The sequence below is a fragment of the Nothoprocta perdicaria genome, unplaced genomic scaffold (assembly GCF_003342845.1).
Source record: "Nothoprocta perdicaria isolate Ctin4 unplaced genomic scaffold, notPer1 scaffold_321, whole genome shotgun sequence".
Lineage (NCBI taxonomy): Eukaryota > Metazoa > Chordata > Aves > Tinamiformes > Tinamidae > Nothoprocta > Nothoprocta perdicaria.
The window spans coordinates 266,046-335,094 of NW_020455557.1; the positions used below are offsets into that span (position 1 = coordinate 266,046).

Genomic DNA, 69,049 nt, shown 5'->3' on the forward strand with positions numbered 1-69,049 from the left:
GGTGATTCCAAATCGATAACCAGCTCATTCAGTCAAAAGAAAGATGAAAAGGATGGCTGTATAAGGTAATTTATTGGTTATTAATGTTATTTATTTTAATCCAGGCATCATTCATCCTTCAAAAACCCCACTCTGGGTTTTGCTGTCCACCTCTCTGCCATYTGCAGCTTCCAGCCTCTCTGGCTGACGTCAGCCACTGTAGGCGACTGGCCCAAATTCTTTGCTCGTGGAGCCTCTGCTCTTTCATGCTGTTCACACAGTTCACACAGCTTTTTGCTCTCTGCCTCTTGCTGAGTCCCTCAGCCCTGCACTGTACATCTGCAGCACTCAGCTTCATTGATTAGTCTTTTCTGGCTTCTCACTTGCATAAATCCTCAAAGGGATGGAGCTGAAGATTAAGCAGTTACCACTGAATAGGTATTATTCATGTTCCTACCATGGCATTTCTAACCTACCACAGCTGTGTATTTTGTATTGCTGCATGGTATTTCARCGTCAGTGTTTCATTAAAATGTTAGGTTGATAGTTATTGATTTTCTAGACTGAGATCCTGATTCTGCATAGATGTTAGGTAGTGTCTCTGCCACTGAAGGTCCCGCATCAAAACAGCAAGAAATGGAGGGAACAATGGGAGGGGAAGGAACAAGAACCTACGATCATTCTTCTGTTATCCAAGGAGATAAACTCTCTAATTTCATACCTACTTTCCAACTTGCTCCCCTCTTTATAGAGGAGCTCTTTACTTGCTCACTTTTCTATATATATAGATGTAGGAAGAGCCTACGTGGTAACACATTTTAAAAATAAAAATGGAAAGCCATTCTTTGAAAAGAAGAAACCTACTGCTTGCTTATTTTAGTAGTATAATAAAGAGTATAGTCTTGAAATTTGTAGATTTTCTCTTATATAAAAGAGCCATTAATTATGTTGTATTGAATTGCGAATAAAACAAGATTTCAGAGTGTGCCCTGAAATACATGTTTAGTTTGTCTCTTCTTCCCTTTTTGTATTTCAGAATGACAAAAAAGGTCCTGCGAGACATCTGTAAGCAGCAGAAATTGTACTTGACCCCATCCTTAAACGATACACTTTACTTGCATTATAAAGGTAAGAGAGCCACTGTGTCTTAAAATACTGATCTGGATCACATTTGAAGGAAAATATATGCATTCTTCATTTTTAAATGTGTTTTTGTAAATAAACTATTTTCCATCTTAGGATTTCTTCGTACACTAAAAATAAAAATGGCCRAGAAGAAGGCAATACTAAATACATGTGAGGTTCTCCAGTACTAATGAAGGAGAAAATKAAAAATTTTACAGGACCTACATGTTTCTCTGGTTATGTTGCCATCAATTTGAACCCAAGCCTTCCCACCAAGTGTACCAGCAGCACTGGTTTCATGGAAATGACTCTTCCAAACACTGATGTCAGCAAATGCAGTGTTATCTAAAGATATTTTACATGTTTTTTTTTTTTTTTTTTCTCTTTTCTGCAGGTTTTGACCGTCTGGAGAATCTTGAAGAATATACAGGATTGAAGTGCTTATGGCTGGAATGCAATGGCTTAGCAAAAATTGAGAATTTGGAAGCTTTGACAGAGTTGCGCTGTCTCTACTTGCAACTGAATTTAATTAATAGAATTGAAAACCTGGAAGCTTTACAAAAGCTGGATTCYCTCAATATTAGTAACAACTATATCAAGACCATCGAGAATCTCTGTAAGAATTGCTGGTGCAACATCTAACGTAAAATGCACTCATTTTCCTAACCTTTGGCTGTTTTTAGTGGCAATAGTTTTCAGGGATTTTTTAAAATTCATGTTAAATTCTTGTACAGCATCTTATACTAAAATCCRCAAGGCTTCTATTGAAGTCAAACCTACGTATTTTCCACTTCCAACAGAGGAGAAAATGGAAAAGATGTAATAATTTCTCACACATGGATACCTCAAACAAGTTTTTCCACRCTTCTTAATATTGCCTCAGTACTTACCTGTGTTGCAGACATGCTGCCAATCCAGTTTTTGCTATTTACAATTAGGATTTCCTTTGGCAGTTGCAGACTTGATTACCAAATCTCTTACATCCATGAAAGGATTTATCCCATCTTCAGCAGAAAATGTGAAATAATTTCTCGATATAATCATTTCTGTACATAAGCAGTAACTTGAAAAAGATACTCTTGCTTTTGTACAAACTCACTAGTTTGAAACTTGAATTAAATGACCAACCATCTTAAAACAACCATTTTTCTAGTGGTGGAGGAAGCAGCTTTGTAGGAATAGCCAATAAATAGATGTTGTAGATTCAACAAATATGTAGAAAACTCCCCAYAATTCAGTATTAAACAGTGATGTTTAAAGTGCAATTTTCTGCTTTCTCTAGGCAGTCCTTTGTGAAGGAATGACTTTTACCTTCCCTTTAATTGTACTGTTCTTRTCTGGCAGCTTGCCTGAAAGTCCTGCACACTCTGCAGATTGCACACAACAAATTACAAACAGTGGAAGACATACAGCACTTGCAAGAATGCCCAAGTATTTGTGTCCTCGATCTTTCCCACAACTACCTAGATGATCCAAATATTATATCTGTTTTGGAGGCCATGCCTAATTTGGTAAGCAGAATATAGCTGAGGGATTGTCATTTTTATGAGTGAACATCCTATTAAATGGTTTTACCAGTATCTGATAGGTCTGTGGTCCAAGGCAAATACTATTAAAAGGGCTTCATCTGTGATTGTAGATTGGATAGTTTATTTATTTATTGTTTTTGAAGTGATAGCACATATGCAAATAGGTGGGGGTTATTTTTGCCACTCAAAATATTTCTTTTGGTTTTCTAGTGTGTTCTTAATCTCATGGGAAATCAAGTGATAAAAAAAATTGCTAATTATAGAAAAACACTTACTGTTCGACTGAAACAGCTAACCTACTTGGATGACAGACCAGTTTTCCCAAAAGACAGGTAAGAAACAGAGACAGACATCTTCACAGAGCAATAAAGCTCAACTGCAGCAAACAATATTTTCAAAGGAAGACTAACCACTATAATTTATTGAAGGCAATGATTTTGAGTACACTTGAGTACATTTTGAGTGCAGAGATCTGTGTTCAACATATCTAGAAAAAAACCACCTTTTTCAAGAAAATAAATTCTTGAACAAATGTTTTACATCAAGTCTGTAGAGCAGAGACAAATCATGTTCTCAACTGAAACTGAACAGATGTCTGGGAAAGCAGAGCCAAGATCAGCACTTCACATGGATCTCTGCTTTTGCAGTTATTAGCATTTGYATATCTTTGCTTTGTTTCTTTGTAATCACATGTGCAAGATAAATGTGGACCAGTTGCTCAAGGGATTGTCAATGCTACCTTTTCTGTTGCAAGAYTTTAAAACTTCTCTTTCATTATGAATGGGAGCTTTCAAAGCTTCTTTTGGAGCTTCTTTTGGTGATTTCTTTTGTTTTCATTAGAGCCTGTGCAGAAGCCTGGGCCATTGGAGGGCTTGAAGCTGAGAAAGCAGAAAGGGAAAAATGGGAAACCAGAGAGAGAAAAAAAATCGAAGATAGTGTCAATGCCTTAGCAAGAATCAGGAGAAAAGCAGAGGAAAAGAAAAGACAAAAGTATATGGAAGAAAGAGATGCAAGTGCAAAGTGTGAAAACAGAGATGTAATGGAGACCCTGGAAGGTTGGTTGTCAGAAAGYTGTGTTTGTGCCTACTTCAGTTTGAATATTTAAAACTAGTTAATAGTTCCCAAATGCTTGTAAGCRGGATGATGTATTTTTTTGTAATATACTTAATCTTTTTTAACTTGAAAAAACAAACTTTTAAACAAACATCACCTTTCTTGCTGGTGATAAAACAAACAAACAAACACAACTAAGCACTTTCTGTCCCAGCTTTTCAAGCCATCATGTTCAACATCAGAGCAACCAAATCTGTTCATACAAACCAGGAACCCAAATCTCTATGTGGTCGAGTACTAAAAGACTTGCATCTCTGGGCAAGGCAGTAACAGTCCCAACAGCCACTCAGAGCAGGAAACAGCGATATACCAAGAGTAGTATTTCCCCTAGATACAGCTTGGGACTGGCTTGAGTACAAGCTCTAGGGAGACCCTGGGATAACTGCCTCTCCAGTTCACATCCAGGTAACTCTGCACTGCTACGTTCACTCACAGGTAACAACTTGACGCCATCCACAGCAGTGRTAAAACAGGCAGCGTGAGGAAGACTTTTAAGGACCTGCTTTACTTAACTGCCCTTCCCTATGCTACAAATTTTCCTGTCACGTTATTTGAGATGGCATAAATTCATGAACAATAATAGTCTCCAGSCCAGCTTTTCCATACAAGCATGTGTTTCAAGATCAGCAAGACAGAAGCCAAATAAGGAGTTACAGTGCAAGAGTGTTCATTTGATAAATTTTGTGGTTTTACAGTCCCTGAAATGTAAATGAATAACAAGTAAAACTTGTTCTGTGAGCTAGTAGATTGCACAAAGGAGAGAATAACTTCATCAGTTGTCACAGATTCRTCAAAATGCTCAAGCGTGTATTTAAGTGTAGATACTTGGGCATCTTCCCGAAGTGAATGGCTCAAAGGTAATTATGGATACTGGGCAACTCTTTACTTCAGTGCTTTTCTAGATGAAGGTTTTCCGGGGGATTTTTTTTATGAGATGGAAAATCCTCAGTATGGCTGCAATTGATACATGAATGACTCTTTAAGCAATGCAGTGGCTTTTGATGTACATTTTAGGCCAAACTTTTAAGGCCGAAATTACATTTGGGGTGTCTACAATGAAAATTTGCCAATTAACTCAGTAATCTTAAATAAATTCTTCTGTAGGAGCATCTGCAAGTTCAGAAGAGAGTGATGGAACTTCTAACGCATCAGAGCTGTCAGATGTATCAGAAGAGGCAGAAACTCAACAGAAGATTGAGCAATCTGTAAAAGAAAGATTTGATGCTTATGATGAAGCAATAACGCTGCTCTCAGACGGAGAAGATTACACAGATTTCCCCTCTGCATGTATTCCTGCTAAAATTCAAGAGGATACACAAGGATCAAACAACGGCTCAGACTTCAACAGCAAGGCAGACGGTAATGTTCACAGTGAAGAATCAAACCAAGCAGAGACGATGAGTCGAACTCTCTCTTAGTATAGCTCCCTTAGTGGTTTTGTGCTGTTACACATAGAACAATGCTTTTTGATGTTTATATATGAAATACATCATTAAAAAAATAGCAATGTATGCAATATAAGATAGATAGGATAGAAAAGAAAGCTCTGAATTTAGCTGTGAATTCAGTGACACTAACTAGGTCCATGGCAGTTAGATTCTGCTTTCATTGCAACATGCAAAGTCATGTGTTCAGTTCTCTGTGACTGGGAATTTCTTATTCTGTAGATTTACTGGGAGGGAAGATGGCTCCTGAACTGGATGACTGTGCTGGAAAAGAACAAATCAAACTGGAGAAACTTTTTCTTGACGTACGTATTAGATTCACATTTTGAGAAGTTTGCATTTGGATATTGCCAACTCTCAAATGCATTCGTGTAACGTTCTCACTAAATAAAAGAGTAGGATCATGTTTCTAAGATGGATGCTCTCAAAAGAGTAAAAGGAAATAACAGAAAAAAAATAGGAAGGTTGTAATGTTTTTCATCCTCTCCAACATAACATGCCAAAAGAAATTACCACTGTTTCCAAAGTTTATTTTGTGCTTAGATCTCCTGAAGTTCACAATAGAATTCACAATAGAAAGAATCTAGTGGATAAATGTATCCTATTAGGCAAAGCCCAATCAAATATGCAATTAAGAATGTTAGCTACTGCAGAAAATCATAGCTATCTAACATTGCACATGTTAGTGATATTATATAAGTAATTTTCAAAATCAAAATGTTAGGTATATTTCCAAAAGAGGTAGAATAAGCATTATTCATGTGTATATCATAAATTATTAACATTTTAAAAATGGTCTTCTATTACCTAATATTTCTATTTGCCGACACAAACATGTAAACACATTTCGCAGAAGACATGCACAATATCACTGAAAAATACAACCCAGCTGCCAGGGACTGTTCAACATACTCTAAATATGACACTCCTGCTACACTGACCACATCAGATTACCATGCTAGGATCAACAGCAAACTTCAGAGCTTACAATTTCCCTGAGCACTTAATATATTCTTTGATCTCTTATATAGCGACTGTTTACCAAATCCTAACTGTGTTTTAGGAAGGTCTTTTATGTCTTCTCTGTGTTCTCTCCAGGAAGAATTCCCATCCTATTATTTAATGGCTCAACTCACTGCTTCAGTAGAGCACTAATTACTGCACCCACCAAAAATAGTTTGGCTATTTTTAATTATAAGAACAATGAGAAAATTTGTGGGATCTCACAGCAATCCTTGGCATATACAATACAGTTTTTACAGGCTGATCTTTAAGTGTCTAAAATAAAAGCACTAAATAAATAGCAGTAGTGTAGGTGCCCACAGTGTGAAGATCTGAGAGATTCAATGCCATTTTTTCCCTTGRTACCGTATGGCACCACAGCAAGCTCCTTTGCACAGTTCAGCAGAGCATAAAAGGACCACTTCAGCATATCTGCATAAGGCACCTTTGATATATTAGAAGTGCAAACATCATATTTCTACAGAAAACAAAACCACAAAACCCCAAATCACATACACATTTCAGTGTTCCATGCTACTCCTTTTTCCAGTTGCTCTTTAGTAAAATGAAAGGAGGCTCTGGCAAGAGCCAGCAGTACTTACGCTAGCGCAGATTTTCCAGAGATACTTAGCACTGACATGTTGGGGAATGAGCGTGAAGACGCCRGTGATGAGATGCTCCAGAACAGCTCTGTGGTCTTTATTCATATGCTGGACTCTGTAACTGGTCTTGGCAGTAATATAAGGGAGAAGAGTGGAGGAGGATTTGTCATGCAGTTGTGACATTCCTCAGTCATGCAGAGACAAGCCACAGGCGCGTATCAGCTGCASACTATCTGGAAGTTGTTCATCAGGAACTAGGATTTATGGATATTCCTTGGCTATGCGTGAATTATATTCTAAAGTTCTAAACCAGAATAACTTTTAGTAAAAAGTTTGGGTTGCAAGCACACATTGACTGCAACAGGACTTAGGAGCTGTTTCACTTGTGTATTGACATCAGKTTCACCCATTTACCACTAGCCTCCAAATCTTAATTTGTACATTTTTTTTCATATTTTATATAGCTTTATATGAATTCAAGACATACTGCACTAGCCACAACCTTATGAAGAAACCGAAGTTTCATTTGTTGATTTTGATTCTGTAGCATTCTTCTCCTAGCAGCACAGTGCAGATTATACACAACTGATTGATCTTCCTGATGCTGTTATGCCAGCCAACTTGCTACAGAATTAGTAACCTCTAAAAATATCTTATTAAAGGAGATGCGTTTGTCAGTATTGTCCTACATTAAAGTATGTCAGAAATGTGTTTACTAGAGCTAGTCTTTCCCATTGTTCTTGTGATTGCCTTCAGGAACTGCCTGATTTAGAAGATATAGAAGTTCCAAATGCTCCAGAAGAAGAAATCTTTTCTCAAAAGGTAACATTCTCTTCAATTCGAGTGATGATGCTTCTCTAAAAACATTTAGCGATGTGCAGAACGAGGATAGCCTAAGTTATGTAGCACTGTTTTGAGAAATGTGATCAGTTAAACTAAAACAGATGTTTCAGCAGATCTTCTCTATCTACTTGTACTTTTAATCTTTTTCATCTTATTGCWTTGTAAAAAATAGAAGAAGGAAAAACTAAAAGTAATGCAACAATCAAAGAAGATTAATTCCTATTAGCATAGTAGGTTTCAATGAATATTACTAGTAAAATGTATTGTACTGGTATGTTGTAGTGTACGAAGTGAATGGATTGTACAAATTGCTTACTACTGWAAGCATAGATAGAGCCAGACTCTTTGGCTCCACTTTGGGCTAGTCAGGTTTAGGGCAGTTCCAACACCATTAATTCATTCCCACATTAATGTATGTTGCTCAATTTAATTTGCTAGATAAAATAGGACAGAAACAGAAGAGAAGAGAAAGAGAAGAAATCGACAAAGGTGAAAAGCACTGCTGTGATTCTAGTGCTGTCACTGACTCATACTCACCTTGCAGGACCTAGGCTAATACAGTACATGTTTTTACAAGTTGATCCAAGATATTGTAAATCCTTACAAGGATGCAAGGCATTCATTTTATTTAATCTTTTGGTCACAGACTCACATGAATGTTGCAAAATAAGAAATTGGCTAACGATACAATTACAGAGAAGGTAGGAGAGAAATGAGGAGAAAAAAAGGGCAGGGAACCAGGAGGATTAGTAAGGGAGTAGGTGTTACCAACTCTCATGTCCTCAATAATGTTCACATCTTAACTAAAGTTAGCTGAAGATGTTAATTAGGTGTCTCTATTTGGGTAGGACCTGGTTAAGTCATGTCTTACAAACAGCACTAGCAAGGCTCAACAGAATCACAAACTTTAGTACATTACTCCATCAGTAATAATTGCTGAAATGCAATTCTTCTCATGATTTTTAAATGTTAGTTTTTAGTCAGTTCACAGCTGCTTCCTGATAAACAGTTAACATCATCAACAAAAGAAGTAGAAACAACAAAAGAAGTAGAAACAAGCACATCTATATATTTAAGGAGAGGAGCAGGTCAAAGCTGACAATGTTGCATGACTCCAAGAGATACTTAGCTATCTTTTAATATTTATATCTAGAAGACTATATTTTCAGTTGTATTTTCTGTCTTTACAGGAAGAATCTCACCCAAAGATTGAGATAATTTCTGAAACAACAAATGAGAGTGATTCTGCAGCAGATGAAAACAGTAAAAGCACATTTGGGAGTTTAGTAGAAGATGTTCCAACAGCAATTTTTTCAAATAAATGTAAGATACGTGAAGATGGTGAAAAGGAGATCCTAAGACCCATTGCTGAGGACTTCATTATAGAGCCTTCTAATTCAGAAGGAGACTTGGAGACCRAAAATAAACAAGAGAATCTGTTGAAACCTCTCATTCAAGAGATTATCACTGAACCACCTGAGGATACGCTCCTGTTGTCATCGGTCTGCGATCATCCAGATGATAAAAGCCCATGGGAAGGGGACAGCAATATTACAGTTTCTTGCCATGGTAAGATCACAGTGATATAACCATAAAGCAAAAGGAAAGGGGGTAGCACACACAATCTAAAATTAGGGATTTTTTCAGCCCTTGTCAACAGAGTTCTTGATCCGTTATTTTCCTAATAGTTATACCTCTTCARTTTGTTTTTGTGGGAATCCTAATAGATTAAGAATTAAAATAGCATTTTCTGGTTTTGTACACAGAAGTTCTGTTGAGTTTCATTTGAATAACTTTCAAAGGCACAAAAGGACACTACACTTACTTCTTTTTCCAATATTAACGACCACCACTCAGTTTCATTTGCATTTGCCTTCATGCTTTAACAGGGAATAGCAGTGATGGAGAAGTACAGTGCCTGGCTGAGAGTGGAACATGCCCCCGTGAACCACAAGATAGCAAGGACAGTGAGTGTGGATTTGATTAATCAATTTAAAAAACAAACAAGCAAAAAAAGCAGACCAGGTTTAGAGTACAGTGCCTGGCTGCCTGCATACAGTTATTCACAAAATCCAAATTTAGGAAGGGATCCAGTAGTTAAAATTGGCATAACACTTCTTATGATTCTATATAAAAAAAGATTTAACATTTTAAATTTTTTAAAATAAAAAAAATTAATTAAAACTTTACGATTTCTATATAAAAAAAAAAAGGTTTAAAAGATTTAAAACCTTTAACATGAGGACTGTTAGGATTTCAGGTAGTCATAGGCTGGTGCAGCCTCTGGCATATGACCTGCAAGGCAGATTTTCAGGTTTAGTTAGCATGAAAGTTCCTAACCTTACATAACCTACAGGTAACAAGTCCTTTCACCCTTCCTTTTGAAGGTGCTAAAAATCGCTAGATTCCAAGCTCTTCAAGGCAGCTGGGAATGTTGAATACCTTTGAAAACTGGGGTACTATTGTTTTAAGATTAAATTCCCACTCCTTGTTATGTGATTTCTTTTTCCTTGCATCCTTATAAAAATGACTTAAAAGTTCTATCTTCTTTCATTGCTTACATAGTTTCAATCCATAGTGTTGCATATTCGTTATTTAAATAAATTGTTATTTAACCTGACACATTTTTCTCTTGTATCAAGTCCTTACAAGTATATGTCACACAAGAAATAGGAGCTTACCTTTAAAGCAAATACTTGCAAGTGCCATTTTTGCTTTTTTTTCCTTGTATTTTACGTCTTGGGATCTGGATTTCAGGTAGAAAAGGAAGCTGATCCCAATAGTAACAGAAAGACACTTTTGCTAGTAAAAGCAGACCAAAGGAAATCATCTTTCATTAACTTCTCTTTTACTTGGCAGTAGTAGCTTTGTGCCAAAGCTGCTTTTTCCAACACAGAAGTGGCCATGGTAACAAGACAGAAAAATTATTGTACACTGGGTAAGTACACCCTAAAAGAGGTGGCCTCATCTTCAGGGCTAATGTTTTTATGACAAAACCAACAACTGGCAACATCAGTAGAGGCCACATGTCAGATTACTTCATTAAACCATAACCAAGTTAAGGTACATTCTTTTTTTCCTTCTGAATTTTATAAAACACTAGTAACCCGTAATAAATAGAATGAAATAGGCCTTGCAGAGGTGCACATTTGCATAAATACGTATGTTGAAATGCTTTATTTCCGACCAGCTGGGTACAGGTGCCATCTAGTGGTAGCAAAAATGTAGTTTGGTGCCTACCACCTTTAAAAATAAAGAAGAAAAACCAAAATCTGTCGCCAAGTGAATTTGGCCCAGTGAAAATCGATGCCAGGCCAGTTCAGCAGGCTGGGCCCTTCCACCACACGGCGTGGAGAAGGTGCCGCGTGTTGGCCAGGCTCCGTGCAGCATTACCAGCGTGCTGCCTCCCACAGCCAGCAAAGCTAATTCTGCTGCTTTCATTTCAGCTGTGCTCATGGCCAGCCGCTTTGTGGCCCCACAAATCCAACCCAAAAGGGAGGGAAGGAACAAACAAGCAGGGAGGATCCTAATGTCAAATCATGCTTAAAAGAAAATATAGAAAAGAAACACTTTTGCAAACAACAACAACTTACAAAATTAATTCCAGGAGTGAAATTAGAGCTCAGGTATCAGTAAAAACAAGGCCAAAAGATAAAAGATGCCTGCTGCACTTTTTAACAAAGATGATCACAGTCCCACAGCCAGTCAGTGGGCCCTGAGTTATCTCATGGGTAAACCTCTTGAAACTTGTTCTTCTTTATTGGTGAGGACTTCGGAAGGAAGAAGGGAGAGAGAGAAAGGAGACAGAGAAATGCCAAAGCAGGACTAATTGAGAAAAAGGAAACATTTAATTAGTGTTTTCTGTAAAACTTTACAAATGTACAGCATAGTGCAAAAAAAAAAAAAAACCCTCAGTCTCAGCACATCACTTTCAAGTCAATTAAACAGTGTAACAAGCCAAGGAACACCAGCTTGCTCATTCACAGGAGCGGTTCCAGAATACTGTTCCTGGGGGTTCTTCTCTTACCAGCAAGACCCAATCTCATGTTTATAGTACAGCAAAAAGCCTAAAGAAAATAAAAACAAACCACCATCGCAGAGTGGCTTCTGGCAGCAAGTGTACTCTAAGAGCTGACACTAAGAAATGCAGTTGAAGTTGGTGTCAAGCATCCTTTTTGACCAAGTTGCAAATCTGTGCTTGCGAGTAGCTCTCCTGAGACGGCTCATTTTTCAACCAAAACTAGGCAAGTCAGTAAGAAATTGAAGCTTGAGCTTATGGTAGGTTTAATAAAAATGAGGATAATTACTCAGAAGCTCCAGGTTATGCATGTGCTTAAATACCTTATTGGATTGATGCGTTCAATGTTAACGTCAAAGGTATCTGGCATATGAAGATACAGAGAAGGATGTAAATCCTGAGCAGGGATGACAGAGTCTTGTCAGGTGTTATGAGACACCAGACAATTTCCTATGAGAAAAGAAGGAAACAGAGTACAACTCAACAAATTTTAGCTCTGTACGCGTCTGGAAATGACATTCTGTCGTGGCAAATGGGCTGATCCTGAAGAACTTTCTAAGCACAAACTGTCAAAAAAAAAAAAAAAGAAACCTTGTCCATGATACACTCAAGCATCATCTAAACACCAGGTCAGCGGGGCTGCCAGAATTTTCCCTTAGTCCCAAACACAACAGCTGGACTCAACTGAGAAGTTTGCACGAGCCCACTTCTGCAGAGATTGTAGCGCGCAGGGCTGGCAGGAGCTCCCGGCACGACTGTATCTCTGGTTAGCTGGGAAAAACGTGCTCCACGGGGAGTGTTCCCAAGATAATACCTCTGTTCACGCACTCATAAAGGGATGGAGAAAGGGCTGCAACAGGAAAGTCCATTTCAAACATGCTCATCCTATTAAGGAGAATTTGAGCCCGCATTTACCTGGTTACATTTTGGGGTGGGTGCTGCGTGGCCATTCAAGACACTCAGAYATGTGGTCTGGTACCCTGAGTCGTGGCAGTGAGGGCAGGCAGAGCATTTCTGCACATGCTGTTGTTACAGGCCTGGCTCATTCCTCCCTGTCCAGGCTCCTGGAAAGCCCGAGTTAGGTCTGAACTTCCTGGGTCTCCCTTACTGCACTGGAGCAGCTGGCTCAGTGGCTTTCTTAAGGAAATGCAACTTAGAGGATACTGCAATGAATAATACGTGGTAAAATCCACAGTTCTCATTAAAACTACGGCATAAAAAAACAAAGCTCTGCTTTGTTGAGAAACTCACTCATCAGAAAGCACGTGGGAGAGGGAGAATAACTCAGCCTTTGCAGTCTGGTCTCAATGGACACGCACAAAGGCCAGAAGAGGAGTCAGCAGAACACTGTGGACTAACCCCCTTCTGCCTTTTGCCCGTGAAGAGCAGGTACCTGCAGCGTTYCTAACAACGAGCTCCAAATGACTGAACTGGTTTCCTCACTGGTCACCTGGAAAGAGGTCTTACCCCAAGGGAACTTCATTTTCTTGCTCTGCCTGGATGTCTAAGAGAGAGGCACGAGTACATCCCATCAAAAAAAGATAAGAGCATTTTTAGAGCACTGGGTTGGCGTATAGAGCCATTTTCCTTGAAGAAAAAAAAAGGATTCAGAAGGTCCCTGCATCTCTGTGCTGCTCCAACAAAAYCCTAGTTTGTTTTTGCAGATACTATCAGGATTGCTTTATTTTACTAGGTCCCTGATAGACTTCCATGCTACCCTTCACTCAAATTTTCAGAAGATTTTCTTAGCAGTTCAGAAATTTATAAAATAATGGCCCTCCCTCCCYGAAAGGCAACATTTCATTTCAAAAATATTGCTCTAGACAAACACTGAAATTCAGGGGTGGAGAAGGTAACGCCACAGCTCCTGACCACTCAAAAAGAAAGGGCACGACTCGGCCGTGGGTTTCTGAGTCCCTTTTGTTTCTTTACATTCAAACCCGTAGCTGCTCGGATGGATGAGAGGGCAATGCAAGCGTCTCGGGAGCTAAATCACTGGCTGCTCTCAGTTGAAGCACTCAGGTTTAAYGGGATATCCCCCTGGACCGCCGTGGAGGACAGGTAAGGAGCCATGTGTTCCGATGGAACGTAAAGCGATGAACTCTCAGGCAAGCTGATAAGGTCACTTCCAAAGACCGACTGACGATCAGCGAGGAACTGCTGGGTGCTTTCAAGAACGACATCCTTCCCTGGGAACACAGACAACACAGAGCTCAGTTTCTGGAAGGCTTTAGGAAYTCCAGGAAGTGGCAAATCCCCATGGAAATCAGCTGGAAATCAGCACAGAAAAAAAGTGCTTGGAAAAAAACTTGAGCAAAACTTGGACTCCTTTARGAGCCCATTGAAATCAGTGGACGTCGTTGCAGGTTTCCTAGCTGGGCTCTGCCTGAAGAACCGAGATGCCTCAAGGGAGGCAAGGGGGATGGACCAAAGAGCCAGAGGCTCTGAAAAGTGGGCTAAGAGCTCTTAGCTCTTAAACAGAGGCAGTTTAATTCTATTTAAACTTTTGAATATTCCCCACACTTTCCCYGTTACTCAAGAGCTACCCTAGCAGTTGTGGGGAGATATTGCTGACCATCGTGGAAGTGAAATATCACAGGTGGGGAGGGCTGTGTGGCCAGTGCTGGCCATTGCATCTAGCTCTGACWCCGTAATTACCTCCCCACTGGGGCGCGTGAGGACCTGCTGGCGCTCCTACCTGGGCAGGCGCTGCTCAAGGGCGGGTTGAACGCCTTCGGGGGCAGCTCAGCTGCACTCTTCTCCAGATCCACCGCGAGGCGCTGCATCTTGGTGCAAAAATATAAACTACAATGTACAATCATACAGAGACAGGGCAGCTTGTTAGAACTAGGCCATTTCTGGAGCTCGGAGCTTCAGCAGCGCTGCACAGCATCCAGCAGCAACGCAAACTGCCCTCCCTGGCCTCTCTCTCCTCCCAGCTCTGTTAAAACAACCCACAGCGTGTGCTCAAAGGCAGATAACACCCAGAGGAGAGGGCTGGTGGAGCCTCTTCCTAGCACTGCGTCATATGGGATGACACTCGTGTCTTATGGGGAGAGCAAACTAGCACCTCCGTGACTGTATCTGCCTGGCTGCTCCTCAGAGCAACCCCGCAGGCCTTGGCAGCCAGGAAGCCCAGCTTATTAGTTTGCCACATGCACCTCAAAAATGTCTGTGTCAATATATGTTCCAGATGAGCAGTGCCAAGCTGAATTTCTCCTGGTTTCCTCTATGCAGGCATGAATTAACCTCTATTCCAAATGGGTGTGCGTTGCCTGCCCTGAAATGTGCAGGAGTAGCTGCATTTTATACAGATTTATTTTTCAGGTCTTGGGCACAAAAGTGTTTTATGAATCCCTGACATGGTTAGGAAGTGACGCAGTTTGATTTCCAAAGAAGAACAGGAGAGTGACAGTCACATCAAGGCCAAAAGTCTGAGGGAGCCCCTTTCAGTTAAAGGACAATATATATCTCGAAGAGAGCCCTGCTTGAATGGGAAAAAATAGGTCACAAGCACAAAGCCTCGCTGCCAGCCTCGGGAGATGCTCGCTCTGCTCTCCCAGCCGCCTGCCCGGCTGCGAAACAGCCCGTCGTTCTGYAGCGACGCCTGCTTCGTACTTACGGCGTTATCCCAGAAACCCGCGGCTCTTACCGGGGACAAACTGGCTTCCATTTCGGTCAAATTCCACTCGCCCAAGGACAAATTGGGATTAAAGACCTGCGGGCACAGAAACGCAATGAGGGCTCTGAAAGGTGCAATGGCTCAAGACCCTCGTGCCCTCAGGTGCTGCCACAATGTATTAATTAAAGCTGGAGGTGACTGCTCGTTTGCATGGGCTTGGGTAGACCTAGAAGAGCAAAGGCCTTGGTGCCAGGCTGGTGCCTTCCATGGAGGGACTGGGCAGATGGAGCAATGCCCCAAACCAGTGCAGCAATTCAGCTCCATGCACACGTATCTTCCAGCCCTGCCTTTTCTGCTCTTGGGCCCTWGGGACACTTCCAGATGGGTATTTTTTTGCCAAAGCAGCATTCCAAAATACGGCAGCAAAGGGCAAATTGCAGTGTCACCCCTCAGTGCCAATCCCTTGGGAAGTCTGCACCGGCTGGGACACGGAGCTGCTGCTCCGGACTGCGATTTCACCATTCGCTCCCCCTCTTGCTCTGCACAGTTGCACAGAGAGGGGAAAGTGTGTCAGTAACAGGAAAGCACCTCCCAAGGAGGAGCGAAGCGGCAGAAACCACCGTACCAAGCGACAGCAGACCACGAGAAAAAGCATCTCCAAAGTCAAAACCAATCCTGCTTCGGTTCTAAGAGAATAAAAGTAACTTTCTATGATCTCCCACTCCTGTTTATCCATGCAAATTCCCCAGGTGCTTAAATCTCAAGCATCCAGGGAATACATGTTCTCTGACAGATGGATTCTTTCACTGCATGCAGAGCTATTTGCTTATAGGCAAAGATTTGCACGAAGAGAGGGAGAGATAAAAAGGGAGAGCGAGAMTCAAACCCTTATAGTTATGCATATGTATTTGAGGGAAGAAAAGCCACCACTCCTTTGCAGAGAGAAGTGCTCTTCCAGAATGCACACTCACGTCCAGGACGCCGGYGGGCTCCAGGCTGTACTGCTGGCTCCTCAGCAGCAGCTGCAGGCCTTCCAGGCCCAGGTCGGGGCCCTCCAGCGGGTCGGGAATATCTGCTCTGAGAGAAGACGACAGGAAACGTTGCCACAAGTGAGACACGGGCACGGATGCGCTCGGGGAGCAGGGCTGCCCGGGGCCTTGCGCGCTGCTGCGGCTGCATCGCGAGCAGGGAGAGGAGCCTCACAAACAYGGCCGGGTCTCTTGGGTTTTCACTCTTGGCCAGAGGGCAGCCAAGGTCTCTGTCACTGTCCAGTGACACCTTACTGCGCAGAAACTCCAGTGACAAATATTTCCTTGCACGTTTCTGCAACCCAAGCCCCACCGAACCAGGGATGAAGGGTACCCGAACTCTCGCAGACGCGCTTCGCTCCAGCAAGGAGCAGGGATGTGGCTCGTGGCTGCACATGCAGCCTTGCCCCGGGCACGTCCCTCTCACTGCGGAAAGTCTCTGTGCGCTCCCACGGCTGCAGCGAACAAGCTCAGACAGCTCTCGCTCTGCTGGGTTCCCCAAGCAAGACCCCCYAGCCCGGGCTTCAGGAGTCCCCTCGGCAGAAGCCAGAGGCACAGAGCACGTGTCCCCAGCCGTCCCGCTACAGGAGGGACACAGCGAGGCCCATCCCGCCCCACTCCGCTCACCTGTCCAGCAGCGCCCTCCGGCCTCTCCTCTCGGCYGGCGGCGGCACCAGGGCGCCCGTCSCGGCRGCGCCGCCGCTGCCCTTGCCCTCCAGCACGGACTGGATCATGGCGACGGGCAGCAGGGGCGGCTCGCGCTCCGCGGCCGCCTTGGCGCCGGGGCTCGCCGGCTCCTCCTTGATGAGCAGCAGGCTCTTCTCCCTGCTCACAGGCAGCGCTCAGCGCCCCGTGCAAGGGCAACAACCCAGCTCCACCTCCCACCAAGCCGCCCCACGGGGCCTTTGCATTGCCCATGTGGGCAAACACACTCTGCTCCCTTTACAATGAGCCTCGAGGTCCCAAAGGAGCTGGAGAACCCTCAAGAAATGAAGCTCTACTCAGCTTCCCATGGGCACACGCAAAGGAAGCGGGTGGGCTTAGATTAAAGCTGCCYCATGAGGGCTGGGCAGGTGCCAGGGACACATGGGGGGCCTGGTGCCCTTTCCCAGCTGCACCGCTAGATGGGCGGCTTGCTCCAGGAAGCCACCTCCGGCCTTAGAAAGTTTCCTGGGATGTTGCAACAAGGAGGGGGGATTTCAGCTTTCGGGATGCAAGTGGAGTCATTGACTGCACCTGGCTGCTACTGCCTGGGGAAGGTTCTGCAGTAAAGGGGCTTCCTGATACACACAGTGTCTGCAAAGGGGCAAATCCAAGCCACGCTCAACAGGAAAATGTAATATTGTCTTACAACACCCGAACAGCAGCTTTGCCAAAACACAGCACATGGGTACATCCCACAGAGGGGCTGTGTGGGACACGACGAAGCCTTCCTCAGTGTTCCTCTCAAATCATCTTGTGAATCCTAAGCGCCCACCAGAAGCTTGTGCTGATTAAACAACCATCACACTTCCATCTCTGCCTCAGGTTCTCAAGAGTCATGTCAATCCCGTGTAGACCAGAGGCCACCAGATGGCACTCAGTAATTAGCAGCAATAAGCAACTTAACTTGAAAGTTATATTAATTTTTGTCTACTTTAGAAATATCTTCCAGCCCAGTCTTTTACCCAAAGCTCTTTGCATGCCTCTAATTTCAATTATTACATTGATTTACAGGCGATCTTTAGACTCTAACTGCCTTGTCTCTATGTATGAGAAACTGTTTCCATGATTCATCTGCCTAGTTACTTTCCGCTGACATAGTGGTAGCTATGATTCAGCAACTAGCTCTGTAAACACTGCATATCTGTGCAGGAAGAGATAAGCACCAAAATACCTCTGCATTCAGTTCTTACGTTCCTGGGACCTTTTCACAGAAAAGCTGTTGAGCATCGGAAGTTGCTGTGATGCAGCCCTGCTGTTCTCTTTAGCACAGAGATATAGAGTTTGATTCTGTGTTTTTTTTGTTTTATTTTTTTTGTCAAAGCCAAGAGAAAACTTTCTTTTTTTCTTGCTTTCAAAACCCTCCTGATAAGTGTTGATACCCTATTCCTCGCTGAAGTCTCAAAGAGCCACTTTCTTGAAAGCAAAATATATAGAACGACAAAAAACTTCTTAAACAGGTGAGTGAAGCTCTCAGCATGAAACTGGTGACCTCTTATTGAAAGTTATACTGCTAATATCCCTAMCCAATTCTGAAAAATTGCCCCATACTGCAAACAGCGAAAAAAAAACTATAATCTCTATAGAGATTTGTGATTCAGAGATTTTGGTAGAACCAGAGCCAGGAAATACTCTGCTGAAGTTATTCATTGTGCATAGCTGATTCTCCCTGTTTTTAATCACAGACATATTTACCTGTCGTTCTCAGGAGGGGGTTGCATATTTATTAAGTTGGATGGTGCTGCTTCAGTAACATCAGAGATGATGGGTCCTCCAGCAATTGCAGGGCTGCTTAGGCATGAGGCAGGTTCTGTTGATGGCTAAGAAGAAAGCAAAAATCATAGATTTATCCTTCTGAAGCAGTTAAGGGCTTTAATAAATGTGTGGATTGTCCAAGTTGTCACTGACCCAAGGAGGGGAGAGACAGGGTGAAAGACCCACCTGCTCTGCAGGTGTCATGACAGTCTAAGTATTTTAAGTGTGAGATGTGAGTGTGGTGGCCCTGTCAGCAGACAGGGCAGTTCCACAGCACGACCCTTTCCCCTTCAGGAGGCACAAAGCCCTTGCAGAAGCAGTTGCGGTGCTGCGTGTGCAGGACCTGCCTTCCCCTCCCACATCCGGGGCCTCTCGCGCTGCCCCGGGCAGGCAGAGCACGAGCAGACGCAGCTCAGCTCTGCAAACCCTTCCTCTTCCTCCCGTGAAGCCTTTGCCAAAYGGCTTACTCCATAATCCATACTATTGCCTCCAACATCTTCTCTCACCCTGGCCGAGGAAAGCACAAGAAGCTGGGGGCTGGAGCAGACCTACCGACTGAATGAAATAGGGGTCATGGAGAGGGTCCGTGGGCAGATGCCGGCCGAACTTGGGCACTTGCGGAGTTGAGATCCCATTATCCAGCATCAGAGGGCTGTGAGGAGAAGCAGAGAGGTCTGTTTTCCCAGCCACACATTAGCTGACTGTTCCCAGGCTGCTCACAGAAGGAATGTCTCAGCCAAGGGTTGTTCCATCTGGATACTCTGATTTTCCTCTTACAGAGGAGAAAGGCTCTGCTTTTTTCTAGCTCTTACTTGAAACAGACAACTGAAATAAAATAAAATTGGACTTGCATTCCACATAGAAAGAAAAAGATGAGGAACCTGAACTCACAGCCAAAAGCAGCTCTCCAGGATACAAAAGCTTAGGATAGGAACCTCCAGAGCCCTCTGACTCGTCTTTGCACTGCTGCAATGTACAGGCTGTTAATGGATATCTGTAACATGCAGCTAAAAGTCTGCTACCTCCACAAAATTATTTATTTGTCCATTCTGGAGATTTGCTTGGTAACCCTACACACAAATATTCACACGCCAACATCATGTAAATCACATGGGAATCAAATTCCTGCTGCAGCCCCACTGGTATTCTACAAACATTGAAATGGAAAGACAGCATTTAGGTTTAAGCAGAGACGTTTTGTAATAGAAGCAGACCAAACTCAGGACAATGTGCTATTTCACGGGCTCTGATTTGTCACCATCTGCGTGACAAGCGCTGTACACTGTTCAGAACAATATTTCACGGTTGTAGCTCAGCTGCAACAGGGCCTCTAACTGTCCTTATCATACACAGTCTGCAAAAGACCTGACGGAACAGTCCTACAGACATCTCCTGAGGATGACACCCATGCGCCAGTTATTCCATTTTGGAGGTTTTAATGCCTCCCTGCCCATCCTTTTCCCATATCTTTCACCTTGGCCTGCTGCTCCCAGGCTACCCACTCACATGAGTGAGAAACGTGAGAGAGGAAATTAAATCCCATTTTCCCCTATTCTACAAACACTGGGCTGGATGTTTTCTACAAACACTTAACTGGTGCTGACACGAGGCCAAGATGATTCAAGCTCCTCTATCCTCTTGCCTTGGCACATTTATGATCCYGAAGATTCCCCTAGTTAAACCTCCCTCTGCCTCTGTGATATCTGCAGGTCGTCATCATCATCATCATCATACCTGTCCGCACACCCCACGCATAGACTGTAGGTCAAACCAGTGGTGGCCAAGGTCCATTTGGGCCTTCTCATCACGTTGCACGTGTTGACGCTGCCACCAGCGCCCACAGGGCCAGCACTAGGGCCCTTCCCTGGCCACTGGTTAGTGTCCCCGTCCCCTGGGCTCACTCTGTATTCCCCAAATAAAGGTCAGGAGCTGACACGGTGCTTCTCTAAAGGCCACTGAATGGGGCATGTCAGCAGGTCTGACTCGGCACTTCGTCCCATTCAGTTCCCATCACCATGGTGCCCTGGTCTGGTGACCGCCGGCCTGGGCAAGCTGAGCTTGTGCTTTTAGCGAGGGGCAGCGCTTTGCACCCRGGGCTGCGTGGGCACCACACAAGGGTACTTACAGCTTCCTCTTTATCCCGGTGCTGCCGGGGTTTGATTGGAGCTGGCCAAACAGAAACTGAATCAGCTGTCGAGAGAGATCAAAGTCAGTGTTAATCAGCAGGGTGATTCAGCACTCCCCGCTCACCCGGGCCCTCCACCTCACACGTTCCTCCCTTCTGAAACCAGCCCAAAGTGGGGAGCAGTCACAAAACGTGGGAGCCAGGCTGGGCAAGATGCTGGAGCCCAAAACACAACGGAGCATTGAAAAGACCCCTCTTCTTCTATACATGCAAAACCACCAGCTAACTCCACCTGACCTAGGAATATGCCTGCGAAGGGCACGAGCAAACACTCCTGTTTGGGCCCGCTCCGTCACGGCAGCGGCCTCCAGCTGGGGAGGCCTTTTGGGCACAGGGGGTTCTGTGTGCTAGGGGAGATGCCTCCACCTTGTACTTGCGCTAGGGGCTTGCCCAGTAATTCCTGCTGGCCCAGCAGCACCAGAAAACCCAACGGTTCCTGGAGGGGACTGAGCAGTCACTTSTGCTGCCCACAGCTTCGGTGGCAGCGCATGGGGACACTCTTCTCTCCCCCTGCAAGGCCAGGGTGAGGCCCAGCACTGCCATGCAGCTATTAAAACACACGTGCTTTTCTTCTTCAAGGTGTATGAGAGCCTGGGGAAGGGTGCGGGGCAAGAAAGAGGGTGTAGCGGAGGACCTATGGCAGGCAGTGCCCGGGAATCTGGGGTTGAAACCATCACTACCTTGTTGATCACCTTCTGCTGCTGCGCGTGGTTCTGACGGAGCGAAACAACCTCCCTCCAGAGCACTTCATTTTGCCTGGAAGTGAAACGACCCTCTCATGAGCACAGGAACGCCCCTCTGGCCCACAGTGCTGCCCTGGTGCACAGCGGACCTGCTTTTGCCAGGTCTCTGGCAGCATTTAGCACTTTCCTGATGGTCCCAGCTCCAGGGGACAGGCAATTGCTTAAAGGAGTTGCCCGTTTCCTTGACCATTCAGCCCYGGGACGTGGGATGGGGAGGTGCACAGGTTATTTGCCATGCTGCCTCCAAATACGGATTCAAGCCAAGTCCATGATGCAAAAGATTTTGCCAGGGAATTTACGTCTCAGGAACGTAAAGATGAACCGAAACTCAGAGGCCAAGATAACTTTCCCTATAGGTGCAACTTATGAACTCTTTCGTTACGTGTCCTTTAGGTTGTTTCTGTCTTTGCAATGTGGAGAGACACTAAAATGGGGAAGGTGAGGASCTCCAAGCAGTTAATCAGCTCCAATTAGGGAAGTATCTGCCTTAGCACAGCAGGAATCCTCGGAGTGAACTTTCTGCACTGCTCCAGGCAGGATTTCCAGGAAAGCAGCTTGCCTAAGTCACAGATTGCTCTGGCATTACGCCCTGATGTTACTTCACCAGTGCAAAGTTTTTAATGTGGTCTCAGCCTGGAATTCCTGCTCTCTGTTGGTTTTTAAGAGTCATATCCTTTCAAGCAGTTAAATGCAATTTTGACTTTTGACAGCTGATGGAGGGAGAGAGCAAACCAAAAGGGGAAGTGAAATAAAAGCCAGGACAAATCACTAATGCTGGAATTCCTTAAAAATTAAGGACAAGCCCGGAGAGAGACTCTTTCATGGGCACTGTACCTGGATATCAAGCTGTGATTTCACATCCATGAGAGGCATTTAAATTGAGGAAGGATAAAATTATCTAACACATGTAAGGTGCAGGGCTGCTATGAAGATTCACAACCCAGGATTCCAGTTTCATCCAAGGACGTGTGAATCTCAGCTTTCCCTACCAAAGTTGTTTCTGGATTATCTGGTTGAAAAAGACTTGGAAAAATCTAAAGAGCTCTCTAAGGATTAAAACCCTGGAGGCAAATAGAAAACACTCTAGTGTGTGATCTCTAAAACCATATTCATTCAGTTAATTCCTAGTGACCACGTCTGACTCAGTCTCAGATTCTCAGACAGCAACAAGCTGGGAACTTACAAGCACGAAGCTCTGCCTAAGCGCGTTGGGCTCCTACACTACAGCTCTGGCTATGTCAGAAGACAGGGTCATRGTCCAAACCAGTACAGCCACCGTTATGTTCTTAGATGTTTAGCCCACTCTTTTGGAGGACAGCACAGGCTGATTCCTGATTTTTGAGTGTGTGGAGCAGGCACCACCACGTCTCTGCTCCTCCCRGGGAAGAGGAAGAACTACGTCTCTCCTTCCCCAGTCTTTTCTATTTGGAGGAAATGAGGCTATGTGAGTAAAGTCCTCAGGCTACTCATGTATTTCCTGCATGACCGTTTCTGTGCTCCCCACATCTGTTAACAATAGASATGAGGAGCATTGATCTGCCTTTCATATGAGACTGACAGATTGAGTATTGATTCATATCTGTAGAGCACTGGGGACTGTTTGCGTTAAAATCCTGCAYGTTCTTGCCTCAATGGATCTAGTCTCCATGTCTGAGACGATACTTGGTCCTTTGGCTATGCTKGGCCTTTGGGCAGCAGTTTCAAGGCTCATCCTGCGTGCTGGCCCTTGCTCTGGTTGTGTCTGTGGGAGAACATATACTTTGTGCAAAGCCATGTTTCCAAATTTAGGGTATTTAAGCAGAGGAGTGTTGGCCGGGGACCACAGTGGCTCTCCCCAGGAGACCTGCAAGGCTTCTCCTGCCAAGCCATGCCCAAGCCAAGCCCAGCAGCTCCTCCAGGAGCAAACGCCTGCACGGAGCAGATGGAACCGAAGCGGGAGTCAACTCACTGCTTCATGTCCTGCACTTGACACTCCATGTTCTCCTGCTGACTTCTCAGTATCTGTACCTCGTATAGCAACCTGCTGAGGTCCTCCTGGCGCATCTTGGTCTCCTCACTTTTCACTACTGACACCTGAGGGGGAAGCAACAGGGGTGGCTTTTACCAAGGCAAGAAAGGCAGCGCTTGGACACAGGCATGCTGTGGTTTGGGCACGGGGCTTCCACCAGCTGGATGCTGGTGTGCCCCAATACCGGGATCTACTCGGAGCAGGCACCAGTTTCACACCAGTTTGGGTACAAGGGGGTTTAAGGAGCCTGTTGCCGTCGTGGCCCTGGGGACGGGACCTCCTCACCTTCCTTTTGATGTGCTCCAGGAGGTGCTCGTGGCCCTGCAGGAAGCAGAGGTGCTGGAACTCGGTGTCGTCCCGCTCGGGCTTCACCAGGCCGCCCTGCTCAATGTTCACCACCTTCCTGAAGCCGTCTGCGTGGAGAGGCCGCTGGTGAGGCCCTGTCCTCTCCTTGATCTAAACCAGCCCTAACTAAATCCCACTGCAGGGATGTAATTCCTGGGCACRGCGAGGAGGAGGCAGCTCTGCTGCATCTCCAGCTCTGCAAGGATGCCAACAGACTGACATTTACCACAGAGCTGCGAACGCGCTTAAATAGCAAAGGGAAAAGTTCCTCCTAAAAAGACTAAGCTCCTTGCAAATACGAGGTTCCTTGCAGAGGAACTTAGCCAACTGACCATTAAAAAAAATGGACTTTGTTTAAGAGAGATAAACTTAGGCAAATGATGAGAAAAGGACCTGTATTTGAGACCGTTGTGGTGCAGATGTGCTGGGATGTTGCTGGTGGCAGGATGGGCTGGTAAGGAGCAGAGGTGCCTCAGGGCACGCTGTGCTCCACAGCAGCCCTTTGCAAGGGGGGTTTAGAGCAATGGGCTGCTGCAAAAAAGCCCCTCGAGGCCCTCAGCTGGAAGCCCTGACAGGTCACCAACTTGCTGGGGGGAAAAAGAAAACCAGCAGCAGGATTTCCTACAGCACAACTTGCAATTGAATCTAAGGGAAACGTCACGGTGGGAGCYGCAGCCTCCCCTGGCACGGGGCGGCGAGCTGCTCCCTCGGCYAACGCGGCACCGCGCGGGAGCTCTCGGCTCCTCTCCTCCTTCCCAGCGCCCCTGCCCGCGCCTGCAGGGCCTGGGAGCTGAAGGGTGAACTTACACATGTTCAGCTGCCGCACAAAACTGGCCATGTTGTTGTGTTTGAAATACTTGGGCAGCACCTCCTTGGCGAACCGGCCTTGGTCGAACACATGGAAGCTGGTGCCATTCTGCAGAGGAGACAGGGGGAGGTCAGAGGGTGCCCGCGGCCGTGCCAGGGCCAGTGGGTCACACGGACACCGCACCRATCCAGAACCTTTGGACATCTCCTGATGTGAGCGGATGGAGCTGCGAGAGCCGCACAAATTGGCTGAGCAGAGCCTATGGATGTGAGCGGTCATGCCGCACAGCCCCGGCTCGGCAACGTGGTTCAAGAGCTGCTCCTGAGGTCGTGTTGCCAAGAACTGGTTGCAAATCAGTGCAGGCTCTTCTGGGGTCACCACCAATGACCACCAGGGTCATCATCAGGCAGCTAAGGGGGCAGGGACAGGGCCCGTGAGACGCCACGCGTCGAAGCTGCCTTCAATAACAGCTGCCTTACCAGCAACATCTGCAATATTGCAGAGAGGGAATCATTTACACACGTTAGAAAATGCTCTTCAGTTTGAAAGCCCTTATTTAAAACACACGATAAAAAATCTCAGTTGTTCGGAGACATGAGGCCACATACTGCTCACGTCAGAGAGCTACCGTGGACTCAAACCCCACCGTAGCGTAAATCCCACCTCAGGTTTTGAATGAAAAATATACTGGACATAAATCCACAACAGAAAGGCCAGGTTAAGTTTTTTTTCGCCTTTAAATATGCCTTTATTATAGAAACTTATTTTTAGAGAGCTGGTTTATGCACACAATRTTTCTGCTAACTCCCTGCTGAAGACAAATCACACTATTATTTGCAGCAATTTTTGAATCAGACCAAAAGCAGAAACAATGTGGTTTCAAAGTGCCCTCCCACGGAGACAGATAAGTCATTTTAATTCTCTGATTGCACTTGCTGTATTTCAAGCCTCAGGAAGCCAAAGCAAAACAATCCYGTGTTATCAAACCGTGCAGACATCACATCGCCGTGATCATCACAGGGACCAGCTCCAAAGTCTAGGAAAGCTCTCGGAAAACGAGCAATCTGAAACCTCTTCAAACTATGGGTTTCAGCCCATGGTTGCACGGCTGCTTGTGGCTCCCAGCTACTTCTGTGGCACGTGTGAAAGACGGCTAAGAAATACATGTGAAATATGTAAACACCCGTGAAATTCCTAAGGGGCTTTGCCCCTCTTGTGGAAAAGTTTAGGGAACCACAAATTGACACCAGGTGAAAATTCCCTTTTTAAGAGGATGCATTTTTAGGAAGTTCAGTTTTAGGCACCTTTTTAGTATTACTATCATCAAAGCACTCTCAAAACAGTAGTTCCTTTGCAACAGCAAAGTCACAATTTTCCAAACAAATACCATCAAATACCAAAAACTCATCCACAGAATCATCAGTCGTTTCCTTCTCCCGGTTATCTCACTAGCACTCGCACAGCAAAGGGAAATCACGGGGCTAAAGCACTGACACCTTTTGTACCTGGCTTTCTGCAGGGAGCTCCACGCGACAGCCAGTATTCGCTCTACTTACAGTGCTCCAGCAGATGAGATGGTTCGTTTCAGGATCCTCCACCAGCGTCCAGAGCTTGGTCAGGAAGGCTGGCACATTGCTGGAGTACCCATCCATCACCAGAGAACCGGGGGAATCCTGCATAGCTTTTTCCCCAGCGCTCCGGCTACGCTACCTCCATGGCCCCCGGCCACTGACTGTGCCGCAGGGCCGGTGCGGAGCAGCCTGCCCGGGCGTCGCATCAGCAGCACCCTCCAAACCTCAGCACAAAGCGGCGGCATCACCAGCCCCGCGGAACAATGCCCGGGATGAAAGGGCCCCGCGGGCGCCGCCGTGAATAGAGCTGCAGCGTCATGCAAAGGCGGCACGTGCTGCACCCCTGCCCGCGTTGGACCCGCCTGCCGCGGCCCCGCGGGACACCCGGCGGCTCCAGGCGCTCGGCCCAGGTGCCGGAGGGGCTTCTTGGGGCCCTGGCACGTCAGGACGGCACCGTGGGTCGCGTACGGACCCCGTGCACTCCATGCATGGTTTGGTACGGACCCATGAATGGTCTGGCTCTTCGGTGGGAAGACAGGGGGATGACAGCAGGAACGCCCAAAATGCAGATGTCAACAGTCTATTATTATCACTCAAAATGCTCCAGACACCCCTTTGTTTTCCTAGGAAGCACCAACAATGTTCTGAACGTAAAGGTCTATGCAAAAGGGGTTGGACTAGATGACCTCAATGGGGTTGGACTAGATGACCTCTGAGGTCCCTTCCAACCTAAAGCATTCTATGATTCTATGATTCTATGAAAAGGCATTCAAATTGGGGTGGGAAGACAGGGAGATGGCAATAGCTACACACAGAATCCAGATGTCAATAGCTTATTATTATTATTATTATATGCTTTATATATCTCTCCTTTCCCTAAGAAGGGCTGACAACACACTGAAAGTGAAGGTCTGTGCAAAAGGCATTCAAATTGCAACCTGGGCACTTGCTTTCCAGAGTAATAGAAAGAACGGAGGGACAAGGGAATAAGCAGCTCCCTTGTCATTTTGTTTTTCCTCTTCATGAAACCATTTTTCTCCTGCCTGAATTTTATATCATATTTCAGGTCTTGTTTAGCTCCTTTCACACTGGAAATTTCGTGGCACCCAGATAATACGCGAGCTCACAGGGCACAAGTGCCAAAAGAGGAATTGCCAAAGGAAAAGTGGATTTTCCACCAGACAACCACAGTTCTTTGCTCAACTAAGCTCAGCTTACGTGGCCAAGTACCACACRCTGGCTGCAGCCCTGAAGCTGCCCCTTCCTTAACTGCCCATGCCAATAGCTGCTGGGATCATGACACAGCGTGCTCAGCGTTGGGGTTCTCCTACAGTGCAAAATCACCATTAAATTCTGCTGAGGTGCTCAGTAAAAACGCACGGCCAGTAAACCTGGCATTCCTGGCACCGCTAACAAAGAAGCAGAGGAGACAAAAAAGGCCTGCCCTCTGTATCATGCAAATACAAGAAGAAAAAGGCAGTTTCTCCATATAAAGCTTTATCTGCCACATTCACGTACAAACGCCTGGTCTCCTGAACAAGCGGTCATCGTGTTTAACAAAGATGGCAAGATGAGGGAGCAGAGGAGGGGATTTGGCAGCACCTCCCTTGCAGCTCGAGGTCTCCCGTCGCGTTGCTGCCGGGAGGGACCCGTCACCGCGCTCGCACGGCCCGCCAGGGGTGCCGCTCCTTGGAGACCTTCAGCGTGTAGCTCCTCAGCGCGGGGCACAGGCTCAGGAAGGCGGCCACCACCTCCGGGCTGACCACGCAGTAGCAGTGGATCTCCAGGAGGTCTCTGCACGCGCCAGCCAGCTCCAGCAGCGAGGCGTTTAGCTCCTCCGAGGATGTGGTTTGGAGGGTCAGCTTCTTTAAGGTGCTGCTGTAGCTCTGGGTGACAAACCTAACCTGGCTCACCATGTAAGTACAGGTGTTAAGCTGCAGGGTGCTCACAGGTATATTTGGCTTGAGGATCTGGGGGATTTTCAAGGCAGGGACCGTATGATCAAGCTCTAGGTCTACGCAGAGCTGAGGATGCTTTTGAGTTAGTGCAGCCCAGAGCTCTTCTGAGATAACCGGGATATATTTGTCCAGGCGCTCACAGAAAATGTCCAGCTTGGTCAAAGGAGCTCTCTCAGGCTTGATGAGTTCCAGGAAAACATCTTCAGACAAGCTGGCATAGTAAACCCCCAGGGTCGAGAGCTTAGGACATGCTCTGAGAACTTTCCTGATGGTCTCTGGCACCACGTTGCACACCAGGGTGCGGTTGTTGATGAACAAACTGCTCAAGTTGGGGTTGGCGGTGGCCAAGAGCTCCACAAGTTCATCGTCAAGAGTAAAGGGCATTTCTCGAAAATCCACGTGCCGAAGATCTGTCTGGTTCTTGGTGCTGCACATGTTGCGTATGCTCTGCAGGATGTCTTGGCCGGAGTAGAAGTAGGGGTTCTCCCCATGGCACACAACGCACAGCTGCTGCAGACGGTGGCTCTGTTTGGCCAACACATCTAAGATGCGCTTGACGTTCTTGCGGTTGACCTCCTTGGACTGGTCAAACACGATCTTCAGGTGCCTGATTTGGCTGAGGAACTGCAGGAGGCTCTGCAGCATGTCCTCCTCATCCTCCGAATCACAGCTGCAAGGGCAACACGGGCCGTCAGTCCCTCTGGGAGGGGAGCAAGCATGGAGCAAGATGCTCCTCTACTAGTGTTTCTGAGAGCAGCCAGCACCCTCAGAGGTTTCTTCTAATTTCAAGCAACGGCAAGTCAGTATAAAATAGTGGTTAAAGGCTGGGGAAGGGGACAGGAGGCGAGACAAGTCAGAAAAACCCATCAAAGGGACCTACTGAAAATGCTGGACCTCTGTCTTAGGGCTTCTTTCTCCTCCCACCCTCACTGCCTCTTCTATTTCAGCAGGCAGTTTTTGACCATAAGGCTTGTCCTTTGCTACAAGCCCTGGTGGGAACAACCACAGCCAAAGACAGAATCCTTATGATTGGGAAAGACCTTCAAGATCATCAAGGGATAAGATTATCAAGTGATAAGGTGTGTAACGCTCTGCATAAGAAGTAGGTGTCATGACGAAGATGACTGTTTCGTAACTCCTTATTTCTTGCTGCTTTTAAGTTGCACCTTACAGCAACTTACTTAAGAAAGTCATACTTTCCATGAAAACCAAATTAGGAGTATCATTAAAAAGCCCACAGTATATAACATAATTTTTCCCTGTTATGCAAGCCACGTACCAGCATGAACATCACCACCAGTGTCAATAATGTCACAACAGATTGGGGTGGATGTTTGACGTGCAGCAAAAATGGAACGATCCAGTTTTGTCTGCAGAAAAGTTTAGACGTTAAAAAAACCCCTCCTCTTACCTGATCTCTGTGAAATGCCAGACAGAGCTGGAGGAAACTGCTGCGGCCCATTGTCTGCACACCTGGAAGACTGAGTATCTGTCTCGAAGAGGAAGATAATAGAAAATCTGCACGAGGATTTCTTCTGGGATGTAGTTCCACACCTCTGGAGTGGAGGTAGGCATTTTGCCAATTCAATCAAGTGTTAAAACGTTGAGAGTAACTTCCAGGACTGTCATTAATTCTCATGCATCTCTGTTCTGGGAGGACGGGGCGGGGGAAAAATAAGGGAAAAAAAAAGGGACAGGCATTAGGATTTATTTACCAGATCAAGCCAGTGTCACTGACTCACAGAGGAGGTCTTAAAAACTGAAATTTCATCAAATTTTGAAATTCAAAATTACATTTATGCATGTTGAACATGGAAACTGAAGAACATATTTTGTTTATCCTTTGATGCGAGTTATAATGCGATGGAAAAAGCACATGGGAAGAAGTCCTGAGGTTTGCAGCCTTGTAGTATCCTGCAATGTCTTTGTTAATCTTCTTTCAACTAAGATGGGCTGTGTCCACATTGTAGAGTTCTGCACAAATAAAAATACTAACATTATATATGTATTTTCAATCTTTCCATAAGCAAATAGAGAGGTTTAAAATGACAGACCTTTAAAGCCTGCAAATATTTATCTTCTTAGACTAAAGTCAAGACTTCCTAGATTAGAACCAAGAACCAAGTCTCACAGTCCCACCACGAGTATTGCAGAAAGCCCTTTGGTTCCTGAAGCCCCAGTCCTGCGGTCACATCATTATCTCAGCATCTCACCTTTAATTTAAACTATAACAAAAATTGCACTTCCAGATACCCTCGGAGTCAGGGAAAATCTGCAAAATGCCAAATAAATACGAATGAGAAATGCAAAAGGCAAAGCCCAGGGAGCAGCCCAGCTGCACACGTTCCCCAAACCCGCCGTTCTGCGGCGTGACTCTGGTTTGCACGGGAGGCGGCTGCAGCAGAGCAGCTCCCCGTCTATCTGCTGCCATCTCTGCTGACAACCCCCTTCCACCCACTGCTTAGCTAGACCTGCCAAGCAACATCATTCTGCTTCCTTCCTGGGAACTTCCTTTTCTTATTTGCTTTTTTGGGGCATTTTCTCTGACAATCCCCTTGAGAGCCTGGACTCTCCTAATTTTAACCACTTTCAGGACAGCCTCTAATACATATCTGCCAAAATAAACCCCAACCCAAATCTCCCAGGTCCAACTCTTGTTGTTTTCACTACGGGCTTTTTCCTTGGAGACCTGTGCGGAGAAGCTCGGATCTCTTTGCACATACGAAATGTATCCCTAGTGCTGGAAAAGCTTAAATCAGGTGGCAGGAGGGGTGGCGGGAGGCGCTATTTTAGGTCGCTGCCCGGTGCGGAGCGGCGAGGAGCGCGGATCACGGCCGGCCCCGCGGCTCCCGAGGCCGCCCGGCCTCACGTGGGGCTCTCCCCGCGTCACTGACCTCATGGCTGCGCCGAGCTGTGTCAGCTCTCGGCGCGCGGGGCCCGAGCAAGCAAAGGCGCCCGCGGCCAAAGCGCTGCCAGGAGGTGCCGTTGGATCCCGCCGTGCCAGGGACGTGTCCCGAGGGGCTCCGTGCGCGGCCCGCTGCGCTCCCGGGCTCCGGCTGCACCCGGAGGGAGGAGCCCGGGAGATGGTGAAAATAACCCGGCAAGAGGGAGGCTCCCTCCCCGCGCGCGGCCTTTCCGGGAGCGCACGGAGCCGAGTCCCGTTCCTGCCCTGGGCCAGCGCCGCCTGCCAGGCCTGGCCCACGCACRCATCCCAAATCCCCAATTCCCCCATTTCCCTGCGCCGGGGCTGCTGCCGGGACACTCGGAGCTCACCCGGCTTCTCCTGCCGCCTCTCGGGCCCACACTCACCCAGGGACATCTCTGGCAGGGAGAGCTCGGGATTTCCGGGCTCCCCAGCCAGCACTTAGCCCTGCTGCCCTGGAGGTACCGAGCTTTAAGCTGAGCTTTAACCCGCCCCTAAGGCCCAGCTGCCCCACGATGCTGCTTCCATAAACGGGAGCACGGGGACAGCCAGCCTGGTTTAACCCCTCCAGCGACCGCTTTCGCTTGCCGTTTCCCTTCCGTAAATACTCCTGGTGCTCCCACATTGCTACGGCAAAACAGCGGCAGCCGAGCAGCGCCGGAGCCGCGGCTGTGGGGAAGACATCAACCCCGGAGCAAGAGGGAGCAGAGGCGCCCGGGAAGCAGCGAGCGGCGCGGGGCCCCGCGGCCCTCTCCGTGCTGGGAGCCGCGCRCAGGCGGAAGCGGCGGCGGCGCCGAGGGGCCCCGAGCAGGTAGGGGCCGCGCGGGGCGTCGCATTGCAGCGCGGGGGGTGGCAGTGGGTCCGGGGATCCCCTGTCTCATCCCGGGGATCCCCTGTCCCGCCCCGGCTCGAGGGCAACGCGGCGCCCGAGGCGGCGGGGACGGGCGCCCAGCACTGCGGCTCACACGGTGGCTTAAATACCCTCCGAGCGGCGTCGGGAGCCGAGCAGGAGCAGGGCACCCTGGGGGCTCCGGAGGGCACCCAGCTCCGGCCGGGCTTCGTTCCTCACCCCGCACGGCAGCGAGGAGAGGGTCCGGCCCCGGAGCCGCCGGGGTCCCGCTGCTGCCCACACGCCGGTGTCCGTGCTGGAAGGGACAGGAATGGGGCTGCGCTTCGAGCCTGCTCCRTGGCCTCTGGGGTTTGCTTCACCCTCCCGCTGCGACATGCCTGGAGGAGGCACTGCAAGGAAAAGCGCTGGGATTTGGGGCGCCCAGGGCCACAGCTGGACATGGCAAGAGCAGTGCGTCCTCCTCTGTCCTCCCTCTGGGATCCCTCCSGAAAGGCGCCCGGGAAGCCCACGCTGCTGCACCCCCAGCACTCCAAGGGCTCCCTGCGGCATCAGCCTTATGATTCACTGGTAATTTCCTGTGTTTCCCAAAGCAGGAAAAGGCTCCAAGTGCGAGGCAAGGAGCTTACGGTAAGAAACCTGCCTCTGCCCCGAGGAGCTTCATTTATTGAGCAAGGTGGAGCGCACGTCCCAGAGTCCTTTTGCATCAGGTTGCGGAGGAGCAAAAGGCTCCTGGAGGACGTTGTGTCCATCGGGAGGCATCCTGGCAGCTCGGGAAGCGGGGGACACCTTCGCCCGTGCGGGCTGGAGGGAGCCAGCGGCTCGGAGGGCGCCCAGGCAGGAAGGAAGGGGCTTTGCTGTGAAAGGCCCACAGTGGGAGAGGAATAACTGCACTCGTGTGCAATGTATTCACAGGCAGCCCTGGTTTGAGAATCAAATGCCACCAGTGAGGAGTTGGAGCCCCAGGTGGAAACCTCATGGCCTGTCCGGTGAACTGTGCAAAGGGTTTGGCTGCCAAACGGATCCTATGGCCTCAGGACTGGGAAAGTGCCTGGAAAACGCAGCCCTGCTGAGCACTGTGCCACTTGGGAGGCTGGGTCTGGCTGTGCCATCTTGTCTGGTTTGCAAGGAGCAGATTGAGAGATGGTGGCTGACACCGATGGAGAGAAATTATGAAATTTCCTGCCCGCACGAGGCTTGCAAGGCCCTGCTGTGTTGGGGCTGCATGTGACAGCGGCTCTGCACAGAGTTTCGTGCTGGTTCCTGCTTGGGATCTTTCTGGTTTGCATCATTTCCCAGGCCCTACTCTGGCTTTAAAGATTTCAGAGGCTCTGAACCTTGCTGACATGGATCAGCTTTGCTGGGAAGGCAGGTTTTGGCATGCTGGAGCATGTGCATGCTTACCAGCAGTTCAGTAGATTTACTGATAAGGTGATATTTATACTGATAATACTGAGACTTTCTAACTGTATAAAGCAGCAGCCCTGAATGGCAATTTCAGCATGGACCAGCAGGAGGGAGATGAGGAAGGAATCAATCTCTGCTCAGCTGTGTCCTCTGGCAAAGAGAGCTCAGGCTTGTTTAAGCTGGCCCTGCTTTCCAAAACAGACAGCACTTTCCAAACCTCCAAGCCCCAGGACACTGTTAGACCCTTTCAGTGGATGCTGCAGAGGATCCACTCTCTCCAGAGGAGTCTAGAGAGATCAGATCCACCTTTTTGCTCCAAACTCTAATTCTCCCATGGAAATCACCTTTCTGCATTTGCTTTCTACAGTCCCTGGTGCCAGGGTATATCCTGGCTGCATCCTCATTGTGCTGGGGAGGAGTTCAGCTGTGCACTCAGCAATTCACCTCTCCCAGGCACGTGGGCCATGGGCACTGCACTGTGTCCTATAGCAAGGACAGTCAGGAGACCAAAAGGCAGAAGGCTCCTGAGCTTGCAACAGGATGCAGTTGGTGTGRACATGCCAGCACCAGCACTGCTGGCTGCTCCCTGGAGCCCCTCCAACACCTACCTTCAGTCTTCGCCAGCTCAGCTGTGCAGTCAGGGGCACGAGGGCCAATGCTCTTTGCTTCGGAGTCTCTTTGGGCTAGGAACAAATGGACTCCGATGGAAAAGGAATGCAGAGCTGTGCGGGCTGCCAACTCTTTGGGACACTGTGTCCCACTGTACTGCGCTTTGCAGAGTAACAGCGAAACCCTTAAAGGCTACACTTGCTTTAACAACATTCCCACCTCCTCTAGGTCAGACTAAACCCCTGCAGAGCCACCAGGCGCAGGCTCAGGGCCTGCCGTGCTTGCCTGGTTCATTCTCGGCGTGGTCTGACTCACCTCTGTGCTTTTGCAGGGTGCTGAGGATGGCAGGCAGCCCCGCTCCTTGGATCGGCAGCGCTTACCTCTTCCTCCAGTCGACCTGCAGGACTGTCGCCCTGCCTGCCCTTTACGAAAGCTCCCAGCAGAAACCCAGCATCTTCAAGGCTCTCAAGCTGGCACTGGCAGGTACCCATCCTCTCTGATGCTTTGGGCAGCTTCACAAAGACAGGTTGTCCCTAGGAGACAGAACAACCCTGATTTCACGTGTCCCCCTCCATCCAAATATCCATTTGCATCCGAATATCCACAGCTTGAACGGATCCCTGGCATTCCAGCTGTGATTTGGGCTTGGGCACATACCTCGGTGCCAGCCCTTCACTGCTCTTTCTGCTCTCYCTTGCAGCTGCAGCAGGGTCACAGCTTGCACATGAGCTAAGGAGCAGGCACACGAAGGGAGCACTGCTGCAACCCTCAGTYCTGTGCAGCTTTGTGCCCATTTTCCTGGGCAGGGAGTTACTAAATCCATATGTTTGGGCCAAAACTGTGTGTTTCTCTCTGCTCTTTAYGGCTCCAGACAGTTCCAAGAGGGGCTGAGAGCAGCCTGCAAATATCTCTGGGGAGATCAGCAGGACAGAGCGAGGCTCTTCAAGGGGGTGCATGGTGGGAGGGTGAGAGATCTCAGGTATAAATTGAAGCAAAAACTGGTCACAACAGATATAAAGAAATCTTCTTCTCCGTGAGGGACAGCCAAGCAGCTTTCCAGAGGAGCTGTGCAGTCTCCAGTCTTGGAGGTTTTCAAGACTGGCCTGGATAAAGCCTGGTCTGCCCCTGCCATGCATGGGAGGTTGGGCGAGATGCTTTCTGAGGGTCACACGATAATTCCGTTGTATGGAAATATCCTATTTTGTGAACGATTGTTTAATCCCATTTATGTGAGGTGGAAAGCATTGTAACTGGTAGGAAAAATACTTAGTTTCTATCTTAATGCCATCACAGAAACATAATTTCTTCTTGGAGAAGCCTGTTTTTACAGTGAGTGATAGGAAATYGACTGGAAGCAACTTTCCAAAAATAAATAGGTACAATCACATTAGCTTCGGTTCCACTTAACCCTGTTTGCAACAAAAAGAGGATCTGAGATACACATAGCCATAAAACTGCCCATTTCTCCATCCACCCTTGCGCCAAGCCGACTGCAGAATAACAGTTATTAAGAGGTTATTACAATTATCTGGAAGGACTATCACAGCGTTCCTAATGTGTTTTAGGAGCCTGTGTGGATTCTTTAGGTCTGTGTAGCTATAAGTGCAGCTTTTTCTGGCACTCACCCACACAGCAAAGCCTCAGTTCCTCCAACAGAGGCCAGTTCACTTTGCAGCTCCATCCAGAGCTGTGCAGCAGCAGGAGGTCCAACACAGTTGTCTAATGAGGCCCCATTTGTGCCCACTTTGTGGCACTGGGACAGCTTCCTACCTGCTCACACATTTAAGGGAAAGCTGCCAGCAATGCTAAATCCTGCCCTGCTCATTCACACCCAAAAGGGAACTGAAATCTGAAGCTGTCAAAAGTCTTGTGAAGGAATGAGGACAAAGCGCTCTCTTTCGAGGTGGCCTTCCAGCCCTTGTGTATGCTCTTCATAAAGGTTTCTGTATTTTCACAGCTTTTCTCTCCCCTCCCTTCTCCCATCCTCCTACGCAAGCTTCGGTTTAATCAGCACTCCGAAAAAAAGAGAGCATGAAGGAAGCAATGAMAACAAAAGGACCTTTCTGACCAGCAGTTGCTGGTTAAAATGCCTCTCCCAGCTCCCATCCCCATGTCTCATTTACCCATTTAAGCTGAACTAGGCTTTCTGACGCAAGCTGAACTCTGTAAAGTCACTAATCCTGGCTAACATGGTGCACACAGGTCTCCTCTGCCCTGGGATTCTCCCAGCATGTTCAAATAATGAAAGTTTTTGTTAATTACCTGGCTTAGAGCCAATCTGAGCTGGTATATCCATCCAGAGCTGTGCAGGAGCAGGGGTCCTTCCCAAGGGTCCAGCGCCGATGGGGCTCTCTTCTGTGTCCATTTCACAAACTGCAACGTGCTCTGCTGCTGCAAAAATAGAAAAACGTACTTCTATTTTCATCATCGTCATAAAAAATCCCTTCAGAGACAAGCAATGAGCACCGATARTCCAAACTGAATTTAGAGGGCAGAAGGAAGAACGAGGCCTGCTCGTTTTCTGCTGCCTGCTTCTCCTGTGCTCCCCCTGCATGGGTATTAACCTGGGGGCACCTCCCTGGCTCGTCCCTGCCAAGATTTTGCTCTGAAATATTTCTGGGTATAAAACGGCTTAAAAGATCCCAGGCACAACCCTAAGTGAGCCAAACTCCAGCCCTGTGGCTGGGTTTTGTCCGTGCCGTTGGTGAGGACTGCTGAAAGCTCCAAGCCACAGGCTGGGGCCACGGGCAGCCAAAGCCRACCTCCCTCCGGGACCTTCGTCACTCCATTAAAATCACACGGATTCTCCAGGCACAGGGAGTGAAACCTCTGATCTCACGAGCACAGAGCTGAACTCTGTGTTTTCACCTATGAAGCTCTGCTGTGCTGCCAAGCAGGGTGATTCACATACCTGATTAGCCACACAGCTCGGCAAGGCCAAGAACATGAGCCACAGGATCTCGCTCCAGGTGTTTCTTTACAGGTAACAGGGAAAGCTGTTAGCTGCATTCAAATATATTGCTAAAGCTTTCTTCTCATGAGATGTAGATACCTTGCTGCAGCGAAATAGTCAGAACTAGGAGTCACAGTTCAACAGATCTTTGCATTTGTGGATTTTTTAATTTTATTCTGAACTTTTGAAGCAACCACTTTTGTTACCTGCCATCTGACTTTGAGTTTCCATGTTAAACAAATTGCCTTCAGCACTTCCTTTCATATTACTCACCTAACGATTCCCCCCAAAAAACCCAAACTTCTCTGAGCCCTTCAAATCGGATGCTTTGACCTGGCTGCGTTTCTACTTCATTTTTTTCCAAGTTTTATTTTTTTTAATAGTATTTTAATCCCCTAGGGAAATTCCACATTTCTTTCCCTAGCTGCCTGTAAGTGACCCAATCCCTTCCCACCTCTGCTCCTCTAGGAGCAGCTCAGATTCAGCTCAGCCCCCGCTCCCATGTGGCCCTGGACAGGAGAGTAAGAGGCTCCTTCTCAGCTGCAAGAAGGACCAAACCACCCACTGCATGAGCTGGACGCTCACTTTATGAGCTGGACTTAAAACCTCCCCTAGCAAACTACATTTTGGGATCATCATCTGGACTGTGGTACCCAGCAGTTTCAGCTCAGGTGGGTTCCACCCTTCCTGGGGACTCAGGAGAGCAAAAATTAACCCTTTCCTCTTGATTTTACAYGCAGGTTTTTCACCAGAGAAGATTTTATCGTAGCCAGAAGACCCCAGGCTTGCAGGCTTGGTGGTGGATGGGAGTGGGTCTGGGTTGTCTCTCTCGTGCCGGGATAGTGACTCCGCTCGCTTCTCCCTGCCAGACTCCACGGGCAGCCTGCACGGCGTGGACATGCTCAAGGTGCACTGCAGCCACCCGCACCTCATCGTGCAGCTCAAGTTCTGCAGGCAGGAGAACTGCCGCCGCTTCCTGCGCAGCTACCGCGACGGAGCGCTCCGCGCCGCCCTCCAGAACCACCTGCAGCTCTCCTTGGCCATGGGCAAGGTGCCCGTGGAGACGGAGCTGCGGGCTGGCAGCGAGCACCTCGACGGCATGCTCAAGGACGAGGACCGCTGCCTCGAGTGCATCTACAAAGAAAAGGTGAAGGGGACAGGGAGGGAGGCCAAGGGAGGCCACGGGGGGCCGTGAAGAACAGCAACAAGGGACTTAGGAGAGCGGGTCCTGCTGGGTTGTCTGCTTCGCTGTCCTTCAGCTCAGCTGTAGCACGGGGAAAGGGCCCTGCCAGGGGCTGCCTGGGAAGGGCTGGCACAAGAGCACGTTTTGGCAGGCTGCTTTTCTGGGAATGGAACAAAATGAAAGCCTTTCAGCCCGGAACTAAGCAGCACGTGGTAGCACTTACCCTGTCCGCCTGCTGCTCCCTTCCCCTGCTGAGTCAGCGGCCTGGCCCGAGGAGACGGCCTGGTTCTCTGTTCCCCAAAACAGCCTCAGTCCGACCTCTGCCTAATGATGCAACAGTCAGAAAGATCACAAGACAGCACTGGCTAAGSACAGCGCGAGGTCCTAGCCGCCTGTTTCTGACCAACTCTTGGTCAGCAGAACCCCATTAGATTATCTCATTTCACAAGTTTAGTGCACGAGCTGTGGGAGTCTCATTGCTCCTTTCTCGATGCCATCGCCCTAAACTGCACTCCAAAACGTGCCTTCCAGCCAAGCTTTGCAGGGTGGTGAGCCCAGCACAAACCACTGACACCATCTGCATTACAGCCAGACCGCCTGAGGGACGAGGAGATCACCGAGCTGGAGGAGTGTTTCAAGAGCCTGGTTCTTCAGCAGAACATCAACAACAACGTGGCTGCAAAAGACTGCCTGTCTCCCAACTCCGTGTCTCCACCTTATTCTTCTCAAGGCAGTTCCCTTTCCCCAGACGTCACCTTCACCTTTCAGGAACAACAATTTGGTGAGTAGCTAAAACTGAGTCCTCACGATCCTTGGATATCCCTGCCTCGAAGGCCAGAAGGGAGGAGGGTTAAGGTCACCATGTAATAGGATCTACCTCATGTGAGTCAAGAACTTCCAAAGAAATCGCAATTCCTATTCCAGCAGTGGAGGGATGTCCTCAGAGCACATTAACCTGTGTGTGTGACACCCTGCCCACAGGGCTGACCCCTTTAGTGTCACCCCGCTCGCACTCCTAGGCTCAGCAGTGCTGCCCTGGTGCTAAAGCCCCACAGGACAGACAGACCAGCAACTTGGTGAGGCCCATTACTCCCTGTGGATGCTGAGTAGGCTCTGAGCTCCGCAGCACACGGAGCAAATTGAGGACAGGCTTGGGCTACCTTGTGTTCTCCATGAAATCCCTGTGTTTTAACTCCCTCTGTTCCCTCCAAGCCAACAGAACGCTCACACTAGAGGACCACCAGAAATTTGCCAAGCTCGTGTCCAAGAAATGGAAGCAAGTGGGCCGCTCCTTGCAGAAGAACTGCCGGGCCCTGCGTGACCCCGTTATTGATAACCTGGCGCTCGAATACGACCGGGAGGGACTGTATGAGCAGGCCTACCAGCTGCTTCTCCGATTCATCCAGTCAGAGGGGAAGAAGGCCACGATAGCGCGGCTGATAGCGGCCCTGGAGGAAAACGGCCTCACCAGCTTGTCCGAGGAGCTCTTGGGCCTCCGCTCCAACGAGGAGTCTTCCTAGACTTCCTAGGCACCTGCTAAGGGCTTTCTTGCTTTGCACAAAACTGCTGCCCATGTCCTGGGCATGAAGGGCCCTGAAAATCACGGCAGGTTTCCATGTAGTTGGGACTGCCCAAGGGAAAGGCTCAGTGCTTGCAAAGCCAGTGTGGAGCATCCAGGTGCTGCTCTCATGCTCTTTATGTCAGTCTGTTTCCAGAAGTCGACGTTGCTTTCCCTTGAACACACRAAAGAGGCTTTCAAACCAAACTCCTTCAGGACTGAAGTGTCACAGTGAAGAAGTCTGGCTTTAACAGACGCCTAAAGTTGGGTGGGAGAGAGGGGAAATCAAGGCAGGCATCCYAGAGACTTTCTGTGGGGAGCAGACAACACCACATTCCTGAGGCTGTGGCCTAGGACCATCCCTGGAGCTGCCTAGAGAGTTGGAATCCATTTATATGTATGTGTGTATATATATATATACACAAATATATATATATATTTGAAGACCCTTGTCTTCTCAGGCAGGCCATGAAAGGCCAATTCATCTTCCCTTGACAAGGATAAGAACCACTGGCCTCCACCATGAGCTGGAATACCCTGACCAAACCTATTAACAACATCACACTCAGCTCTTCCTACCAACCAGAGGGAGCCTCAATCTGTGAAAAGGAAAACACAATTCTGGAAGGAAACACAAACAAARAAAAMCCCAAAAAATCTGAGTCTTGCAGTGAGCACATGACCTTCCTGGAACTGCTACTTTAGGATCTATTGCAGCATCAAAACCYAGCCTGACCCCAGCATACCCTTTACACGATGGTGCATTGCAAGTGCCAGGACCTGCACGGAGCCTTTCCCTGGCAATGCTGTCACTGTGTGACAACTGGCATCAGCTACTGTGCCTGGATTGACCTGCCCTGATTTTGAGGGTGCAAATTGTTCTAAAAGGAACGGGACCCCAAACCCAAAGCTAAGCTGTGCTTGCAGTTCCATCCCTGTCTCTAGGGATGGTTGATGCAGACTGCAACAGAGCAGAGTTTAGCTTTGCCCATAGCAATGTACACAGCAATAAGTGTTTAGCATGACAGGGGTCCTATAAAGCACAACAAACAGCTTCATCACCCTTACCAACTTTCTTATGCTTCCCTATGTTTTTACTTACCCTCTTCTATTGATTGCACCTCTCTTTGCCCTACCCACCTATGATAACAACAAGTGGGTCTTGAATTTTATCTCAGTATATAGAATGACTCTACCAGCATGTGTAAGCACATGGGTGCTTGTGAGCTTTGGCTCACTGGCTGTACCTCATAGCAATGTTGTCTTCCAGATAGACAAGCCCTGATRGTCTTTTAAAGCACAGCTCATGTGTTAATCCTTCACTAGAGACAAAGCTGTGAGTTGGTGAGGTGGAATCCAGGGTGAAAATCCCTGGATTCAGATGAGCGTTCAGAACAGTAGTTAATCTAAGATGCGGATTGAGGGATTCAGATGGCCAATTTTTACCAAATCTGAGCCCACATGCCTCAAATGAGCTGAAACTCAAGCTCCTCAATGTGAGCCTGAGGAGTCTGGCATTTGACTGCAGACCTTGGAGGTTACGGACACAGTGGGGTAGGAAATAGGAAGMATCAAAGGACAGAGAGAACGTTTTCAAGCTACCTGGTCCCATCTTGCCCTTATTTCCAAAGGCAACAGGACTTCAATCCACAAAGAGTGTGGTCCCATGGCATTTTATTAAGGCATTTTAAGTTGGTGTTGTAGTCTCATTTCCCCCAGTCCTGGTCCACATCCTATCTCCCTCTTCCAGCAGCTCCAGTGCTGTCCTCCAAGGGAAGCAGGTATTTGGGACCATGGCAATGCTGATGATAATTATTTTAGGCTGCTGTGGAACCATATCACATTATGCCCAGAGAGCTCTATTTGCCAGCAAGTCTTCTGGTAAAGGCATATTTTGTAAAATATTAGAAACTTGAAAGTTACTTTTCAAGGGCCAAGAGGGTTTACTCTTGATTTTACAAAAATGATTTTTAGAGTGCAGGATCATACGCATAGAAATATTCTTTATAAATGTCACAATAGGCTAAGTTCTCAGGCTATCGCTATTCATGTGTACAACATTCACATACAGTCAGAAGGCAGCCACTCAGTGGTGAAAACTGTTAGATTTTTTATCATCTGTTGGTGCTCACAGYGAGAAATGCTTATTATTCAGCATCTACTATAAGTGAAAAAAAATCTCAGCCTATTAGTTTTAGAGAGGACTATGAATTATTATTATTATTTTTTAATGCAAACCTTGTGCATTTTATTCCTCTGCAAGCAACTGGCATGTGTGTTTCCTCTGACTCACAGATTCCTTCTCAAAAGTGCCATTAAGTGCAGCAGCTCCTGGCAACTTTTCTGGAACATCGGCATCTTTAACAGCATTCACAGGGGCTTTCATGGCACACAGACGAAGGATAAGGGTTTTCCAGTGATATTCCGTAGTGGAATTGTCTAAAGCACCCAGTATGGTTTAGGATAATAGCAGTGGCTGTTTCATACCTTCTTTTCAGTGATGAGTTATCATCCACGGCCATACGTTGGATGCAATGGAAGTTCAATCCTGCTTTCAGGTGGGCTCCTCCCTCATTAAACAGTTGGTTTCATCTTTGTAGTGCTGGMACAAATACAGCAGAGAGAGTCTTCACAGAAGCCCTAGGGTAAAATCAGATACACGGTGGAGTGAGCACACAGTATCATTTGCATTCATTTGGCATCTGGGCGAGTCTCGACTCTGAATTTATATCTGTTGTACCCAGAGGATTTTATGGCAGTTTTCCTCCTGTGTGCAAAGGCAATCTACAGCATGAAGGACAGAAAGAGACACCCTCAAAGGCAAATCCATTTGCAGCGACCTGAGGAAACGAGTGGGACACCTACCTCCAACATCAATGCAATGAATGGAACTGGAGAAAGAGTTAAGCGTGTGGGGAAGCTCCTTTGATAGAAACCAGAAAGTCAGCACTGTGCACAAGCACAAGTAGGTGCTCCAGGGTGACACGTGCTGTCACGCTGTCACTGCTGAGCACAGGAGCGTGCTGGGGCTGCCTGCACTCCCCAGTTTGCTTCCCTCCTTCCCGTGACTGTTAGCTGCACATGGACTGCACTACTCGGATGCTAGAGACGTACAAATGATGCTCTCCCGTGCTGCTGTTTACATGGATTAGCTCATGTCTAGTGGGCGAGACGGACACAATTAACACCCCTGCTGAATGTGGCCTTATCCCTTAACAGCTCTTCTCTATCTCTGAGGGATTTTTTTTGCAGGGGTGGGGAGCAGAAGTCAAACACGCTATAAAATAGTATGCAATATTAGAAGCAAATGAAGACATTAATCAGTTGTGGATGAAAAATTCAACAGACAAAATATAAAGCAAAATAGCAGAGCCAGGCCAAAATGAATTTGCAGAATGGGATCCAAGAGGGCTCTCTCTGYGGTGCAGATTGTTTTTGTAGCTTTAGCAGTGTTTCACATTTGAAACAGGCTCTTTTCAGTCTGCCAGAAGGAATAAGTGACCTATCCAGGCACGACTTGGAGAGGCTTGTTCTGGCACAGCTGAGCTGCAGCGTTCAAGTGGATGATAACAGAGGAGAGCAAAAGTTGAAATCACCACCATTTATTCTTTGACATGAGGCATCTGCTAGAAGTAAACCCAAGCGAACATCCTGACCTCAAATGGTCATGCAGGAAAATATCAAACTGCCCCGGAGAGCAGTTTRAGGAAAGCCTGACCTAAGCCCTCCTAGGTGCTTGTTAAAAACACACCAATCTACCTGGTGGAAGAGGAGCTGGCACCATCRCAGAGGCTTCATGAACGATAGTGATAGGAGAGATGTCCCCTTGCAGCAGCTTCACGTCGCGCACACCACAACCATCTGCAAAGGATGTGTCATCCCAAAGCTCTGCACAGCTTAAAAATAAAGGAGAGGTGTCAGATTATTGTTCTGAACCACTTAAAAACAAGTGGTACAAGTACGTTCTAAAAGAGTCTTAAAGAAGTCATAAAGCTTAAAGACTTCACTCAAATTAAATACTAAAATTTCCATACAGACTGCAATGGCAGGTCAAATCAGAAAATAACATTGAGTGACAATTGCAGCAACACTCCAAGCTTCACATTTTGCAATTTTTGCAATTTCACGCCTGCCACTGAAGACACACCTATCTAGCCTACTTCTAATGCAAGCCAGGGTGCTAATGTCATAGCATTTGGGGTCTCAAACCTTTATGAAAAATGTGAGCCTCTAAGTAAAAGAGAGTTTGCTGGAGCTTCATAGCTAGAAAGCTATGAAAGCTTCCTTCTAGAAAGCTAGAAAGCTTCCTTCAAAATTCAAAAAGAAAAAAATGAATATACTTTGCTCCATGGCCAAGATTTGAAAATCTCTCRCAGCCATGAACTGCTGATATTTTACACCTAGAAACAAGGGAATATTAGAATGGGAGTCGAGAGGGTTTCATCAGTGCAACCTGCATGCCTGGGGAGCACAAGTGGAATCAGTGAGCCACAGCGCTCCACACCAGGCAAAGCTCTGTCTTTTTTTTGTCTTTTTTCTTTTTTTTTTTTTTTCTGAGATGGGCCCAAACTTTGAGATAATTTCAGGTCTGGAGTCAAAATGTGTAGTTTTTCATCTCTGGATTGAACTGGGCAAAGGGATTTGGCCATACATCTCCTATTTAAATCAGTAGGAGACCTGTGGTTAATTCCCTTAGTCATCAGTGGAAAAATCCCTTGCTGACCTTTTAATTCCAAATTTCCATGATATTCAGCATCAGGTCTGGATCAGCCATCTACAGCTATGGACTGCAGCATCACGTATACTCAGGTCTAGGATACTCACCTTCCAGGGAACTATCTTTTATATAAGAAAGCACTTTGATTCATTTTTCTTCCAAACTTTCTATGAATAAATATATACTTTTGATGAAAAGTGCCTCAGACTTTCTTATTTCAGCGCTAATGCAGCAGTAAGTAGAAAAGGGCTTCACCAAAGCCCTCTTGAAAGCCCACTAGATGCAACTGAGTCATGCAGCGCAGTGGGGTGCTCTGAAGGAGGCCTCCTGAAGCTCCTTGCTCTGCTGTGGTCAAAAATCACCCTGGGCCCCGTTGGGGAGGGTTCAGCAAGTCTCAAGTTTAGCATCCAAACCCCAAAACACCCAGTTCCTGGACGGGTCACGGCTTGTGCTTGGATTCTCTGTTGGCTCATATAGCACAAACGCGACCTGAAACTTGTGCTGTGGCTGGGACGTGCATGAAGTCTCTCTGTCTCCATCCTGGGGGGCTTCTGTTTTTTAAAAAGTAGATTGAGTCAAAGCTGCAGCTCCAATCCCTGCTGAGGGTCCYTCTTTTGCACCTGTCCTGATCACAGAATTTGCCATCACCTCTTGCCCTTGTGTCAGCAGCAGGTGGAACTTTGCATCGGGACTGGGAATGTGTCACGGGAAGCCCCATGTTCACCTTCACCAGCGAGCAGAAGGGTAAGAAGGTCCCAAAGCCGGGTCAGAAAACCCGGTGGAAATACCTGCTGCGTGATGCTGTGTGGGATGGGGGTGCTGGGAACCTCAGTTGTCCTCTCTGCAGGGCTAGACCTTCCACACCAAAACCTGGCAAAGCATCTGGCGACASTGCGGCGCTCCAGGATCTCCATCTGCCTCCTTAGGGAGAAGGAATGAAAAGCAGCCTGGGGCTGCTGCGGATATAAAGAGAAAAGTTCCCTTTGGTCCCCAGAGGGAAAGCATCAGGCCGAGGGTTTTGAAGGGCCGCGTTACTTGGCAGGCAGCAGCTCCGTTTCAGGCAGCTACAGCTGAGAAGGAAATTGCTCTGCCCGCCGGGAAGAGGCTCTGGGGGCTCCAGCGGGAAACTGCGGATCACGGCAACGGTGGGACGGAGCAGAACGGAGCGCGGGGTCTGCAACTAAAAGCAGACTTAGGAAAATCACTGATACTTACAAAAAAATAGTGTTTGCTTGATGCAAGGTGTGGATCAAAAGYGACACTCAGATCAGCTCGACAGAGAGGATCGCGAATCGTTTTGATGGCGAGGCCAGAAAAACCAGTGCATTTCCTGTTAAGAAAGAAGGAGAAAAGCCCCGATGAAACCATTGCCTTTTTTGTCATCGTTCTTTTTAACCCCTACAGGCCCCCAGCTTCGCTTTAGCCCAGCGGGCGCTAGTGGGAGCTGGGGAAGCTCCATCCCGGCTCCGGCGCTTTCCCGGGACCCGGAGCGCGGGAGCGGGCGGCGTCACATGACGGCGCTTGGGCTGGAGCCCAGCTCCGTCCCCCAGCCTGGCTCTCGCCCTCGCGCCGAGTCCGCCGGCACGGGGGACCCGTGGGGGAATGTCCCACGGAGCCGAGCTCCAGCATCGCCCGCCCGGAGCCGCTCCGCGTGTGAGTACCGAGCGAAGCGCCGCGCGCGGCTCCGCTGCGAGCCGGGGGCTTTTCCAGCGCCCCGCTGGCCTTCCCCTCCAGCCCGCATCCCAGTTCTGCTGGGCTGGCGTGGCGCCGCGAGAGGGATCTGGGTGGTTCCCACCCAGGATCCGGTTCCCATCCGGATCGCGGCCGCTCGCGTGCAGCGCGGCCAGGCGCGGGCTCGGCATCGGCGGCTCCCGGCCCGCTACGTGCCGCTTCTATCCCGCTTTGCCAGGARCTTGCTCTGCATGCTTTAATGCTGCTTTGCTGTCCGGGAAGGGCTCTGGGGCTCCTGCACGGGCGGCTCCAGTGCAGGGCAGAGTTTCTCCTTGCGCTGCAAGAGGCTCCGCGAAAGGGATGGGATTCTTCCCCCTGAGTTACACTGCTGCGTGCTTTAAACARTAGACATAGGGATTTTTAAGTATAGCTTAGTAAAAAAGAAGGAAAATGGTTCAGCTCCAGGGAAATCAGAAATCCAAGGAATTAGAAGTGATTTATCACAACTTCTAAACAACTTTCAGTCGGATTCCAAYAGATTTATACCTCTGGTGCCAGCTCAAAATGAGTGGGGAGATGCAGAATGAATTCCTTCTTGTATATTCATGCCTGGGAATAACGAAACCTCCATGTTAATGTATTTTAACTGCACATATTTTAATTAAATACATTTTAATTAAAAGAGTTTTTTTTAGTGGCATGTAAGCAAATTCATAGGGTTGCCAATTTATCGGATCGGCAGTGAGACCTGCGGACGGGGAGGTCCAGGGAATGGAGGGCTTTACGCCTTCCCTAGGATGCAAGGGTTTTTCCCCCTTTTGGGGTCTCACAGGAAACAAGTTTGCAAAAGAGGGGCAGGCTCCTCGTGCCGCACGCAGCAGCACCCACAAGRTCTGTCTCCCCAAAATACCGGGTTAAAAGCTGCTGAATACTCAATAGTCCTGGAAATCGGGATGTCTCCACGCAAGCCTGTGTCTGGATTTAGGAGATGACCCACTCGGGTCCTACACCCGAGCAACCTCAGTGCTCGTTCCCACCTCTTACCTTGTGGGGAACAGCAGCCTCCATGCAGAGCGCCTGGAAACCAGCAGCTCCTCAGATTTCAGGATTCACGCTTTGCAAAAGCCCTGTCTGCCCAGATGCCTCCGGAGTCTGGCAGGAGGCCGCCCAGTCTGCAGGCAGTCGTTTAACCTGCGCCTGGCGGTGCAAAGCCCAGCCTGGGCGAGCCAAGAGCAGACAGGAGAGACTTTGTCATGACACGGGGCAAGCCAGCTGGGAAGCGAATGGAATTGRGGATTCAGGGCCTGGTGCAGACAGAGAGATCCATAAGAAATAAGTCATCCTCATGTCTGGCCACCCCCCTGTACCAGCGCGGATCTAAGGTATTCGTTTGTACTGGCCCGGGCAGCAGTTTGGACAGGAAAGCTGGAAGAGGTGTTTGGAGCAAGCAGTGCCACGTTTGTTACCTGTTTGTGCAGGGCTTCGGCTAGCAGAGCTTCCTCGTTGGCTTGCTGCAGTACAGGCACACGGGCTCTGCTCTGTGCGGGGCTGGGGCAGAGCCCAAGGGCACCCCTGTCCTTGCATCARGCTCCAGGCGCCTGGGAAAGCTCTTTTACGACGCTCTACTAATCAAATCTTACAGCTTATTCTCAGCTGGGTTTATAGACTTTGAAACAGCCGAGYGGGACGGGCCGTTCGCTCTGGTCGCCAGCGCAGCAAGTTGCTTTTGTTGCTCCATTTTGCTCCAGAGCTGAGCAACGTGCCAGGGGTGTTGCCTGCGTCGCAGCCTGGCTTGTCCTCCGGGCAGCAAGATCCAGGCGCCCGACGCTGCTCCGTCACCCCCTCGCTTCAGCCGGRACCTCTCCGAGTGCCCCCTTGGGTGCACGGGGCTAGGAGTCACCCTGGTGCCAAGGCCACCCACGTTTTATCAGCTTGGATGAGGTTCTCGGCTTTGCCTGGAGGGAAAAATAATACAACAAACCACGCGAGAATAGAACTGGTTATGCACCGTGCCAGGCAGACTCCAGGCCTTGCTTTCAGGAGAGCTGGACTGGCCTAACTCAGCTGCAACGCTAAGCTTGGACAAAACCCTTTGCTCCGGTGTTCTCTCCAGATCTCTCTGAGGGTGAGAGGAGATGGTGACTCACGGCTGCACAAATAGAGCAAAAGGACAGGGCCTGGGAACAGCAGCACCATCTGGAGCAGTGCTAGCAAACAGGGGCTTGCTTTCTTTCTCCAGCTGAAGCAGTGATGGATGGAAAGAACTATGAAGGGTGGGAGCCGAGAGGTCTCTGCGGGGCATCCCGGAGCGCAGGCTGTGGCCAAGCCCGGCCTGGGAAGCGCTCCCGGCTCCGGGGCTCTCGCCGTTGGTGCTCAGGGTTTCCACTGGCAAAGTGGGAAGCGGGAGAGGCTTGGAGGAGGAGGAGGAGGCTGGGGCGAGCGTGGAGCCGGCCGCTGCTCCTCCCTTGGGCCACAGCCAAGAGCCACACRGCGAGGACGTGGGGCTGAGCCCCGTGCCGGGGACGGCGGCTGTCCCGGCACCGGGAGGCTGGCAAAAACACTCGTCCCGTTGCACCCGCAGGCACGGGACAACGGCGAGGGCACGAGCGGAGCTTGCCGCTCCCGGGGCCCTGGCCATGCTCAGGGCTTCACGTGAGCGGCTGCTCAAGTGCTAGGAACTCTGAAATAGCTACACGGGCCAGAAATCAGGGAAAACGGGCAGGCTGGGTAGTCTCTGCTTGAGCCAGGATGCAAGGGACGGCACGTGGGTTTAACAGGCAAAGGCTTTGTAAGGAAAAGCTTCCGGCTCTCCTGAGTGGAGGAGCGATCCCAGAGGGGCCCGTGTCTCAGCGGGGCTCACAGCCGATCCTCGGTGTCACCCATGAGCAAGTCTGGGACTTACGTGTCCAATTTCTCCCCTGGAGCTGGAACTAATCTTTTGCTAATAGCGGTTGCTGGCATCCTGTTACACAGTAAAGCTCAGCATCTTATTCCATACTGTATCACTTAATTGGGAAGGAGGTGAAGATCTTACAGAGATGAAGATGTTTTTTCAAGAGTTGGGGGCCCCGGGGTGTTATGAAGCAGTTTCTGCCCAAGGAGCTTGGCTCCAAGCCTTCCCAGACCAGGCTTTTGTGGCGGGCAGGTCACAGCCCAGTCCCACCAGGATCAGGAGATCAATCCAGGTCACATCACAGTCCCACCAGGATCAGGAGATCAATCCAGGTCACATCACAGTCCCACCAGGATCAGGAGATTGATCTGCGCTCACTCGCAGAGCACCTGTCCACAGGGCAGCCAGCACTGGGTTATCCTCACTGGTCTGCAGGGATAACGGGGCTCCATGAGAGCACCTCCTGCATTCACAGCCCTCTGTGCTCAGCCCGTGTCCTAGGGATTTGCAAGGAAAGCCCGGCCAAGCTGCACACACGGCAGAAATCCCCGTGCGGTAACCGCTGCCTCACAGCTGGATCCGCAGAGTTTATCTGAACTCGCCTGATTTAATTCCTTCTTCCCGGGACATCSTGTTCCTAGAGAACAAGGGCAGCTCTTTTCCACCCTGCCGCCCAGGGGGAATATTTGCACACTGGGGAGCGAGGCTCTGCGGGCGAGTTTCCGGGTGGGCGGCTGACGAGCTCCCTGTTTGGGGATGCATCAGGATACAAGGACTAAGCAGGGCTCAGATGTGCCTGGAAAAGAAGAGCCTCCTAATTGCCGTAGATCAGCGAGGCTCTGGCTGAGCCCATCGGATCAGTTCCATGCTCCACATTTCAGGTTGTTTAGATAGTGCAGCTGCTTTGCCCAAGGCTGAGTAGGGTTGAATGGTCACTCCTCGAAACGAAGCGATCTCAAGACTTCTCGGCTCATTTCAGGAATAGGATCCAAGGATTTTTTTCCCACGTGGACAAGTGAGAGCTGAAGTGGCACCTGCCAAGTAACAGAGATGGCCTGGTTGCTGCAAAAGGAGGATGTTTCCAGTATCAACTTGAGGTTTTGCATCATTCAGCCAAAAGACTAACTTTTTTTTTTTTTTTTTTGCTTTCAATCAAACTTCTATTAGTTATTAAGCTGCTTTTATTTCAGCACTCTTTGGCCGTATTTCAGAGTCCTCCTCCGAAAGAAATGAAAACCAGGAGGAGGAGGACTGGGCCCTTGGCCCAYGTGTGTAACAAGCCAGGTCGAATTCCCTCAGCTGGATGCTCACCAAGGCTGCCGCGTCCAGCTGAAAAGGGCTGCAGCTCGTGTGATTCATCACAACCTGCGCCCAACAGGCTGTGGCACCTCTCTGGCACGATGCCTGCAGGCATCTGTAGGGTCCTCTCCTTGCACCGAAATGGGACCTCCTGGACCTGCTGAGCCCTCGAACCTTGTCGGCGTGTTGATGGCTCCTGGAATGGGGAGGCACGGGTGGATGCAGAGCAAAGGCACCGTAACAGAGTTAATTTGGCTTAACGACACAAAAATCAAGCCAGTTTTAGATAAGAGACTGCTCACCTTTGCTGTGGGCGGCCTTTGGAGCACAAGASAGCACCGAGACATCCAGATTTCCCTTCGAGCTTCGCTCTGCCAGCCCAGTCACTACAACACGACTCTTCTCCAGCAGCACCTCTCAGCTCCTCCGCTTTTCCACCTTCTGGCACCAGGCCTGGGCTCCCTCGTTCCAGCGTCCTGTTCACACTCGCTCCATCTGGTTTCTCCGTTCAGGCTCTGCCGTGATGACCCCTGCTGTAGGAACCGTCAGGGAGCCAAGAGATGAGCAACAACTGCCCAATTTCTCCTAGCCTGGGAAGTGCTGGAGACAGCCCTGGCAGGCAGCTCCGCGTTCACCACGGCACTGAGTGACACAGCAGCTTTACAGCCTCGGCTACACTGCCCAAGCTGGACGGAGATTCCCTGCATCATCACAGCCACGTAGGAAGCAGCCCAGCGAGCTGCTCAGAAACACTCTGCTGGCCTCATGGGTCTCATTTGGCATCAAATAATCTCTGCTCACATTGATAGCCCTGAAGTTTTTTTCCCCTGATGTTGAGGGGGGATGAATAATCCCTCTGGCTCTAGGAAATATCAGCCAGAACCTTCAATCTCTCTCTTGATTCAGGATGAGGACACAGAGCTTTTCCCCCACTGACAACCACAAGGGATATTGACACYCGTGCAATAATTGAGGGTGTAGCAGAATAGCAGAAGTATCTGATATTGCCTGGAAGAATCAACCAAGGCATCACTTCAAGGGCTCACAACTTCTTTTGAAGACTAGATGTCTATATTCACCACTAATCGGTTTTACTTTAGGACAGAAATCACTATTCCAGACTCTTTCCTTTCAAATAAACGAAAGCACAGAAGAAAATCTGGGCCACCAGCCCAGGCATGTAACAATTGAGGGTTTTTCTTGGCTTTTCTGAGGGTGCTTCTTGCCAGAGTCCAAGATGCTGGCAGGATAAATCTGTAAGTCATGGAAATCATGAGTTTCATGACACGCACTTTCTCTTCCAGATCCTCGCTGATACAGTTAAATACAGCAGAGAGCCAAAATCTGTACCCAGCTCCTTAATCAAAATCTGGAGTCTAGTGGATAAAATGATACTTTCAGAAAGACAGACAGACAAAGACAAAGACAGACAAGGACAGACAGACAAAGACAGACAAAGACAAACAGAKCTATGAAAATGGACAAGGAAAGGAGAGTTTGTAAAGAGCACTCGGCATCAGCTCATTTGGATATGCACAAATATGCCAAGGCTGCCTGGCTGMGCCCTGCGAGGGRCTGAGCATCTGCAGCTCCCTGGGGACACTTTGGGGACAAAGCTGCTTAATTTAGCTGCTTTGGTAGAAGTGACAAAATTTCTACAGTTTTGGTTCTTGTGAACTTTTTGGGACAAATCCTCCTCTTTTTTTTTTTTTTTTTAGGTACCCATGTGAATAGGACTGAGCTAAAATCTCCCTCTTGTGAGTGAGGCTCGCTGCAGGAGTTAGTCGTTTTATATCCCTGCAAACCGAGTCATTTTATATCCCCGGAGCTTCTGAATAGTTTTTGAAGGCAACGTGAGGAAAAGCCTGCTGTAAACTTTCACTTGACAGATAAGGAGTGATCTGTCATGAAACTGGACACAGCAGGCTGYTACAGAGCACAGTAATCATGACTTGCCAAGTCTAATTTGCTCATGACAGATATAAAAAGCAAACTAGTATCTACACATTTGAAAAGGCTGTTTTCCCAGTGCTGAAAATATTCACTCCAAGTCACGTGGAGAAAGCACACAAACAGAAATCAGTTCCTATTACTTGCATTTTCACAAACATCCTTGAGAGGCCAGGGAAAAAGAAAACTCTACAGTTTCCTAACTAAAATCAAAGCTATCCTACTATAAACATTGCATACCCTACGTGAGAAGTAAAAACTGCAATAAAAAAAATTCTAACAAATGGAAAAGCAAAATCAAACCAAACCAGTAAGTATTTGTCTTCCTGAGAGACAGAAATCTGTTAGAGGCTAAAAAGCAGCAAGAAAGAAGTGGATCTGAGGAGAAATATCCAGGGTCATCAGGAGGACAAGGAGGAAGTGATTTTGAATTTATGTGGAACACAAGGAATCCTACCAATGCACAAATAAGCCCTTTGCTGCAATGCAATTTTCAGTAATCCTGGAGACTAAGTCGATAACTACTTTAGAGCTGCACTTAGAAGAAACATAAATGACACCACGTGATGATGAAATACTCTCTATTTCAATAGTAACTTAAACATACACCAAAGTAGGAGTGCAAATGCAAAATATTTTATATGAGCCTGCTCTGTAGGCTGAAAACAGTTACAAGTACCTAGCAAGCCACATACGCTGGTTGCTCCATCGTTTTCAGTCTTCCATCAAGCACTGGGTGTGCCTCAAGTGAAGACAGGCTGCAGTTCAAGCAGATGTTCTTGGCTCAGGAAGCTGTTGGATAAGGTCTTTTCAACTAAGTCAAACAAAAAGACAAGTCAGACAACTGCAATACTTTAAAACCCAAACATCTACTAATACAGCACAGGGAAGATGGATCTGTAAATCACAATGAGATTGTAACAGACTATCCGTGCACACATAAGAGTATATATAGGAACTATGTCTAAATGAGGCTGATCTTTTACAATAACACTCTTGGCTAAGAGCTGCAGGGATTAGCAGTGCAACCTGCCTCTGCTTATGTGAGGCTTAAATAAATACAAGTGCACTTCCCTGAAGGTCTGAAGGGACCATCACGTTGCTCCTGATCCACCTAGTTGCTGAGTTAGGGTAGTTGCTTAGCTGAGAGAAGCAGTGTGGCTACACGAGCAGCAGAGATTAAAGAATCTGTCTTTGGTGCAGCTAGACACGACTGGCTGGCTCCACAGACTATTTCTAGATGCTGCTTTCTATCTTCTTATAATTTTCTTTTCTTTTTTTTTCAGACGAGAATTGACTGAGACAGAAGATCTCTGGGAAAGTGTAAGTGAGGAATCAAATCTCACGTTTCATAAAGTGGCTTCATCTTGCCTGTGAATAAAACCCTAGTAACACTCATCCCTGCACTGCTTCACAACAGCTTCTGTGCATTAGGATTTCCTTTGTCCACTTCTTGCTTACTGACCAGGGGCAATTTACTTACCCAATGTTCTAACTTTATTGACCAACATAAAGTCATTTAAGATAGTATAATATTAATAAATATTACTAGCAGAGAAAGGGCCATACATGCATTCAAGCATGAACCTAATATATTCATATGGAAGGCATAAATCATCAGAGTTTGAGTGCTGGCTCTGTGTGCAGGAAAAGCTGCAGCAGCTGCCAATTGAACACCCTGCTGTTGCACAGCCTTCCCTGCAGCAGCCAGATTTGTTTCGATTCAAGAAGAGTACAGGGAGTAAGAACCAGTTACTCAGCTTCAAAAATTATTAATTTTCTTTTTAAGCTAATAGCACTGTTCTCATTTTTTCCCAAAGTACTGGAATTTCTGAAATAGCAAATTACGTTCAGCAGAGAGAAGCGTGGGAAGAAGGGCTGACGTTGCCTCATATATAAGGAGAGTATTGCAGGGGGGTGGATGACTTCTTAGTGTCTTAAGAGCTAATCAAGTCACAGCCAGTGCACTGGGATCACTGCTAGATTTACCACTCGTGTCTTTTGGCGAGTTCATTAGTCTGTCTCTGTGCTGGCATGAATAAAATGACAATATCCTCCTACTTTGCTGGCTATTTTTATTCTAATGTGACTTTCCTTAGTCTCACCTGCTTCACGGCTGTTGACTCCTCTTGGCTGACATGCAGTGCATTTATTTGCAGATGGACATTGGCACCAGGCAGCTCAATCACACCTTCTAATAGTCCCAGCAACAGTGTGGGGACAATGAAAGTACGGCTCAAAGGGGATGCGATCTGTACCCTTCTCCTGGTGGTAGCACTTGGCTCCTTACTTTATTCCCAGCTACAGCACCCGGCCCCAGCAGGAAACAAGGAGCTGACACCTCAGAAACCTTCAGGAACACAGCGAATCTTCTCCGATCTCAAAGCACCTGAGAGACTTGTGCCAGTGGAGACAACGGTTCCCATCCTCCAGATAATTCCTATGGTCAGACAAGCAGAAGTGGCCAGTAGCAGGGTCCAAACGACAACTTCACCACCATTGACTCATTCTACCTTCAACTTCAAGCRTTATCTCCTAAACAAAGACAACAGGAACTTCAACATTCTTATTAATCAACCCAAGAAATGCAGGAAAATACCCAGAGGTCCCTTTCTGCTCATTGCTATCAAATCGGTGGTTGAAGACTTTGATAGGCGCGAGATCGTCCGTAAGACTTGGGGTAGGGAGGGCTTGGTGAACGGGGAGCAGATCCAACGAGTTTTCCTCCTGGGAACGCCAAAGAACAAGACAGTGTTAGCAACATGGGAGACCCTTATCCATCAGGAGAGTCAGGCATACAAGGACATTTTACTCTGGGACTTCATGGATACTTTCTTCAATTTGACCCTGAAGGAGATCCATTTTCTCAACTGGGCTGCTGAATTCTGCTCCAATGTGAAATTTATTTTCAAAGGTGACGCTGACGTCTTTGTCAACGTAGAGAACATTGTTGACTTCCTGGAGAGACACGACCCAGCCGAGGACCTCTTTGTTGGGGATATCATCTACAATGCCCGCCCCATCCGTGTCCGAAAGAGTAAATACTATATCCCAGAGACCATGTATGGACTAAGCATCTACCCAGCCTATGCAGGAGGAGGAGGTTTTCTGCTCTCCAGCCACACCATGAGGAAGCTCTCCATGGCCTGCAAAGAGGTAGAGCTCTTTCCCATTGATGATGTCTTTTTGGGTATGTGCTTACAGAGAATCAATCTCAAGCCCATTTTGCACGAAGGCTTCAAGACCTTCGGCATACTCAAGCCCTCTGCTGCCCCACACCTGCAGACATTTGACCCCTGTTTTTACAAAGATCTCATGGTAGTTCACAGCCTAAAAGTTGCTGAGATCTGGCTAATGTGGAACTTGCTCCACAGCCCGAGGCTTGCCTGTACCCAGAGGAAGCAGGTGAAGAAGCCTTTCCAGTGGAAAAAGAAAGCTCAAACAGCAACACGGGCATCACCTTTGTGATCATGCAGACAGACCACCACAGCAACACAGCAGCTGAGCAAGGGAAACTGGGACTCTTGCAACCAACCAAATGGACTTTAGACATATTTTAGCACATATTTACTACATTAAGAGGACAAACTGTGGCAGGAGTTTGCCAAAATTCCACGTTTGCATACACATACTATAGAGTAGGCGCTTCTCTGCTACTGAGTCAAAATAATCTTAACAATATCTTTAATTTATTATTTATTTATTAGACTTACAGTAGTGCCTAGAGGACCAGCAAGTACGAATGCATTGTAAAACACAAGCCTTAGAGATTTTTCAGTATTGCTAGAGATGTGACAAGCGGGAAGAGAAAGAAAGGGTAAGAGATCATGCTACGGAGCACAGGGGTGGTTGTCAGCTTGTTACCTCAGTTAGAACCATTAGGACTCATGGAGAAATTACCAAAACCATACAGTAACTAAAGTAAGTGAAATCCAGTCTTCCCCACGAATGCTCAAATCAAAAATGTGAAGAAAATAACAGYTAGCAGAGCTGTTGAAAGAGGGTCCCAGCTAAGACAGACTAGAAAAAAACAAATTGGAGTCTGAGGCCTGGCATGGCCTGGCACGGAGGAGGATGATATGGGGTATTTTCAGGATACACCTTCAAGGAACTCCTTGAAATACAAAATTCTCATGGGAGGTTTACGAGTAGCTCTGCAGGGTGTAGAAATGAGCCTTATTGATGGGTAAAAACAGTCATTCTCCTGCCTGAAGAAACGTGACAGGCATGTATTTATGAGCTTGTACAGCAGTGTATTATCTGTGATCAGTTTACGAGTTGGGAACTTATTTATACTGTAATTAAAAGTTAGAATGTAAACACGCCTCCCTAATTGTCAGAGTCTRTTGAGTACATCTGTGTGCGTGGCTTACCAAGATGAACACCACATGTCCTTCCACGTCAGCACCACGGAAAGGCCTCTGAGCTCATTGTTTGGGATAACCTGGCAAATCTTTTCTTATGATGGACTTAATTCAATGGTAATGATACGAAAATAAACACGGCTTACCTTATGCTTTTCTACAATGCAGCATCAAGCTCAGCCGTTATTTATTAAGCAGATCTTCCCTTCAGGCTTGGATATATACTAACTCTGGCTCCTTCCTCTGTAATATCTTCAGATTTGCAATCCACCTACAATACAACATTAATGAGTGCATTTTGTCTGACACCAAAGAAAAAGCTGGCTGAAACTGGGGCAAAYTGTTCACTCTGTTGCCTTCACCTATGGAATAGCTCTTTTCTTTTACTGCCAGTGAATACCTACTGTAGTATCTATACCTCTTCTTATTTGCCAGCCTTTGCTACGTGGCCCATTTGACCAGTTTTGAGCGTGTGAAAAGCAAACACAGACTGTTTATTTCTCCAAGCAAATGAAAATTTGAAGAGGAAACACAAACCTCATGATCTTGAWGTTCTGAAAGGGCTCAAGAGGCATGCAGAAAACAAAACACAATAATTTTAACAAGAAAGTCTAAGTAGCTTCTATTAAAGGGCTAATTCCATGCACTGGTAGGAGGTTCATTTCTCCTTTCTCCATCCTTCCGTTCAAGACTATAACCCCTGATGAGAAAACACTAAAAACCTGTTATGTGAAYTCCACCAGTAGCAAGAAAAGCAAGCAGGCTTCCTCAAGACAGAGACACATATGAAGCTAATAGAGTTCAGTAGTTTTTATTGCATCTCAGGGACCCAGGCAGTCAAACGTTACACAAARAGCAGGGATTTACCCATTGTAGCGAGCGAGCCTAGTTGGCTTAAACTTCACATTCAGCACCTCCGAGCTCATAAAATGCACTTGAATGCCAAGACTCATCATGAGGTCAGTTCACTGCTGACTTCAGTGATGGTAAAAAAAGGGCACCAAAGCCAACATTGAAGCAACTGAGTGTTAAGACTCTGTGCGTCCTGCCTGCAGTCAGTTTAGGTACGTGTCCTTCTAGAGCAAGTTCTGGGAAGAAAACCTCCATTACAAAAGCAACCGGCACCACAAAAATCCAATCAAAACCAGTAATACTTTAAAATCTGACTGGCTTTTCATGACTTTCTGGGCTTACAGCCCATAAGAAAAACACATGCATAGAGCCTGCTAAGTTATTTTTCTCAGGCATAGCAAAACAGTGAAGTTGATGCAAATGGAAATAAAAAGGGAAAGGCAAGTGAAGGAGGAGCTCTTTGAGGAAGGCTCCTTCCAAGGAGAGCCAACAGCTCCCCCAGCAGTCCTGAAGAGTCCATTACCAGCCTTGCAAAGACAGAGCTTAAGAGATCCTGGGCCCCTTCCCACAGCTCCAGTCCCTTGGACAAGCCCAGTGCTGAGGCCAGGACAAACGCAAAGCCATCCAGGTGCTCAGCAAAGGCTGCCCGAGGCCCTGGGGGTTACATTAAAGCATTAAAATCTGGTCCAGCACTGGGGTTAATGTTGTGACACCACCTTCACACCCCTAAGTGATCTGCTCTGCAAATCCCAGCTTACCTTTCACGCTCTTTGCAGCCATCAGCATTTGCACATCATGAAAAGGTGCACGTTTGCCTGCCTGAAGAGTGGGCARAAGTGGTTATTTGATTGCAGCTGCTGTGCCAAGTTGTTCCTGACAGCAGCAGCCAGAGAAGAGGACGGGGAAAGGAGGTAAAATTGCACAGGAAGGTACCTGTGAGACAAAGGCTGTACCTGCCGAGCTGCAGCAGAAGATGCTTTTTGGCATGAAAACACCAAAAAAACACCATGAACTCCAAGAAATCAAACTGCAATTGACTTGCATGAAGCACTGCCGTTTTTGACATGCTGGTGCTGATCCAAGTGCCCTAAAGCAAGCAAAGAGCTGCAGCTTTTCACACACACAGATTTACTCCCACCTCCATCTGGTGCCACCAGACAAACCCAAAGCCACACCAAGCAGCTTCACAAGCTGCTCCTAGCTCCTGCAGGCCCAGCCAGTGAGAGGAGGTGCCAGCACCCTCAGTGTCCCTTTGGGGACCACCAGCTGGGCTCCCACCTCGGGCCAGAGCCCAGGAATGATGGATCACCCTCTTGCAGCAAGGCCGAGCTGCCCGAAAGATGCGGCTTTAATGACTCGGGTGGGAATTCTGCAACAGGAACAATTSCAAGTGCAGGGGCACTTTCAACACACTGCCCAAATGTCCTATTTGGACAAAACCACAAACCTTTTTAGAAGTGGTTCCTGGCAATAGAAAATTGGGTTTTCTTGAGAGCAACTGCATTTCTGGTGAGTTCCTAGCACTGTTCAGCACTATTGCTCTACACGGCACTGCCCATAACACCAACAGGAGCTCAGGGACTCCTTGGAGGCTTAAGGAATATAGGAAGCCTGGCCAGCTTTACCCTCAGAAAGAGAGGTATGAGATTAGGGGGTTCTACATGTAGGCAAATGAAATACCAAGGAATATACTGCTGTATTCCAGTGAGGCAGGCAGACTCTCACACACACGTGCTCTTGTATGCAAAGTGAAGAGACACACACCAAAAAGGAATTCAGGCACAAGTTCTTTTATTAAAAATGCAGTTCTACTTAGTGTGTAGTATCAAAGGAGAATTTTACGAYGTGAAACAGGAGGGACAGGCCAGCACCCACGTGGCACCGACGCAGTATCCGCAGGGGAGCTGCTGGAGGCTCCAATGGGGCTTGGGGAGGAAGAGGAGCAAYGTGTCTTCCTTCAGACACCACAGCCTTGTCCTGGCCCCTGATTGCTGCCCTAAAAGCCATTGTCCCGGGCTCCCCCACTTTCTTTTTAAGATCAAGGGGCAGGTGACACATTAAACAGGTCCCAGGGACAATCCTTCAAAGTGCTGGGGAGCTCCAAGCAGAAAGGGGTTCTCAGAGACCCCTTCCAAAATGGGCTGCGTGCTTTCACTTCCTAAAGACAGATCTGAGTCTTTGAAGACTCCTTCAGTTCGGTTCTACAGAGCAGCAAAGGACTCTTTAAAAATGTTTAACCAAGGAGGACAGAGGTATCATGATGAGCCTCTAATGGAAGAAACCAAACCTGACATTTTATAAGAGAAAATCACTGGCAAAAAAAGAGGCTGCATATGGGAATGACCCCATCATTTGTCTTACTCATAGTGATGATGCAACACACTGCTTTCTCCTTACAGACTGAGCAGTAATGCTTTTAAACCGAGCCAGATTTCTKCCACGCCTCAAGATTGACCTACAGAAGTGTCTGGGTTATTTAAGACAGCACACCATAGCAGATTTAATTATCTACAATATTTTGTCTGACTCACCAGAGGTTTGCAAGTGCAGCTGGGAGCCACTGAAGCTGTTAAATACCTCTGGCTAACTGCTGGCTTTCTGTCCTTAGTGTGGAGGCTGATGCTATGGCAGCAGTCCTGACCTCATCCTTGTGAAGAACATGACCAAGTCTCCTTCAGAGCAGGATRCCAGGAGGCATTTGTGCAGCCATCCTGCCAATAACTTGTCTTCCTCTTCTGCTAAAGACTCTGGATTAGCTGCAAAGATTTGATCAGCGTTAATTAAAACAATTAACAGTACTATTGTCACAGGCCAGCAACAAGTACAAAATTCAGGGATCAAAAAACTCTCCACGAGCAGTTTGAGACAAATCTGGTGATCAGTAAGTTCCCAAAGTGAAGGATGAGCTCAAGTATGGAGAGTTTAATGCCTTGCCCAGAGCTACACGGCCAYCACAGGAGAAACAGGAGTGGGAATGTCATTTCCTGTAGCCTGCATTAATCTCTAAGCTACTTTAGGGAAAGCTTTCCATGCTTTCCTGCTAAAGCACCTTGAGGTCCAAACACCAGGATGAGAAACGAGGCCTTGTACACTTACCACAGCAGCAATCTATCATCTCTCGTTACCCTGTTACCACTCAAGCTCTTTGAAGCTTGCTCAATTTTAACAAAATACCCCAAAGCTGAGCCAGTTATAACGACCATATTTTAAAATACAAGAAAGAAAACCCACRGAGTTATTTACCATACTTGTTAGACTCTCCTGTTTCAGGGCAAGTTTTTCTAGCACGCTTCAATGTCTGCTGTGGAACAGACTGCGAGTTAGGCTATTTCTTATACTGCTTCTTTGCAGGACATGCTATATTGCCTGTAAAAGGAGGAGAACTATTAAGGTACCTTGAATGTAACAACTGAAAGATGGTAAAACAAAAAGGACTAATTGGTAAGGAAAAGAAAAAAAAAGGCAAGAACATCCAGGATTTTCTTTTTTTTTTTTAACAAAAGCACCCAGCAACTGTATTTAACACAAAAACAGTAACTGAGAGTCTCATTTTATTTTTCTTTCAGTGTACATGCTCATTATTATTCCATCCAATTTACAGAAGGGGTATGTAAAATGAAATTAAAATTAGAGAGGAAACAAAGGGGAGATTGAGGCATAGAATTTTCTTAGCAAGCAATGATCACAGGAGACAGCACAGATTGAACAGGGATTCAACAGGAGTGACACCTAGGGATAAAGGCAAACAATAACTTTTTCCTTATTCATTAGATTCTCAATGGGGCTTTTTTTTTTTTTTTTTTGTCCGTTTGTTTTAGCAAAACAGTTTAGAATATCACAGTATACAGGAAGACTAAATGGCAAAGAAAGTCTCACGCACACCACATTTATCCCTGCTACTGGTCCAGGATCCAAAACTGCAGTAACACTCTATTTCCTATCTCTCATTCGTCGATAAACTATACAGGATTACGCTGTACATGGAGTTAAAATTACAAAAATGTCGTATTTACAAAATCTGTACACACATAGTAAAACTCACAAAATTGTCATCTATGTATCACAAGTTGCTACACCAAAATATTAAAAATGGGATAAAATTATACATTTCTCTTGTCCATTTTTAAAAAGGGTTCAATATTTCAAAGACAGACCACCTATTYCCCCCAAATAAGACTGGTAAGAGAACTACAAACCCAAAGTATCCTCCTGGGATAAAATGTCACGAGCAGCATCTCCCAACTAGAAAGAAGCCTATATCTTGGTTGCTGGGGTGGGGTGTGCAGTTAGCATTTATGTACAGAAATGGTGAAACTACAGTAAGGATGTCTTTGGCTAAACCTTTGGCATTAAATTAAAATCATACATCAAAAGTTACAGAAAAGGTTTTCTCGGTGATAGAGGAGCTTGGGAATTTCCTTCCGACACGCTGTTATATACAGCTTTTCTTTCTCCAAAGAAACAGGATAGGAATCAAGGATTTTGCAACGGATGCAAATGAGGCAACATTATTTCTCATTCCAATTTTTCTGTAGTATGAAAAATTGTAATCAAACCTCTTCACTAAAACTATAATTCAGTCATAGAAATACCCTCTTCCAGAACGGTTTTGTTTTTTGGAAGCTGCATATGAAAAAAATTAGTAAACCAGTCATGGCAGAGAAAAAAAAAATGTTTCAGCACATCAAGTAATTATTAGTGCAGGAAGGTGGATTAATTTGATCCACTGTATAAATAAGCTTTATGCGCAGCGTACATTAAATAACCACCACACCCCACTCACACCCAGTACACAGATGCTCCTCAGTGAAGATCAACGTTTATCAAGTAATTAAAGTGTATGTAGTGCAAATGTTACAACCAAGTATTATGCACATGCTACTTGCTTGGTTTTAAAGTTACACGAAGATGTGGTGCCTGAAATCATGGACATATATACATCCTTGTCACACTTGGTACAATGTCCTAAGCCACAGAAATACCGAGGTGTTTATATCTATATATACACACACACGTTTTTTTCTTAAAATGTGACCACCACATCGATACAGTAACACAAACAGACTAAAATCAATACCTGCTTCCAGATGCTCCAAGGCTCAGAAAGTTTGTGCTTCTATCTCTCGCAGTCCTTAACGTGCCCCTCTTCCACGTTCCCCTTCTGCCATCCGAGAAGGGCCGACAGTCTCTCCGCGTCTGTGCTGCATAGGATGAGGGCAACTGAGAGGAATAAACGAGGGCACAGGCACCTAAGCTGCTTTCCTCCATCAAAAGTTCCATGCCCCATGATGAAGGGTTGAGAAAAACCACCCCTCCGCACCGCTCCGGGGTGGAGAGGCTTATTTAAAATTAAAAAAAAAAATAATAAATCATAACGTGCTTTCCATATTATAAGTGGCAGCAAATCAAGGCACGCTGTACTAATTCTGTAGCATTTCGAGTAGCTGACTTTGCAGGGGATGCTCACTGGGGAAGGTCCGCCGTTCTCAGCTGGCTGCTGGGCCTCGTGGGGCCGTACAGGGTGACAGAGGCTATGTGGTTATTCTGCATCACCTGCAAAAGGGCGGCAGGGGAGACGGGGAATTAGAAGAACCGTGCACCAAAAAGGAGCTCAGAAAACAGCAAAAAAATAGGGAATATTCATCTGCCTGAACGGCGATATCGTGACAACAAACAAAGCAGCAAGCAGAAAGGTCCTGGCTAGTTCCTACACCTGGTCTTAGGTGTAAGAGCTCGCGCATGCATCTCCCACTAGTGCAAGTCCCAGGGGACACCCTGGAAGCGCCAGCTTTAACATGCAAACGTCCAGCCCTGGAGAAGAGGCTGGAGAGCTGCCCATTTCTGTCAGCAATCCCTGGGAACAGAGCCACTCTGGTGTGCTGGCTGTTGTTGGAAGGGGAAATAAGGAGCCAGGGCAAAGCGGGAAGCGCTAATGCCGCCTCATCTCCTCTTGCTCAACAAATCTGAAACTTCTTCTCCTAACCTCAAAGATCATTCGTTGCAGTCCAAAGCAAAAGGTTGATCCAAATGGGTTAGTGTTGTTCGGAGAAGACGACCTTAATGGAGAAGAAGGGGAAAAAAAACAGTAGGTGAAAATCAGAAGCTTCTCTAGGAAAGAACAAGCACTYGTTAATACAACATCTTTTTTGTGATAAAAGCCTCTGATCAAAAGGCAGTAAGCCTACATTATCCAGCACCTGTGCCCGGCTCCAAATTAATCATCAGGCACCTTTTTAATGTCACAGAGCAGCTCTTAATACTCAGGCAGAAGTCAGTTACTGATGATCTCTACAGGAAAACTCCCTGGACTTGGATAGGGAAAAGACAAGGAAAAAAAAAAAAAACACCCCAAACATCCAAAATTTTRACAGATATACAGAAAGAGGGAAGGATTAGGTAAATTATGGCAAGCTATTTTTGTGTAAAATCTTCTCCCACTTTTTCCAAACAAGTATTTGAGATATTCATGGATCATGCCTGATTTTTTTCTTAATTGTAGAGCTTAGTATCACAGGATTGACCCAAAGTCTCCATGAAGCCAAAAGGAAGAGACTCCTGGTGAGTATAACAGATTTTAGATTATGGCATAAAAAAAGCTTAAAAAGTATGTATCCTTTTTTGGCTTTTAACTGTGCAATTTCTGAAACTGTTCAGTGAAACAGATGCTGGTTGAACTTTCTTCTGCTACACAGATGTAAACCAGAAGGGTGCTCCACATCATTGTTTCACTCCAGCTTGATGTGGCTTCTGCTCTCGAGCTCAAAGCCAGCAATGCAAGCAGGAAACACAAGAAACGACGATTCCACACAAGTCAAACTCAAAACTGTAGTGAAAGTCTGACAAAAAACCCATTACTTGGTAGCTATTTCCGAAATTTCTGCAGTCTTTTCTCAGAACCCATGACTTAAACTAGTTCTGAGACAAAATTACTGTAAATTGCTTCAAATGAGGCAAGGATCATAAAATAGTAATTCTGCAAATGGGTGGCACCTATTTTACCCAACAGGCAGCTCACTRCCTGAACAAATGGAGCAAATTTAAGCACACTATTTTATCTTCAACTAGAGACAAATGTGTTTATGTTCATAAAAGCAAAACTGCAGATTTCTTTAGAGACAACTGTATTTATTAGACATTGCCTTGTCTGATACTGTGTTGTTGAAACAGGTATTATTATATTGTAATAATCTACACTACTTGTTACAGATAAATGGAGATACTCGTTTATATGCTGCTTAGCTCTCTGGATTTTACAGCTCAAGGAATTTTTGAAATATTTGCATTCTGCATGTCAGCCTTCATATCATCATAGAGCAGCGATCTTGTCYCATTAATGGCCAGAAAGCCTCAAACTTTAACAGCAAACAGACCATGTAAATGTTAATAGTACCTAGTACAAAAGTACCCTTATTCTCCCTAAACTCATCCTCTCTTATCCAATCAGGCCCTGCCAAGCAAAACAAAAATAAATCTTTACCTGTGTAGTACCACTGGCTTCTCTACAGGGTGTCCCAGAAGATCTTGAATACTGTCCCACTGTAAATACATCAAGGACTTTCTGTTAAAATGAGCTACAGGAAATCTTTTTATCTAGGAAGAGAGTCAGGTACATTTTTGTTTGTGGCATGAGTATTATGGGAAGTAYTTGTGACTGCAGCCATGCTCAGTAACAGAACTTATCAGGGCTAGGAAATTCTATCCAAGTTTAATTGTCTTTCTTTTTTTTGGTCTCGGAATTGCTTTGAGTCAGGACAAAATAAATATAAACTCTGAGATCCTATGGGAAAAAATGCATTGGAAGTCTTGCGTTATTTTCAGGGATACCTCAAAAATTGGAAACCACAGCAAAGTATCCCATTACACACCTTTAGAGAGGGAACTGCTACCCCTTCACAACAGCCTTTGCTCGATTTAGCAGGAAAGTTCAGTATCAACGTATTGCTAGTCAGTCCTGCAAAGACTTACCTTGCTGTATGTTGTACATGTTTCAGTCTGTGAATCAGCACTATCTATGAAATAAAGAAAAAATAAAAAACAAAAAGAAGCATCTGTAATTTGTGCTCGAACAGAAAGTTTCCTATATAATCCCTTATTTGGGAGGTGCAGATAAAGGGAGACATACAAACCTCAGATTAGTTTACATACAAATTTACTGACATTTACTAGCAAAAAAAAAAATTGCCAACAGCATCAAACATCAGCTGACAACTGAACATCAGCTGACTTGATTAAAYACACCAGCCTATTTACAGCAACTTCTTATCCTAGATATTGGAATGCTTAAGTTGTAATCTTACATCTAAGAATATCAGGGAAAAAGAAACTACCTATCTCTGTGTTAAGCTTCCTAGAAGGGACTTCAATTGAGGGGACACTACATGAGCTTCTCATCTAGTCCAGACCCTTGGTTATGTTTGGAAAGGAAGCTGGTGAGGCCGACAGCTCGAGACTCAGGGCTGAAATCAGAATGGGGGAAAAACTGAGAGTTTGGAAATAAGTTACCTTGTGGGAAAAGAAAACCAACCCCTCTGCTAAATAACAACAAGCCGCAGATGGAGACAACATCAGATTTGTGCTTAGAGTCTTCAGAATGAATTGCTTGTTGGCAGTTCCCAGTATTGTTTTATAGATACTTTGGGAACTTCAGCATATTGAAGGCATCTTCTCTGAAGCAGTGGGAACAAAGCTAGACACTAAAGAGGCCAAACGTAGCATATGGTCTTTAATTTGACTGAAAGCTCCTGTCTATTTTCCTCCCACTTAACAAACACTGTCTTTGTAGGGGGAAAGAGCTCAGAGTTTGTGCAGCCTAGTGCTGATCACCAGTTTATTGCCTGCAAGTAAATTACAGAGAGGAATAAATAGAATTGCATCGTGCACTGCCACCAGAAGGAAGAAGATGGACTCTTCCCAGGTTTGGTAACATTAATTTTCAACCTGTTACAAATCCTAAACATCAGCTGGAGAATGTAAAGGTCAATGAAAAGGAATCAGATGCATCCATGCACGGTGCTACCTGAGGTGAATAAAAATTACGAGGAATGAAAGCATTTGAACTACTGCACAATAGCCTTAGGGGAAGGGATTTAAAAAGCAAGTGGACCTTGATGCTTATTCCTCTAGCTGAACTATAAATCTGTTTTCATGTGAGCATGTACTGAGATGATGCACATGCACAGAGATGATGCACATGCACATGTGCATCTAAACACGTGGTGAACCACAGCCCCTGCATAAGGAGAGGCTGGAGCAGCACCCAGCACTGGGATGGCAGTACCACGGAAGAATCACTCACCTCGCTTAATGATTAGTGGAATCTTGAATTCGCAGCGATGGTAGCTAGAAAGTGCAAATCATAAAGCAATTAGAAGAGCCAACATGAACTACATGGTGCAAACTCACAACTCTTAACACCCGGTTTAATGAAAAGCCACATGAATRACAACATGAAAATGAAAAGTTTCGGTGCTAATGGATTAGGGAGAAAGATTCTCATGTTTTATTTTCGACACCARAAAAGAGGCAGCAGCCTGGAAATGTTGCAACACCATTTTCTAAAGGGTACAAAAGGTCCTCGGTTCAAATTACTCTGCTGGTACATTGAGTGAATGGATCAAAGTTCAGGTTAGAAACAATAGTATAGATTTCTTTCTTATTCTCTGATACTAATCCCAACTGCCTGAAAGYGTTCTCTTTATTTAGACATTCAACCACTTTTCCCTTACATAACTCACATTCCTCTATAAAGAGTTTACATTTAATAAGTATTAAAAACATTTTGCTCAGAAGCATGGAAGGGCAAACTATGCCACCAACTTAAATAATGTCAGGGAAAAAAAATCTGCAGCCACCTACCAGCAAATGGAGACAATTGTTAATGCCAAGTTCGTTTAAGCAAAATTCAAAAATTGAAGATTATACCTGGACCAACAAGTACYTTATTCATTTATTGCTTCAAGACATATTTGACAATATAAAGGTATCTAAAAGCAAAAAGCAAACAAGATAAAAAAGTGCTAATAATGACTCCTGAAACCTCCACGGCTAGCAGATGCACTAAAGACCCTTGGGAAAAAACACTGGAACTATATATAGGAAACAAAATTTCCTTCTTACATGTTTTAAAAAATATACATATATACACATACATATATATACACACACGTATTTTTAAACAGATCAATTTTTTTAGACTCACATGTTAAAGTTGTAATGACCAGGATAATTTGTATGCAGGACAAATTTCTTAACCTTGTGAGTGTTTGCATCAAAGAGAATATCCTGTTAAAAGATAAAAATACAGACAAATGGGAAAAATGGGAGAGGAAAGTGGCTTTCCCCAGGCTGACCCCAGCTTAGTTATAATAGCACATACATGYAGCAATACATAATAGCATATGAACATAGCAATACCCATCCAACGGGAACTGGATGGAACTGGATGGAAAAGCAATATTTAAGACTTATTTGTAAATTCAAATAAATTCAGTTCTTTCAGCATGCAACCACAGCTGTGCTGCTTTATTTGCTTATGTTGGCTGTTCTTCTAAGGAGGGCTTGTCTTTCTGCTTATGGATTTCAGAAATGAAAGCTTCTACGCATCAGGCATGGTAGATGGAGAAAACCCAGCAGAATGCCAAAACATGGACATAAAAGAGTCCCCCATCCACTGGTGGAGATGATAAAATGTAGKAACATTTTACTGTGATGGAAGTCACAAGTGCTAAAGAAAACATGCTTCTCCTGTTCAGAGATTCCTGAGGCCACAGGACTTGCACTGCTCCTCATCTCCACAGTTTTTGGCATCCTGAAAGGATTGCTGTGYAGCCAAATCAAAGCTCGGAGCACATTTGCTTATGGAGCTGCCCACTCACCACTCCAAGCGTGAAGTAATTGAAGAAGTAGTCATTGCACTTCGATGGGACCTGCTTATGGGGAGAGGGCGAATGGATTTTCATCTGCAAGAAACACACGGTTTTCAGGCATGTTTCACAATCCTTACTAATATTAAGCCACGAACAGAAGTACTACTACAGTCACGGTCTCATTTCTTACTACAGCTCGTGTTTAAACATGCAAGATGCTGTGCTTCCCGACAAGGCCACTAGCTGCTTGCAGAAGCATAAAACACACCAGATTTTTTCTTTTAATTTAGTTATCTGGAGTAAAAAGTTTACTCATATAGCATCACATAAAAACATTAGGAAAGGATTGAAACATTTGAAGTTTATATGAAATAGGATTTTTAAAATTAAGAGTTGCTGTGGCTTGGAAGCAAAGTCCCACGCTTGAATGGAGCTCCCTACCTTATCTTCAGACTTGTAGAAGACTTTGTGCGGAGATCCCAGAGTGCTCAGCACATCCTGGCACGAATCACCAAAGTAGACACAGCGCTCGAATACCCGCATCTTGGCATCGGCTAAAACGCCCAGGCCACAACCT

The 69,049-nt window shown here is 46.7% G+C and overlaps 6 protein-coding genes across 13 annotated transcripts in view; 3 read left to right on the forward strand and 3 right to left on the reverse strand.

Annotated features, from left to right (window-relative positions):
• Positions 1-10,148, forward strand: part of DNAAF1 (dynein axonemal assembly factor 1) — an 11,037-nt gene extending 889 nt beyond the window's left edge. For 2 of the 3 annotated variants that reach the window (XM_026043103.1, XM_026043105.1), the window contains 11 exons: positions 1-65; positions 1,016-1,107; positions 1,499-1,720; positions 2,449-2,615; positions 2,844-2,965; positions 3,474-3,688; positions 4,851-5,105; positions 5,414-5,496; positions 7,552-7,617; positions 8,829-9,207; positions 9,528-9,811. The exon at positions 1-65 is cut by the window's left edge and continues 38 nt beyond it. In XM_026043103.1, the coding sequence (XP_025898888.1) occupies positions 1-65; positions 1,016-1,107; positions 1,499-1,720; positions 2,449-2,615; positions 2,844-2,965; positions 3,474-3,688; positions 4,851-5,105; positions 5,414-5,496; positions 7,552-7,617; positions 8,829-9,207; positions 9,528-9,625 (1,764 nt within the window). In that variant the 3' untranslated portion in view covers positions 9,626-9,811. Of the gene's footprint in view, positions 66-1,015; positions 1,108-1,498; positions 1,721-2,448; positions 2,616-2,843; positions 2,966-3,473; positions 3,689-4,850; positions 5,106-5,413; positions 5,497-7,551; positions 7,618-8,828; positions 9,208-9,527; positions 9,812-10,025 lie in introns of those variants that run through there. The other variant, XM_026043104.1, reaches the window with a different exon arrangement.
• Positions 10,149-13,648: 3,500 nt separating this feature from the next.
• HSF4 (heat shock transcription factor 4) lies at positions 13,649-26,736 on the reverse strand. The gene is made up of 13 exons (XM_026043123.1): positions 26,409-26,736; positions 24,852-24,960; positions 23,985-24,112; positions 23,640-23,764; positions 21,629-21,704; positions 20,889-20,953; positions 19,316-19,415; positions 18,704-18,828; positions 16,934-17,131; positions 16,250-16,355; positions 15,309-15,374; positions 14,355-14,442; positions 13,649-13,845 (listed from the first exon to the last, which is right to left on the reverse strand). Exons 1-13 carry the CDS (start codon positions 26,529-26,531, stop codon positions 13,649-13,651), a joined length of 1,506 nt encoding a protein of 501 aa, XP_025898908.1. The 5' UTR covers positions 26,532-26,736.
• Positions 26,737-28,031: 1,295 nt separating this feature from the next.
• On the reverse strand, positions 28,032-34,226 carry FBXL8 (F-box and leucine rich repeat protein 8). 6 transcript variants are annotated; one of them, XM_026043126.1, is made up of 5 exons: positions 34,167-34,226; positions 30,595-30,653; positions 30,176-30,355; positions 29,793-30,031; positions 28,032-29,051 (listed from the first exon to the last, which is right to left on the reverse strand). In XM_026043126.1, the coding sequence occupies exons 4-5, from the start codon at positions 29,954-29,956 to the stop codon at positions 28,076-28,078; spliced, it is 1,140 nt and encodes a 379-aa protein (XP_025898911.1). In that variant the 5' UTR covers positions 29,957-30,031; positions 30,176-30,355; positions 30,595-30,653; positions 34,167-34,226; the 3' UTR covers positions 28,032-28,075. The 6 variants fall into 6 exon arrangements, with proteins under 6 accessions (XP_025898911.1, XP_025898914.1, XP_025898913.1 ...); XM_026043129.1 differs by lacking the exon at positions 30,595-30,653 and having other exon boundaries at positions 34,167-34,210; XM_026043128.1 differs by lacking the exons at positions 30,595-30,653; positions 34,167-34,226 and adding an exon at positions 31,691-31,707.
• Positions 34,227-34,498: 272 nt separating this feature from the next.
• TRADD (TNFRSF1A associated via death domain) lies at positions 34,499-40,098 on the forward strand. The gene is made up of 4 exons (XM_026043131.1): positions 34,499-34,650; positions 37,990-38,267; positions 38,892-39,084; positions 39,516-40,098. Exons 1-4 carry the CDS (start codon positions 34,509-34,511, stop codon positions 39,821-39,823), a joined length of 921 nt encoding a protein of 306 aa, XP_025898916.1. The 5' UTR covers positions 34,499-34,508; the 3' UTR covers positions 39,824-40,098.
• Positions 40,099-46,177: 6,079 nt separating this feature from the next.
• B3GNT9 (UDP-GlcNAc:betaGal beta-1,3-N-acetylglucosaminyltransferase 9) lies at positions 46,178-56,975 on the forward strand. Its single transcript, XM_026043140.1, has 3 exons — positions 46,178-46,231; positions 53,678-53,714; positions 54,551-56,975. The coding sequence occupies exon 3, from the start codon at positions 54,615-54,617 to the stop codon at positions 55,857-55,859; it is 1,245 nt and encodes a 414-aa protein (XP_025898925.1). The 5' UTR covers positions 46,178-46,231; positions 53,678-53,714; positions 54,551-54,614; the 3' UTR covers positions 55,860-56,975.
• Positions 56,976-61,266: 4,291 nt separating this feature from the next.
• CUNH16orf70 (chromosome unknown C16orf70 homolog) overlaps positions 61,267-69,049 on the reverse strand; it is a 26,759-nt gene continuing 18,976 nt past the window's right edge. Inside the window, exons 9-16 of the mRNA XM_026043106.1 lie at positions 68,914-69,047; positions 68,482-68,565; positions 67,806-67,888; positions 66,903-66,946; positions 65,573-65,616; positions 65,085-65,143; positions 63,591-63,663; positions 61,267-63,160 (exon numbers count right to left, since the gene is read on the reverse strand). Coding sequence (XP_025898891.1) covers positions 63,071-63,160; positions 63,591-63,663; positions 65,085-65,143; positions 65,573-65,616; positions 66,903-66,946; positions 67,806-67,888; positions 68,482-68,565; positions 68,914-69,047 — 611 coding nt within the window. The 3' untranslated portion in view covers positions 61,267-63,070. The remainder of the gene's footprint in view (positions 63,161-63,590; positions 63,664-65,084; positions 65,144-65,572; positions 65,617-66,902; positions 66,947-67,805; positions 67,889-68,481; positions 68,566-68,913; positions 69,048-69,049) is intronic.

Coding starts and splice junctions, on each gene's coding strand:
- FBXL8 (XM_026043126.1), bottom strand. CDS start 29,956: ATGCCTACCTCCACTCCAGAGGTGTGGAACTACATCCCAGAAGAAATC. Junction 29,052..29,792: donor TGGCATTTCACAGAGATCAG/GTAAGAGGAGGG, acceptor TTGCCCTTGCAG/CTGTGATTCGGAGGATGAGG.
- TRADD (XM_026043131.1), top strand. CDS start 34,509: ATGGCAGGCAGCCCCGCTCCTTGGATCGGCAGCGCTTACCTCTTCCTC. Junction 34,651..37,989: donor TCTCAAGCTGGCACTGGCAG/GTACCCATCCTC, acceptor TCTCCCTGCCAG/ACTCCACGGGCAGCCTGCAC. Junction 38,268..38,891: donor AGTGCATCTACAAAGAAAAG/GTGAAGGGGACA, acceptor TCTGCATTACAG/CCAGACCGCCTGAGGGACGA.